At 25.0% G+C, this 72,089-nt stretch overlaps 6 protein-coding genes and 1 pseudogene across 8 annotated transcripts in view; 2 read left to right on the top strand and 5 right to left on the bottom strand.

The window, feature by feature from the left end:
* Positions 1 to 1,868: 1,868 nt before the first annotated feature.
* On the top strand, positions 1,869 to 5,906 carry LOC112597129 (oxysterol-binding protein-related protein 11). Of its 2 annotated transcripts, none has more exons than XM_025343058.1 (5): positions 1,869 to 2,127; positions 2,211 to 2,393; positions 4,157 to 4,354; positions 4,423 to 4,576; positions 5,641 to 5,906. In XM_025343058.1, the coding sequence occupies exons 2-5, from the start codon at positions 2,259 to 2,261 to the stop codon at positions 5,841 to 5,843; spliced, it is 690 nt and encodes a 229-aa protein (XP_025198843.1). In that variant the 5' UTR covers positions 1,869 to 2,127; positions 2,211 to 2,258; the 3' UTR covers positions 5,844 to 5,906. The 2 variants fall into 2 exon arrangements, with proteins under 2 accessions (XP_025198843.1, XP_025198844.1); XM_025343059.1 differs by having other exon boundaries at positions 1,869 to 2,092; positions 2,155 to 2,393.
* Positions 5,907 to 9,619: 3,713 nt separating this feature from the next.
* LOC112597156 lies at positions 9,620 to 10,125 on the bottom strand. The gene is made up of 2 exons (XM_025343094.1): positions 9,811 to 10,125; positions 9,620 to 9,754 (listed from the first exon to the last, which is right to left on the bottom strand). Exons 1-2 carry the CDS (start codon positions 10,123 to 10,125, stop codon positions 9,620 to 9,622), a joined length of 450 nt encoding a protein of 149 aa, XP_025198879.1.
* A 4,636-nt stretch (positions 10,126 to 14,761) lies between these two features.
* LOC112597120 lies at positions 14,762 to 34,224 on the bottom strand. The gene is given in 29 exon segments (XM_025343047.1): positions 14,762 to 16,063; positions 16,125 to 16,284; positions 16,653 to 16,824; positions 16,898 to 17,045; positions 17,743 to 17,898; positions 17,969 to 18,157; positions 18,356 to 18,468; positions 18,550 to 18,690; positions 18,750 to 18,851; positions 19,012 to 19,122; positions 20,182 to 20,271; positions 20,472 to 20,552; positions 21,281 to 21,364; positions 22,627 to 22,728; positions 22,884 to 22,994; positions 24,447 to 24,518; positions 25,319 to 25,414; positions 25,505 to 25,588; positions 25,678 to 25,755; positions 26,703 to 26,774; positions 26,844 to 26,903; positions 26,994 to 27,083; positions 30,004 to 30,063; positions 30,212 to 30,379; positions 31,903 to 31,987; positions 32,059 to 32,304; positions 32,370 to 32,515; positions 33,347 to 33,478; positions 33,481 to 34,224. Coding segments are annotated over 29 exon segments (4,485 nt in total). The 5' UTR covers positions 33,682 to 34,224; the 3' UTR covers positions 14,762 to 14,928.
* A 2,433-nt stretch (positions 34,225 to 36,657) lies between these two features.
* LOC112597135 lies at positions 36,658 to 40,874 on the bottom strand. The gene is made up of 5 exons (XM_025343073.1): positions 40,616 to 40,874; positions 39,845 to 40,014; positions 39,452 to 39,592; positions 37,498 to 37,682; positions 36,658 to 36,898 (listed from the first exon to the last, which is right to left on the bottom strand). The coding sequence occupies exons 1-5, from the start codon at positions 40,872 to 40,874 to the stop codon at positions 36,658 to 36,660; spliced, it is 996 nt and encodes a 331-aa protein (XP_025198858.1).
* Positions 40,875 to 43,674: 2,800 nt separating this feature from the next.
* LOC112597117 (DDB1- and CUL4-associated factor 7) lies at positions 43,675 to 48,306 on the top strand. Its single transcript, XM_025343043.1, has 9 exons — positions 43,675 to 44,259; positions 46,257 to 46,417; positions 46,480 to 46,621; positions 46,708 to 46,806; positions 46,987 to 47,109; positions 47,186 to 47,309; positions 47,377 to 47,528; positions 47,595 to 47,712; positions 47,776 to 48,306. The coding sequence occupies exons 2-9, from the start codon at positions 46,311 to 46,313 to the stop codon at positions 47,949 to 47,951; spliced, it is 1,041 nt and encodes a 346-aa protein (XP_025198828.1). The 5' UTR covers positions 43,675 to 44,259; positions 46,257 to 46,310; the 3' UTR covers positions 47,952 to 48,306.
* A 10,967-nt stretch (positions 48,307 to 59,273) lies between these two features.
* Positions 59,274 to 60,986, bottom strand: LOC112597116 (annotated as a pseudogene).
* A 10,156-nt stretch (positions 60,987 to 71,142) lies between these two features.
* LOC112597127 (calcium/calmodulin-dependent protein kinase type 1) overlaps positions 71,143 to 72,089 on the bottom strand; it is a 317,179-nt gene continuing 316,232 nt past the window's right edge. For both annotated transcript variants that reach the window (XM_025343056.1, XM_025343055.1), the window contains one exon: positions 71,143 to 71,546. In XM_025343056.1, coding sequence (XP_025198841.1) covers positions 71,409 to 71,546 — 138 coding nt within the window. In that variant the 3' untranslated portion in view covers positions 71,143 to 71,408. The remainder of the gene's footprint in view (positions 71,547 to 72,089) is intronic.

The raw sequence follows: 72,089 nt of genomic DNA on the forward strand, positions 1-72,089 counted from the left end.
ATTTCGATTAATATAATAAATTATACAGATACATATTAAATTAACATTTTTTATAAAATTTTAATGAATAATTTCAACCAAAGACTCGGTAACTTTATTTTTAATTACAAAAAATGTATAGACCAACAATAAATATTATAAATTTTCATTTTTGAGTAGTAATGTCATGAAATATTTTATAAAAAAATAACTAGGAAATTAATAAAAAAATGTTAAATACTTACGTTTTAAAAAGAAAGATTGTCAAAAACACAAAATATAAAGGTAAATAATTTAATTTAATTTGTTTTTTTACGTGTGCTTTTTTAATTGTAATAATAGGTACATAAATTCGTTACTATTAAAAAAGAAGCAATGCTTTTTAGACGTACAGACCTGTTTCTTGATATAGGATAAGTTGTATTGTATAAAATAAAAATTATTTTAATAAAAAAAATTTAAAAAAAAATTAAATCATGTATATAGGTATATGATATTATGTATTTTAAATTATTTATATGTATTTAAAAAAATAAATATATCAGGTATAATGAAAAAATACGAATTAAATTATTATAAGTGTTTATTAAATCAATATAGATAGAACACAGAACCTATTTATATTTCATGAAATCATCCGTAAACTACACAGTGCACACTAATTGCATTTATAAAATTGTCGACAATGCACATAATATGCTATGATGATAATCCAGAGTCCTCATACTATTTTCACTCGCCTAATTAGTAATTAATGTGTTAAAACTAGAAAGTAGTGTTTAATAAGTGAGATTATTTTAACCAAGATAAGTATAGATATTAACAAGAAGTTAGGTTCCTAATTAGATTAAGTTTTTTCAGGGACGTACTTACTTTAAGGTTAACCAGAATTATTATATGGGGTAGCGAATTTTGAAAGGCATCAACAGTTTAAAAAAAAAAAATTGATTTGATTTAAGTACACATTATAACATCTACAAAATAAATGTTTAAGTTTTATATCAGTAAAGATCCCAGAACGTGGGGAGCAATATATTTGGTTCGTCTTTAAAATGTCTCTTTTTATCTAGTGAAGTATTAATATTTTTCCTTAAAAATGGCTTATTAATTTTTGTCAACCATCGACTGTCAATTATTATGACTATAATAAAAATATTACTTTTTATTCTTCTAATAAGTAAATTTTAAGCACTTTATAAATATATTTTACATTGCTGAAGGTTCTATCTCAACAAAATATCTACCTATAATTAAGTTGGGTTTACGTGTAGTTACTTAAGATCAGATAAAAATAAGTTCATAAATCATAGGTTAGAAGATTAAAAAAAAAAAACTTAAAAGGAATGACTTAGTCAGAACTCAAAATATCAAGTATAATAGCCAATAGATTTCATAATAATTAGGTATATTAATAAATTATTATTCGTTCTATAATTACATTTTTCAAAAAAGAATTTCAAATTTATTATTTTGGAAAGTAATATAGAATTTCTAAATAAGTAAAGATATCTAAAAAATCCTAAAAATCAAGCTGTATTGACTTAATCGAATACGATCGATCATCATTAGTCATTATTTTTACTTCGTCACTAGGGTACTATTAAGCCACTCTTTTGTTCGAATTTAAATCTTCCTTTAACTGAACACAAATGTAAGTTGTACTTAATTGTATAAGTAGGTACCTGGTACATTCTAAATTTTACCTAGTTCAGTGAAAAGTTGAAATTAGTAACTATAAGGACGATGCTATGGAGGTAAGGTCAGAAAATCGGGAATGTTGTTATCAATATTTTTTGCTTTTACGACGACTTTGGACAAGGGCCAAACAATTTTGTATTATCGCTGTTACTATTAGTATTATTAATTATTATGTTATCATTGTTATCAGTCTAGCGTTTACAATGAACTGCTGCGATCAATAATCGGGTTTTGACTGAAACTTTGAATTAGCGATAACAAATAAACCGAAATAACAACTAGCAACAACAATAATAATAATCTAATAGTTATTAGCTAACGAAGCGATTACGTTTTTAAAATTTATAACGCAATACGTCCGTACTGTTGCAAGTGTACTTAAGCAATTTTAAAAGTGACTGTTCTCACCACGCCCGTACGTGCTTAAAATTTGATGCGAACAAATAATAGGTAATCATAATATAAAAATTGTTATAGACGTTATAGGTGTCTATAAGTTTACATCCTAACATTTTTTGGTATTGACCGGCCAGCCGTTATTGATAATATTATCCGATCCTACACAACGAGTGTATTAAGTAATGGACACTGGTGGCATGGAATTTTTGTCCCAAATTCAAGAAGGACAACTGTACAAATACACAAATGTAGTCAAAGGATGGCAACACAGGTGGTTTATAGTGGACCCAAGAGAAGGAACGCTAAGTTACTTTTTGGTAAGCACATAGCTATACGTAATATTATATTATATTGTAATACTATTTACTATACGAGTGTACTTAATATATCACCTAGGCTTTTTATCTTTTAAAATCTTAAACTTAGATTATTATACATTTTTGGTCAACAATTTTAAAAATCATTTGAAATTATTTTGCATTAAATTATTCATATAAATATATTACTATTAAAATATAACACCACTTAATTTTTTTATAGGTCAATATATTAATATTAAGACATTTATGCAAATTTATTAAGTTTTGAAACAACATGGCTGAGTAAAAAATCATAATTTACTTTATGAATTTATGATATGTCACGCCGCATGAAAGTTTTTTAAATATTTAATGAAACAGTAGTTGACTAATGGTCCCTCTTATACAAGATTTAATGGTTAATGGCTTGATTAGTCTTGAGAATTAATTTGTCTATACAATTTTTATAAACAATAAATTATTCAGTTTTTTATGTGACCTATAAAAATAATATGTTAATTTAATAAAAAATAAAATATACTTTAAGAAAAAATTATTTTAAATTTATGATTATTCAATTTCTTGATAGACAAGTACTTCTAAAAATGCCTATAAATATTAATACAAACTATTAATTAATTAATTTTTTTTATTATTTATCATTAATATATTTTATTAACATTATAAAATTTAATTTTACCTAGAAAAGTAAAAATATTGATAATTAATGGTAATAAATGATTATTTAATGTTTATTTTTATTTCAGTCTTTAATATTTTAAAGCTATAATACAATATATATTACAGATTTAAAAATAATCATAATTATGAATAATAATTAACAATAAACATAAATAAACCTTCACTATACATTTTTGTTAATAAATATAAAAATATAAAATAATATAAATAAATAATAATGTTATAGTTAAATAACAAATTACATCAAAAAGTACTTGTAATTTGTATAGTTAATAAAAGTACTTAATATTATACTATACCCGTGCATTTGTAAATTGTGATTCTATCGATAATTTTTTTTTTCGTATCGGTTGAAGTATTGGTTTTGAAAAAAACCGATACCAATAAAACCAATACCACCGATATCGGCCCATCCCTAGTTATGATTATTCGTTTTAGATTTTAATTTTTAATTTAATAATTTAATTTTGGTAAATTTAATTTAATACCTGTTTCAGAAATCATGGTGGTTATGGTATATATAAGAGTATAACTAAGTAAAAATTATAATATTTAATTTAATTTATAAAAATCAATTTAAACAATTTTACAATTTAATATAATATAAATTTTCCATTAACACATACAAATATAATTGATTAATGGTTATACATGCTGTATATTGGCTTATAACATTTAAAAAACATGATTCCTATTCAAAAATCAAAATAATTTCTTAATGTTATAACTTATAAAACTACTCACTAAATATAAATACAAAATTATGCACCTATAAATCTCTATTTTGATTGAATTTAAATATTATTCTGAAGGATAAAACTCATGTTTTTGTTAGTTTCAATTTAAAACGATTAATAATAAATTAATTTGCTTCAAATAAATAGTATTTACTATTTTATATTTCATACTAATGTATGCTAATTGCTAACTAATATACTACAAAAAACAATTGTATGTTTTCACTCGTTTATTTAAACAAACATAAATTTAACCTACATAAAAAATATAGTCATATATATTATGAAATATATATAATATTTTTAAAATAATTATTAAAATGATATTGTTTTATTATGCAGAGTGAAAATGATACAAAACAACAACCACGGGGATTTATATTTTTGGAATCTGCTGTTGTATCCCCAAGTGATGAAGATTCAAACACATTTTCTGTAAATTCTTGGAATGGTGAATGTTACAAGCTAAGAGCGGTTGATGCACGAGCTAGACAAGATTGGGTAAATCGTTTAAGAGCTGCTGCAGAATATCATTCCCAAGTATTTAATAGATAAACTTTAAAATAATTTATTCAAATCAATTTTGTAACTTATTTCTTTGTTTATAGAAAAATGTACAAAAATATTCACGAACAAGTTGTGTGTATGATTTTTGCCCAAGTGGTGTTAAAAGATCATTGGCCAATGCACGACAATATTTATCTCAAGCTGAAAACAACTTTATTGACATGGCTCGTGTTATAGAGAAGCTACCATCTCAAGGTTAGCTATTGCAGTTAAAATCTGGTTTCTTTTTATGTTTAATAGTATATTAAGGTATTTCATGTACAAATTCAAGACATTTTAAATATTTTAAAACAATTTAAATTAATTTCTATTTTAGATTTTTAATATAATTTTTGGTTCATTTAAAATTATTAATATGCTACCTCTAGTTATTAATTATAGATACCTAGATATTGTAGATTTTATCTTTTTAACAATCAGAAAAATTATGAATGTTAATGGGAAATAAAAACAAAAATTTGATGTATTATAATGCTGCAATTACTATGTAAAAAAAAACTGACAGCATAGATTTTTCTGAATTGAGTAATTTGGTATACTATTGTTGTTTCCTGTTTTTTTTTTTTTTTTATTAGCTTAAAATATTTCAGTGGTCAGATAACATGTGATATTATTATAAATTTAAATTTAAAAGTAAAGATATTATTTGTGTTTGTTGAATTTTTTCGCTATTTTAATTTTAAAACCAGCTATGAGTATTTTTAAATTTTTATTTTTGTGAATAAAAGCATTAAAATTAAAATTTAAGAAAAAATAATTTAATAAAAATCCTTATAAAATTTGATAAAAAATAAATGTACTGTAATATTGTAAATAATAACATAAAATGGATATTATTGAACACAAATTTGTTATATTAATATATCTGGATACAACATGTGGGTATACCTAAGAACATTTTAGTGAATAAAATAATATTACACAAACTCACAGGAATAATTGAAAATAAAATATTCTTTTATTATTTACTAGTTATAATTGTACTTGGTAATTATAAAAAATTGCAACAACTACTATATCAATAATTGCATCTTCCAACTTTCATTACAAATATTTCCATCCAATTATTGTGAAAATATATTTTTTGTTCTTTGTACATTGTTATAATTTAATACAGTATTTTATAAAAATAGAACATAAAATTATATAATATATTTTTTATAATAATTTATCAAATAATAAATATTAATATATATTTTTAGTAAATTGTTTCTTTTGTAATAATAATAATTAATTTTTATTTTTATTTTAAACAATAGGTCCACGCTTAAGGAATACTGATCCAGATTTGTTAATAATAAAAGCAACATCACAGTCAATGATGTGCGCATTAGAAAACTGTTATAAGATTTTACAACATTCGAGCATAGAACAACCAATCATTCGAACTTATTCATTTTTGAATTCTAAGCAGTCTTCCTCAACTACACATTCAAAAAAAAAATCACATACAAATACATAACTAATAAAAAATAAGTTATCATCATGTTTCTCTCTTAATTTTATACCGTGATTTATATATATTCCATTGATTATAATTGATTATTTATAATAGTATTGAATTTTTAAAAATTTATTGTTATTTATGAGTGTATTTTTTTCTATTTTTATGTACCTAAATTGTATTATTATTATTACATATTTAATCATTCATAAATTTGTCATAAGTTTTTAATTCTAGTGACAAAAGGTATAATTAGTTTTTGAAATCTCATTAAAGTGAATCAAAAGTTTTAAAGGTCTTTGATAAGGTATATATAAATGTATGTTAATAATGTATTTTAAATTTGCAATTGGTTGGTTCATTTTGTACACTACATTCCGGTTTTTAAAATTAAAGAAATATCAGCTAGATTATATTTACATGATTTAAAGCTTCTAAATGTTTATACTATCAAGAGTACTATTACTTTTAGAGCTAATTATTGTGTTGTTTTGTTAAATACCTTTATTTTACATTATCATCTTTATTTTAATTCCTTTATGAGAATAAAGAAACAATTTTATTGATTTAATATGTATATACATTCACATATATATATATATTTTAAACTACTATGGTTTTTTAAGAATGTACCAACTAATTTATGCTGCATATCATTTTATTGATAACAAATTTAGTATTAGTATAATATTTTTGTAATTTTTATGGAAACAATCATACTACAATGTATTAAAAATTAAATAGTAAAAACTAAAATTATGACCATAAGCATAAAATGATTCTGTGTTGATTTATAGAAATAAAAAATAAAGTTATATTGTATTAAATATTTACAAATAAATTGTTTCTTAGTGATATTTTCAAAATATTGAGTATAATTAAAATGTAATTTGTACTTTAACCTAACAGTTGAAACTATGTACAATGTAAATACACTTTAAAATATTAAGCTCATAATTGTATTTGTATTTCACAATCATAAAATTATAGTTGTATACCTTTGTCAATAATGTTATGACAGCTGAATATCATATATATTACTAGACTTCTAAAATTTCATTAAAAAAAATTGTATCATATCTATTTTTTTATATATTTTAATTTTAAAACCATCATAGTAAATAGTAACCTACAACAAGCACGTAATTTAAAATTATTATACACGAGTTTCATACACAATACATTTTACAAATTACTATACATTGTGTTTAAATATTTAATAAATGATTCATTATTTTAAAAATTCTGTCAAAAAGCTGATAGATATTATTTTCTTTAAATAGATACAGCTAAATAATTCAATAATAATACATAAACCAATGCCATAATCTAATTCATATTATATAATTTTCAATTTATGAAATTACATAAATTTCATATTTTAATATTTTAAATTATTTTTATAAATATTAATAGCATTAAACTACTATTGTCTTAATAATATATGTATAGCCTGTACTCTATAATCTTTATAGTATTAGTTTTTTAAATAAAACACAAAATTAATTGAATATTAATTTTTTTATTATTTAATATTTATAGTATTACAAGCAATATTCATATTATCTATTAATAAACTCTTAGATCCAGGAAGAAAAACCAAATAATATTAATTAATTATTTTATTTAAGACTTAAGTTTGAAGTATATTACAATTATATTTGAACTAGGTAAAAATATAAATTAAGTATTTCATTGGAAATTTTAATATTGATATAAAATCAGTAAGGCCATCATAGTTATGACTTTGTAAGTACATAATGGATGTTACTAATGACTCAAAGAAAAACAATTAAAATATACAATATATTATTAAAAAATCTGTAAGCAAATATTTATGTTAAAATCTAATTATAGTAAAAGCACTGTAAATTTTAAATCAAAAGTAAAATTTATCATATTACATAACCAATAGGGTTTGATTTACGTAACAAGTTATCAAGTAACACTCGGTACGCCACTCAAAATATGGGCTGGTAACAAGTGTTTGGTTGTATTTTATTTTTTTTTTCATATAATCAAATAAATTGGTACGAACATTAGTAGAAAATGTAATTGAATTGAATCAGTGGCACCGAGTCATGTAAATTTAAGTGAAGCAAAATCAAAATATTTACACATACACCCACCAAAGATTTCAACATATTATTTTCCAGTTGTTCTTTTAGTTATTTAATTATTTAGTATAGATATTATGTAAAGTAAATACAAAAACACATATATAAATAAAATCACCCACCTTCTTTATTAAATGAAGCTTCAGTTCATGTCACTAAATTGAATTATTAAACCGTGCAGTATCTATAGCTGTAATCAAATGTTAAAAATCCTAAAATTCAGTAGGCTAATGCCTTCCCAATCTGATGCTGATAACAAGTTCTAGATGATTGTAAATAAGTTTCTAAACCCAATATATAACAAATTTGAGAAACATTGTAAAATAACCCTTAACTGTCAACATATTAAAAAATAAACTAATAAAACAACAAAATGTACAGTATAAAATCATCAGTTGGTTAGATATTTCAATATTCATTATTTTTATAATATAGGTAACAGTAAATAATTAAACAGTTAAACGTAAATTTAAAACATGACTGTATCTGTGTACAGTCGTATAATATATATTTTTATTAAGGCATATTCCAAGTTGTGAATTATTAATTATTAATTATTATAATACCTATTACCAGTCATAATTGACACATATTATAGTTTTTATAAAGTTTTTATCAAAAGTAGTACCCATTAAAATAAATTTTGAAAAATTTGATAAATAATAATTCAACTTAATAGTATTATTATTAATTTTATTAGGTACATATAAATGTGTTATTAATTTATCATATTAATATTTTTATAATTAATATACATTTGTATTGTTTATACAATTATATATAGGATTGCCTAATGATTATTAAAGTAAATTTAGACAATTAAGTACCAAATTATTTTACCATATTCCTATTTTGTTTTCAATAGATAAAACAAAAGATTAGGTAACTTATATGAATTTTAAACTACAAAATAATTTTCAATATTTCATACTTTAATATGGTTTTTTGTCAAAATTTTAACTTTAAGCTATTATAAAAAAAGGTAATTATGTTATCAAGATATTTAAATTGCAGTAAACAAAACTCATGAGAAACACATTGTACTAGAGATCTTTATTCTCAAACAAAAATTTTAATTAAAAAAAATTTTCTACTATATTTAAATACATGTATACAATTTTAAATAAATATACATATATTTTATTAGTATTCATGTAACAATGTAATAGAAACAAATCAAATAATTTGAAATTTACTTTGTTTGATTATTACTCAACTAAAAGTCTACACACTGCCCAGGGAACACCACTTCTATACTACTAAAAGTCTAAAAATAAACACTACTATTCTTTAAGTTCATACCATTCTATTTAAATTTAAGCCCAATTTCTTACATTTTTTTATTCTAATATTTTTACATTTCGATACATAAATTAACTCTTATATTAATTAATACTAGCATATTAACTATACTTTAAATTTGAATACATTATACATATGCTTATTAAATAAATAAGTTAACAATTAATAAACTTGAATTTATATAAACATAATAATTTATACACATTTTAATAACTACCTACTTATATGAGTAAAACTTAAATTAAAGTTATAAATAAAATTAGATACAGTAAGTAATTTAATTATTATATTAATATATTAATTAATATATGTACCAATTAAAATGTAAAAAAGTTAGAATAAAATAAATTTAGATAAAACACTATTATTTATTTTTTATTTACACAAATTTGTTAAACAAAACCATGCTTCAGGAAAGAAATTTCCATTTCTTTTTCGTTGTTTTCTTCTGCAGTGATTATGAATACAACAAATTCTTGTTTGTGTGGCTTTATTTTCAAATCCGTGAGGCTATTAAAAAAGATGATGAACATATATGTTATTTTTTATTTTATTATTTTTATTACCATTTTAGAATTTTCATTTTCTGTTATTGTTTCAATTTGTTCATTGTGTTCACAATAATTAGTATCATCTGCCTTTTTTGGTTTATTGTGGAAACCAGTCTCTGACTCATTGTGATGCTCTTGAGGTTCCTGGAATTCATGCACTTTTGCCTCTTTTATCACCTCATTTTTTGTCTCTTTTATCTCCTCTTTTTTTGTCTCTTTTTTCACCTCTTTTTTTGGCTCGTTTCTTATTTGCTTTGCATCAAATGGCTTTCTTTTAAAGCTAAATCTTTTAGTTTTATGCCTAGCGGCATCACAATTGTTATTAGACATATTCATTTAATGAGCATGTCCGTAAACTATATAAGTATTTCTCTTTGAAATTGTTAAAAAATATATTAAAATTATTTATTTATTTATTTAAAATATTTCCATAGAAATAAAAACAAAAAATTATTTTTATAATATTATTCGTTATTTTAAAATGTAAAAAAGTAAATGTACCATAAACATGAACATCAAAAAGAAAGATGCCTGAGTGAATTAATTAAAGTGATCTAAAAATATTAGCATTCCTCAAAATAGGCTTCAATCATTATAGTGATGTTTAGTACTAGGATTCAAATAACCTAAAAAATACACTTAAATACACTAAAAAAAAAAAAAAATGCAAAAATGAACTTTAAAATGGCCAAAAATATACTTCAATGAGTAAAAAAATTTAATTTTAAAATAATAATATTTATTAATTACTAATTATTATTTATTCATTTTTTAAATTACACAAAATAGACAAAAATTTGTTAAAAGAAGTAAATTAAATAAATATATTCAAATTTGAGTAGACAATTAATTATATTACTTTTTTCAATATCAATGGATTGGAGTAAGTGGGGTTACCTATTTAACGCAATATTAACACACATTAAAAAAAGCTTAAAATAAACAAAAATGAGTTTAAATACATGAGCATAATATTTGTATAAATGCAATAAAATGCATTTAACACTAAAAATACAAAAAATGCCAAAAAATGCAAAATAAAAATTACACTTTCTAAATTGTTATGTAACGAAACAAATTTAGTTATTTAGTATTCAGTGTTCAAAGTATTCTGTGAACACAATAGTACATTGTGTAGATACCTAAGGTGTATTAAAATTGTAATTTGTATAAATATTGATGCAAAATTCTAAAATGCTATTTAGGTAGATACTCTCAGTATTGACAAATCAAACTTATAAGACATTCTGTGTTAAGCCATCACTATTTAAAACATGAAATAATGATAGGATTTCAAAATTTTTTTTAAAAATAGTTTAATATCAGGTGTGTATTTTATTAGCTTAGAAAATAAGTGATATTAACTTCATCCATAAATGTATTTCCTCCGTATTCTGTTTTAATTTAATCAAGTTCATTAAATGCAACTATACAAAATTGAACAACTATATAAAATAAAAATGTTTCACTTGCTGTCAAAATTTAGGATTGTGTCAGAGCTTTGCTATCTCTAATCTATATGGTAGGTAATATATTATACTTATTACACTTATGAGGGAGTTCATTTCGTTGGTCTAAAAGTGGGTTATTTGCCACCTAACTGTGAATTACATAAAGAACATCATATACCTATATTAAATTATACATCATTTTTGTACATTTTATTTCATGAGAAAACTAAAAATATTTTTTTATATATATATTTGTATAATAGTTTAAATAAACTAAAATTAAAAATAGGTACATTAGTTTTTAAACTAAATTAGAAATTGAATACAATATATCTACATTCTATTTTATCATGTATAATGCACTAGTAATACTTACCTATAAATAGTATTTTTTTTACACAAGAAATATAATAATATTCAAGTGTATCATCATATCCACTTAGATATGTAATTAGTGGTGTTACATCTATTACTTGTCAAAGTTATAAATTTGAAGATAGTTCCCTATATCTTTATGGGGCCTAGCGATTATTCTCTTAATAATTTGTGGTTATGAGGCTGGGTATTTTTTATTTATACATTGTTTACTTAGGATGGTAAATCTACTTGAATCGATGATTGCAAAAGCGACACGAGTCAATTTTTTAAAACTTTTAGATAATTGATAAAAAATGTATAATTTAAATAGTTCTGAAAAAAATTCTTATTTAAAAATGAATACTTGTAAAAATATATTATTCACTGATTATAAATAATTTGTGTGTATAAATAATATGATGTATTTTTATTAATGACTTTTAAAGTTTTCTGTTTCATGACGTTTCACAAAAAATGTAATTTGTGTCGTTTTTGCAATCATCGATTCACTTTTTCTATTATTAATAGTTTGAATTTTTTTATTAATCAATAAAAATACAATTATCTGAGGATTTAATACTAACATGTAGTAGGTAAACAAAAATAATTAAAAGTACCTATTATAAGATATATGTAGAATTTGAAAATAAAATCAATCAGATATGTATCATAAGTACAAAATATACCTAGTGTTATAAGTTTTTCATCATTTAAACTTATAAAAGAAACATATCATGATGTACCTACCTATAAAAAATCAAACTATTCTAGACTTTATAATTCTTGTATAGTGTATACTTTTCAAGACCCCATGGCTGAGTACAGACATTGTGATATTACTGATGAAATTAAATTATCAATATTTTCTTTCAATATGTTTACTTTTTGGTGTTGATACTTTAGTTATATTTAAAAAAAAAATGTAATTGTACCTATCATATCAAATTACTTTTGTTTTATTTTATCATGTAGCTTTGGAAGCGAATGACAAAATATTTTAACTTAACCTCCAGAGTCCTTAAAATCAATGAAAGATAAACTTTCAATTTATCTCACCAAGTCAAAGTTTTACTACAACACTTCAATAACCGAGTATAGCTATTAATGTCATTAAAAGATTTTACAGCAATTGGTATTCCAATCAATAGTGTTAAGTACCTTTGTTAAGATTAGATATACCAATTCATTTTGAAATTCATGAACAGCTTATTTGGTTTGTTTTAATACATTTATTAGTTGTAACAGATAAGAATAATTTTTCTAATTAGGAGTCAATAGTAAAAGTATTCAGATCAAAAGTTTTATCAGTTGGTAGATAAATGTATAATATCACAAACATTTTTTTTTTTTTTTTTGAACTTTTGTTATACAATAAAAATTTTACACACATTTTGTTGATTATAATTGTTGACAAGTCGTCACAAGCAATAAAAAAAAAAAGCCACAAGTATACTTAAAAATTAGTTCATAAAAATTAACATTTAAAACATAAAACGGTCATTATTATATCTGAAAAAATGATGTTTAAATACTGGAAACCGGTTAAGACTAAATGTTAATTTAGATTAATGACAATTGGCGGCAATACAAAATCTATAATGTACAATCTATGGATCAAGGATTTTCCAACCCATAGTTCACCTTTTAGTTATTTGAAGTATATGAACACATTTTAAGCATGGTGTGTATTATGTTTTTATTATGAATTCGGCACGTGAGATTTAAAAAAAATATTAGGTGGTTTAAAGCCTAAAAAGGTTGAAGACCTTTGCTATAGACCACAACTTTTTATTAAAAGGATTTATGCGAATGTATAACTTAATTTTCAATTTTCAAAGATGTTTAATCACATTCAATCAAAATTAAAAGCTTTTGTAACTAATGTTATTCTGACAAAAATAATATGGCTTAAATTTTACATGTTTTTGCATATAATATTAAAACATAACTATTAAACAAACATCTGTAAAAATGAATACATTTTCATATCATAGTTGTCAATTATTAGATTCAAATATACACATTAAATGGAATTAATGAAAAATAAAATGTAAATGTTCCCATTTTTACCAGGTCAGTAAAAATAGTTATCAGATATATAAATATTGTTTTGTTTTAATTCATTATTTTTATGTAGAATCTGCATAAAATACACATTACGGAAAAATATAACTAATCTATATTAATTTTTTTAAGTGTATATAAGTAATTTTGGACAGTTGATTAATTTAGTTATTTTTTTTTTTTTAGGTAATTTTAAAAAATAAATTTGGTCCTTGATTATTATTTTTTACATGATTTATTAATGTCTATATGATTTTATTTTTCAAAAACCATACCCTTTTCAACAAAATATTAATTGCAATGATCAATTTTAAATTTAATACAAATGCATAGGTACATTAAGTTAAGTGACAAAATAAAAATTAATATTTAGTCAAATGATAATTAAGAAGTTCTTTATTTTAAATTTTTATTCATTCAATAAGAATCAAAATATATATAATGTATTGAACCTTTGTAACACAAATTTTTTAGTAAAAATTTTATTTAAATTTAAATTTTTTAATGGATGAAAATATCATACGTTTTCCATTTATGATTTAAAACTAAATGAAATTCTTAACATCAATATTTTTATATCCAAACTTCATAATCTTTTCAAATTAGATTAACTTGATTAATAATAAATATCTCAAACACACAATATAAATTATGAACGTAATACATAGTCAGTACTATCTTATACCATTTCTTGTTTATATACATAGGTTAAAACCCAATTATAAAATAAATAAAAAAAAATGGTCAGCGATAAAAATTAAAAATTTAAACAAAAAATTAAAAATAACTACCTTATTTTCATAAAATTATAAATGCTATTTTCATAAATTGCATTAAGTAAAAAATAATAGTGTATTACAGAGGTTTTCAATCTTTTTTGGTCCACAGCTTTTTCATTTTTAAAAATAATTAAAATTAATTATGTGAATAATGATAATAATAAAATAAAAAACTCTACATTATCTACTGAAGATTGAATTTCTTTAATATTAACTAACGATGCTTTTGGGAGTCACGATGTATAGGTTGAAAACCCCAAATGTAGTACAAAAAATCAGTATCATTTAATTTTAAAAATAAAATAATAATTGTAATAGTTTTGTTTTACTTAAAAAGATAAAATATAAAATACATAAATAACACACAACTTATAATTACGAATACTAAGAATTACATTTTAAATAATAATCATATCTAAATAAGTAGTAAATAGAGGTTTATTTTATATAGTTCTGAAGCATTAAATGGCTTAATTCAACCATCACTGCATGCGAGTATGTTTACCTGTGCTTGTTTCATCCGAAGATGATTGATTAGGACTTTGTCTAGGAGATGGACGTTGAGTAACATTGATATTGGGTGACCGATTATTTGTTTGCGGGGATAAGCGTTGTTGAACATTCCCTTGGGTTAAATTTATATTAGACCGCATCTGTTGTAATAACTGCTGCTGTTGAACATTTGTTCCACCTACACTAATACTACTTCCAACACTGTGTTGCTGCTGCTCTTGCTGCCCAATACTATTCTGAGGTAATTGAGAGCTCATCCCAGGCCGTGTAAATTGCAATAGGTTTGAAGTTTGCTGCTTGTGGGTACTTGTACTAGTTGTTTGCACATACTGTTGGACTAATGTATTGGTTTCTCTCTGATCATCTATATGTAGTTGTTCTTGAATTGTAGTGGTTTTTATTTGCATGTGTTGAATACTTGTATGCATTGTTAAATTACTTTTACCAAAGTTTTGTTGTTTAGCTGTTGTTATTTTTGACTTTGATGGTCCTGGAGTTTTATTTGATTTTTGTGATTTACTAGTACTCGGTAACTGATCATTTGTTGAATGGATATTTATAGAGTTTTGATTGGTTGTCCGAACATTTTGTTGAACTGGCAACAGGTAAGCATTTTGAAGATTATTAGTTATATCTGTTGCTGGAACTAATCGTATATTTTCTGATTGATATTCAGAACTTAATTTTGATATTTCATCAGCAGATAAATTGAATGGTGCAGATCTTAAATTCATGTTCAAAAAACTTGGTGAAGTTGATTTTTTAAATTGATTATTAGTATTTAATTGATATTCATAATTAAAAGGAGGATGCTTTGATGCTGTTGAGATCAGTCCATGTAAAGGTTTCATTGAATTTCCATCATTATCAATAATATGTTGTGGGAAGAATAGTTTAGACAAAGGTGAAGATTCCCTACGAGATTTCTGTTCATTTTTCATTTGTAAAGTTTTCTCTTTGCTTCGCTTAGGTATTGGTCTAAGACCACCTGATTTATCAGGAATACCTATTGTGTACACCGTATTATTGATCATTTGTAAAGATATAAGGCGATCAAATGTAGTTTCAAATCCTTTTACTTTACAGGAGGAATCTACGTAATTCCTGGTAAAAAAAAAAAAAATAATAAATAATAGAATAAATATTATAAATAAATTCTACTTACAGTTTAGTGTCACATTTTAAGACAACACCACTAGTTAATGAAGCCAATAATATATCTTTGGTTAACCATACCAGATCTGAAAATAACTTGTTGCCGACTTTAATCTTCCATACCATTTCACTAGATGGTACATCCCATATAATTATTTCTCCGCAACCAGCTGAAAAAATATTTTAACAAGTTAAAAACTATAAAGATAAAATATGAAATATTGTAGGGTAAAGTCAAGGTGAGACATTTTTCATTTTTTTAAATGAAGATAGAATTAATATATAAAACAATAAAATTATTAGTGTCGTTTAAATAATATACAATAAACTAATTTTTTCCTATAAAAAAAAATTGTTTATACCTCCTAAGAAGTAATATTATATAGTTCTCTAAAAATACTATAGATGATTAAAAATGTAATTTTAGAAATATTTTTTTATAAAATGATGAAACACAGGATTAACATTGAATACTTTTATAAAGTAACACCTTACTTAAACTAATCAATCATCTCTTACAAAATGAAATATGACTTACAAGCAGATGCTAGATGATTAGAATTTTGAGCATTGAATTCTAAACAGGTGATATAATCAGAGTGCCCCATTAAAAGTCTATGACATTCTCCTGTAGTCAGTTCAAACACTCTAACAGTTTTATCTGATGAACCAGTAGCTAAGAGCACTTGATTTGGATGAAATTTTAGAACCTGAAATAAAATTTGCAAAAATATACATTTTAATTATGAATTATTAAAGATTATCTTCATATTATAATATTACCAAAATATCATCAAGATGACCCATAAAAATTCTCAACGGGCGTTTATAGTTCAAAAACCACAAACAGCTAGCGCCCTCACAGGATCCTGTGGCTACTTGCAAGCTATATGGACAAGCAGCAATACACCATGTCCTGTGTTCATGTTCACTAAAATGTCATGCAAATAGTTGAAGTTTTTTTAGGAGACACTAAGTAAAATTGTACAGGAGTAACAAACTAAAATTTAATTTAACATTTTTATACATGAACATAATAATTTATATTGTATTTTTACTTAATAACCATTCAATTATAGGAAGTAAGTCAATTTTGATATAAATTTTTGTTGTGCATTAAAGCCGGGTTCTGTAGAGAAGTAAGTTGAATAAAAATTGGATATCTTTCAAATATTTGCATGAAGTTTTTAATATTTAAGCTAATATTTTAGGATTCAGACAATTTTCAGTAACAAAAAATGACACAATTAAAATATTACAAGTATCAGAATCAGTTAAAATAAAGAATGTTTGTTAACTAACCTTTAATTACTTAATGAAAAATCAACTATTAATTTAAACCACAAAAATATAATTATATTTTTCAAAACAAAAATTAATACAAGAATAGTAAAATGAAACAATTCATATGGCTTTAATTGCTTCATACTTTTTTTAAATTATATCTTAATATATTTTTAAAACGAGTACTTAAAATTCTTCAGTTATGAACAAGGGACAATATCACTAAGTTTTACTAGGTATAATGTTAATTGTATATTTTAAATTCTATTTTTATATTTTAATTATGATTGTCACAGAATTATGTTATTTAATCAACTAAAACACTTAAAACTATGGTAACTCACTTATATACTTCTAAACAACGTTTTGATACCATATCCCAAGCTCTGTAGGTTTTGTCATTGGATGCACTAAGAAGAATTTTAGCTGATGGTAATTCAGCTAAATCAAATATAGGTCCACCATGTCCACGCAACACAAAGGCTGTACTTTTATCCAAACTTTAAAATACATTGATAAGTCAGATTATTTTTATATAAAGACAGGTTTAAATATGGTAAAAATATTTACTATTCCATTAAATTGTTTCCTGGTACTGATGATGCAAAATTGCTGGGATTTATATTTCCAATACTATGTAAAATATCAGGATTTTTTTCTTCTAAAAATTGTTGACGTCTCTCCCATAAATAAATTAAAGAATCTAATGAACCAGCAGCAACAAATTTTAGATCAGAAGTCAAAATAGAACATGATAATCTAAAAGTAATAACAATTATTAATAATCATTGTTCTTAAAGAAACAATGCTATTTCCAACTTAATAAATTAAGATGTTCCTAAAAAAATTCTATTTAAACATAAATGTGTTATTTATTTATATCGCAAAGAAGAGGTATTTTCAAATGAAGTTTTTTTTTAAATTTTAAAATTTAATACATTTTTCATAAATACACACTTGCTACAATTTTTCAAGATTATTTGATGAGTAGTGCGTAGAAACCAATCTTCATCGAGGTTTTTAAAATCGATTTTAGTAGTGTTTGTATGTTTTAAACGGCGTGAAGTTTCCTTCAATAAATAAATTAAATAGTTTTTAAGCAATTACATACATACTTAAAATAAATAAAAATAATAAAAATTAATATTTACATAACGTAAATGTTGAGCTGATTTTTTTTCATGTTGAACAAATTTATGCATAACAATTTCTTCATCATATGATGAATCCGTAGAACTGAAATCCTCTGAAGAATCTCCTGAAGAATCCTCTGGAGCCTCCTCTGAAGAATCCTTAAATTCATAACCGATTAGCTCATCTTATGAAACAAAGATATTATTTTTACTCTTACTTTAAATGAACTTTCATATAGACTGCTATTATCATTATCAGTATGTTCATTTCTTCCTCTGTTATTTCTTCCGTTGTTTGAACTTTCATCATCATTTGATATCTTTACAAAAATGCAAATTATTAAAATTATTTTAATATTATATTTATTATAATTTTAGTATACACTCATTTTAAACATTTGATTTTTTTTGTCTACAAATAAATATTTATAAAACAAATTATTATTTTGTTTATAAGTGTGATTAAAATTTTATTCTTACTTCAGGTGAGCCTCCAGACAAATTAATATCATCTGTATTGTCAACATTTTTATTTTCTCTTAATTTTTGTTTCTTTTGAGGTTTTTGCAAATTTTTTTCATCACTTGATATCTTTAAATATACAAAATGTAAAATTATTATTAATGTTCTACTAATAAATTTTCTGATAATTATATTAAATATTTAAGATATTTTTAAAATAATCTTAATGTATAAAAATAAAATGCTGTTTGTTGGTAAGTGCAAAACTTAACAAATGGACCAATTAAGCTTATTTATTTTTTTATAATATTCGCAATAGTCTAAATAAGGTTTTTACAAAAAAAAAAAAATTGGAAAATTGAAAAATTTTGTATAAACTGAAAGTGCATTTTTAAAGCAATTTTTGTATGAACTTGTGACCATACACGTGTATGACATTTATCTGGTCAGTTTAAAATTATAAAAAAAAATTTATGATCAAAACAGTGTTTATTAATATGTATTATACTAAATATCTTTATATTTATTACAATTTATAAATTTTGAATCTAATACAATATAATAAAGCTAAATAGTTTTTTTTTTTGAACATGCTAATCTCTGGAGCTATTGTTGAACTTCAAAAATTCTGTTTGGGTTTGATAACTCAATTCATAACCAAACCTAAAATTATAGGTTATCAATAACATCACACTACAAACCTTAAAAGCTGATAAAAAGAAAATAAATCAGAACAAATGCTAAGCGAAAATGAATTTGCAACCTAGTAGTTGACAATCGATTATTTCCACAATATCAGTTAATAATGAAATAAGGTTTAAAAAATTGATGATGTTTTAGGGGCTACAGAGTCTTGTGACAGTATTTTTTTATAGATAACAAAGTGCACGGAGACAACTAATTAGTTAATACATAAAAAGAATTACACAGGCATTTAAAATAAAATAAATATCATTAATTTTAGGGTGCATATACAAATTTATTCAGATTATTACAATCAGTGTTGAAGGATTCTCTGCTATTTCTTAATGTAAGTGTTTTTGTTTCTATATCATTAGATACATTCAAAATTGTTTACATTATCAGAATTTAAAATTAAATTTTCTATCTCATAGAAGATTGAAAATGGATTAATATTTTTTGTTTTGTTAGTAAATTATGTTATAATGAAATATAATTTAATCTTACTTCAGACATACGATTATCATCATCACTGGTAAATTTGCTTTTGCTTCTTTTATTTTGCTGTTTTTGCTTTTCTTCACCATCATTTGATATCTTCAAAAATGTATACAGATAAAATTATTGATTAAATCTCTTACTTAACACTAGTCCAATATAGATAAAGTATTTTTAAATTTTGAAAATAACTACTTATCATGCATTATAATTCTAGAAATTTAAAGAGTTTTTTAAAAAATCAATGATAAGACCTTGGAAAATAAAGTAAGATTATATTACTCAGACAAGCCACTCACATCCATATTATTGTCACTGGAAGATTTGCTTTTATCACTTTTTTTTTGTCGCTTAAACTTTTTTTCTTTGTTATTGGATACCTTAAAAAATGTAGACCATTATGTTGGGTGATACTTTAATCACTCATTATTTCAATGTCTATTAACGTTTTTGAAAATACTTTTTTTGCAGAATTTCCAGTTAAAATAAAACAACATTTCTTTAGAAAAATATAATTTTAGTATTTTTAATAGTTTTGTTTATTTTTTGGAATATTTGAATATATATAAATCAAAATTCGAACGAAGTAATACATTGGTTAAAATTTATAAGTATTTTAAGTTTAGTAGACGAATATTTTATAGGATATAACCATACTATTCTACTCTGTTCGTCAAAACTTAAAATATTTATAATTCAAAAATTACTCGTCCAAATTTCAATTTTGATGTGTTGAAATACTCTAAAAAAATATTCTGTTTTAGATTATGAAATTTAAAGTGTATATTGCCATTCAAAAAAGTAAAAAACTCAAGAAATCACAACGATAAAAAACATTAAAAATTTAATTTTTGTTACATAATTTCCAGTCGAAAAAAAAATCATTTTTGCTGATTTGTGCAAAAGTATTGTACATGGCAGATTTATAGATATGACTAAAGATTGACTTTATGTCACCAAATACCATTTTTAATTTGAATTAAATATGGTAGAGTATAGATAAAAATATTTTTCTTTTTATATTTTTACCTTATTATAAATAACAAGGCATAAAAAATATTTTTTGATAGATAATTTATAGTTCATAAAATAATCATTTTTATCTTACTTCAGATAAGCTTTCATCGCTTGTAAACTTCTTTCTGCTATTTTTCTTTTGTCTTTTATTCATTTTTGCTTCATTATCAGATACCTTTAAAATATAAATAATATTAAATTACTGCTTTTCATCTTTCATTTATTGATAGTCTAGCTTAAGATTAAACATTTAAGCATATTTTATGTTTTTTTATTAAATATTTAAAAAAATGTAATAAGAGTTATAATATAATAGTTATTATTTAATTAATGTATAAAATTATAAAATACAAGTAATTTATGTGTAATTTATTATTTACTAAAAATTTATACTTGAATATTAATATTATGGTTATTCTACTTAAAAAATTTAATTAAATTTAACTTATATTAAAAATACATATATATATATAAATTATTTTTATAATGATATGACATTAAAATTTATTATTAGTCAATAAATAAGACAGTTAAGCAATTACTATCCTTAAAATGATTATAAAAAGTTGGTCTTATTAATGAATTATTAGTTTGAGTCTTAATGATAAAGGTTTAATGTTTAAAAATCTACAAAATATTTGTAAGAAAACATTTTATGTCATGACTGGTTATATCAATATAAAATAAGAAGTACAGTAATAAGAACATAGGGCACCAATACTTAATATGAGTCAAAATACAGGTTATTATAATTAAATATTATACAATGAATATATAAACAAAATTGTAACTGTTTAAATAAATAAATAATATGATGAATTAATTAAACTGATAACTTCAGTATTAATGAAATAATTAATTATAACTGTTGATTTTGTAAAAATATCTTGTCACAAAGTGGCGCCAAACCTATATATGAACTGAAGCGATCGCTTAATATAATAAAGAGTGTGGGTATATGTGTTTTTGTTTTTACATTACATAATACCTACACTAAATAATTAAATAAATAACTAAAGTTATTAGTTATTAGAGGTAGACAACATCCTCAATGATGTGAATCAGTGGATGGGAGTGTAAATATTTTGATTTTGCTTCACTTAAATTTATATGACTCAGCACTACAGTCGTCACCTATAGATTTTATATAAAAACACACTAAAGGCAAAACTCTAATGTTAAGAAATTAAATTGTAAACAATTTATTTAACTAGTTATTTACTTTTTATTCAAGCAAAAAGTAACTATTACAAAATAATGAATTTTTAATTTTTAAAAATAGTTAACAAATTTGATTAAGTTTTGAATTCATTCAACAACCAAGTTTTTTATTATATTGATATTATTTTATACCTTAATACTTAATCAATAACAATAACATATAAGTATCTACTTGGAATTTAAAATGAAAGTTTATAATTGTTGATTAGGTCTTACTTCAGATGATTTTTCAAATAAGCGACTATCTTCATCACTAATAGATTTTCTTCCATCATTTGATTTAATTTTCTTCCGCAATTGTTGTTCATCATTTGATATCTTTAAAAAACATTAATAAAATTAATTTTAAATACAATATCCTATATCTATTACAGTACAGATTTTTTTTTAAATTTATAAATGTAATAAGTTCAAGAAAAGTTATATTGTAGTATTGAAAATAAAGTCATAAAAATAATTAATCTTACACTTACTTCATTTGAGCTTTCCTGCAAAAGAATATCATTATCTGTGGAAGATTTATTTTTGCCTCTCGATTTATGTTTTTTTCGGTGATTACGAGACTTTTTCCCATCATTTGATACCTTATAAATAAATAAAAATATTTAAAGTATTTATAATTTTCTACTTACTAGTAATTGTTGTAAAGATTAGTTTATAAAATATTATTTAATAGGTACCTAAAAACATTTAAAGTCATAAAATGCATTATAATATTACAGTATAATCATTATTTGATAAGATAATTTTAAAAAAATATAAAAATAATAATCCTTTTGATACAAAAATATATTATAAATATTTTTACCATTATATATTATATGAAATTGAGTTTTGTATTAGTAAATTAAGTTTAATTAATGATAATCAAATAGTTAATGTATTTATTGTACATATCAAAAATTATACTATATTATAAAAGATACACACACAGAATTTTAATTTACATTTGTTATTTTACAAAGATTAATTTCAAATTTCTTTTATTAATTTTCATTGCAAACAAAATATTATTTTTTGTTTAAGTTTTGTTAAATGCTAGTGAAATATCTATAGTATATTGTATTATTAAAAGTGTAAAATAGTAAGAAATTTGTTCATATATTTCTTAATTAACTTAAAGAAATTATATTAATTACATTAACTGTATTGTTGACATTATTATTGATTGTATGAAATAATCATTTAATTTAAATAAAAAAAACTGAATATCAAAAATAATATCTAGATTATGAATAAAGTTATAAATACTGAACAGAGGGATAAATGTATAAATTTTACAATTATGTGTGCTTTTTTTTTGTATCTGTGAAAGTAGTCAATAAAATGCTTCAATTTTCACTTTTAGGAAGTTTAAGTTGGCAAATTAGATATAGTTTGAACTCAGGAGAGGTCAAAATTAAAAATTCTAATGCTTTTTGTTAATTGAGAAAAACAAACAAAAATTAAGAAAAAACTGAATTTTTACAAAAAATCTAATATTATTATAAAATAATTGTTATGTGACCACAATTACCAAAATGTAGACAGTTTTCACTCAGAATCATTTTTTATTGTATATAATAGGTTATCATTGAGTTTAAATTTAACAAAATCCATTATAATAATTTACTTGATAACTAGTTCCACTCAACGCCTAATGTACAGCAGAGTGGTACCCATTTGCCTACCTAATTTTTTTTTTTTTTGAATTTCATAATAAAAGAGAATTGTTAGAATGATTGTCAAAATTGAACAAAATAAATAAAAATACTTATTATTGAATGCAAAAATTAAAACCTACACATTTCTAACTATACCAAAAATCGACATGTAATCATATCTAATTAAATGTTAATACTTGTCTATTATACATAGGTTCTCATTTTTCACTGACAAGACAGTTTAAATCTTCCAAGAATTAAAAATTCTACATTTAAAATAATACAGAGTAATAAATAGTTAACTATTAAGTAAATTATTATAGTTAATTATGTTACATAGTTTGGATTAAAGGTGAATATTTATGTGATACATATAAATAAGTATAAAATTACTTGTTCTTCGCTTGATTTCTCCAACATAGGATTTTTGGAATCATTAGGTTCTTTCTTCTCATTACTGACAATCTTTTTGAAATAAGATAAAAGCATGTATATTAAAACATAATACTGCATACAACATTGGGGATAATACATTGCTATATTAAAATTATAATATATGTAAAACTGGTTTATTATAGTTTAACTTAGTTGCCATGATTGAATTGATTAATTGAATATTTCTTTTTTTTTTTTAATGATTTTAAATTGTTATTTTAAACTTGAGATACATGATATATGTGTTAGTGAGATTTTTTTTATCTATTAATATCATGTCGAATATTTTTCAGAGTTTCTTCTACCGATAACATTTTTTAAATTAGCATATTATTATTAAAATGCATTGAGCAGCTAATAATGGGTAAATTCTACATTTCGAAAAAAAATATAGTCCTAATCAAAATTCCTTTTAACAAACAAATAAGTTTTAAATGATTTAACATAATTACATAATTTCCACAACTTAATGTTACTGTAACATTCTGTAAATATTAATTTTTTTAAATAAATGTTCTAGTGACATTGAAAATAAAATCATTAAAGTAAACAATTTTAAATCCTGAATAATGTTTATAAAATATAAATGGTTAAAACTCAAGACTTAATGACTAAATTAATTATTCATTATATATCATATTTCATAGCATATAAATTCAATTTTTAAGCCAATATAATTAGATAGAACAAAAAAATCAGCTAATCATGACAACTGTGTTATAATTTAAAATAGGCAATGAATAAACAATACTTGTACAAAGTTATATTTTTAAAAGATTTTAAATATTAATTTAAAATTAAATGATAATTAAAATATAAATTATAATTACAACGCTTAATTTGTTAGACTTTCTTGAAATCCGTAATATTATTCTTTCTTCTTCACCTTCTTTCTGATTTGATGAGTTTTGTCCTTCTCCGAGTGACTTTTTATTCAAAATTTTAATAATTAATTTAATACATTTTATAGGAATTTAATAATTAAAAATAAAAAATAATTTATAATTTTGATTTACTTCTTCGGACAATTTTGAATTTTCTTGATGACTAGTGGATTTATTTAGTAAACTGGTATCATCATATTTTTCTCCGCTAGATTTCTATTCATTTTTAATTTAAAAAAAATTGTATGAAATATTTGTAAACAATTTTTAGGTATGAACTATATGTTCATTATTATATCATTTACCTTATGTTTTCTTGATTTTTGTCCAGATGACGAAGGATGGTCTTTGTTACGTCTCATATCTTTTCTTTTGAAATATTTCTTATTAAAATTCAAAATAATAAATAAATTATTATTTTATAACTTAATTTAAAACCAATTATGTTTAAAAAATAATAATAATAATTAATAGATATTATTGTTAAAAATGTAATAAAATAAAACTCAAATTAAAAATGAAAGCTATATCATAATACATAAAGCTAACAACAATACAATTTCATTATTTTGTATAATTTATTATAAAGTAGGTTTTCAAAATATTTTTAATACAAATTATATAATGAATTATTTTTAAAAAGGTAACCTGATTATTAATTAAAAATATTGATAACATTTCCTAAACCATCCTAATACACTTATCTATCTTTTATACAAAAATATAATAATTCAAATATAATTTAGAAGCCCAATTCAAGGTAAATAAAGAAGAATTTTTTATTTAATATGGATGGAGAAAAGGGAGTAAAATAAACAAATATATTAAAGAAAAATAGGGATTTTTATGAAATATTTAAAAATAAATCATTTTTTTTAATTGTTTAGCAAAATATAAAGTCTAAAAAGTGCAGTTTTGCTTTTCAAAAGTCAGAAGTTTAAATGAAATACTCACTCATATTTACTAAGATGTATAATAAAATTAAAGAATCTACTATAAAAATTAGATAATCGTTAAAAATATAAATTGTATATTGTTAAATTTTTTATAAATTATGGATTTAGAATTGTTATTTTTATTATACCATTATATTTCTGCCATAAACTTTTTCAAAGAAATTTATTAATTGTGATTCAGTATAAATTATATTGTTTCGAAAAAATATATTATACTAAATACATTATATGTGATTTTAATTTTAAATGCAATTTGTATTATCAAAAACTCAAAAAAAAAAATTGAAAGTATAAAAAATTAATATTTTTAAATAAAAGAAATAAAATTCACAAAATATGGTATTAAAATGTATAAAAATAATATTAAAGCATACCTTCTTTGATCGCCTAGATCTTGATTCTAAGCTATGATCCTCTGATAAAGTCTCTTCAGAATTTCCAGTTGACTGTTCACAAATAACCAATAAATTCTACATCAGTATTTGAAAATACATAATTTTTAAATAAATAATTACTTCATCTAGTTCTGAATTTGTAGAATTTTTTTGTAGATCTTCAACATCATTGTTAGCACACTAAATGTATTAAGTATTTAAAATAAAATACAAAAATTTTACTATAGTTTTGACGTATACATAATTAAGACTTTGAGGTAATGAAATTACTTTTCTGGAATTGGATTCTTGATGACTGGAGCTAGAGTTTTGATGTCCAACAAAGTCTTTACTTGTAGAAGGGCGTTGATTATTGTAAAACTTGATTTTTAATCGTTAACAAAAATGAAATAAAATAAAATAAATATTAATCATAAAAATAATATTAAGTGACAGGGGAAGTAATTTATAATTAAAAGATTACATTTTAAATAAATATTGATTATTTATTTTCATTCAATTTTCAAAACAGTATTACTTTATTGATTTAAACCATTCAAAACAAATATGATGAAAAAAAATAATAAGTTTAATTTATTACATACCTAAACAATACTGATAACAAGCTATTAGTTTAATATGAATTAGCAAAAATATATTTTTTTTTTTTTTTATCAATAAAATTAAGTTAAAGTAAAAATAGAATGATAAATATTCAAGAAATGTTTTTCATAGCTTATTGATTTAAAAAAACTTTATTAATTTTTCATCATTGCAAGATCAAAATAAGGTTTTAATAAATTATTTAAATATTTGTATGTAATATCATTTTTTTATAAATATATTGTTCTTTATGATAAAAATTGACCTAATATATATCAAGGTTAATTTATGATTTATGTCTTCAAACAGCCAATTTGAAAAATAACATTTTAATCCATGAAATCATCAACTGAGTATTTAAAATTATATTGAAAATAGAATTGTATCCCAAAAAATATGTTTAAAGATGTACATTTTTTATCAAGATATTATTAGATTATCAGATTATTATTCATAAATACATGCTAATTTCTATTTCATTGAAAACATATAATTTTATGAAACGAGATTTATACATAAAAAAAAAATCTAAAAAAAAAGTAAATAAACTTTTAAGATTATTTATTAATTTGACAACTTTAAAATTATAAATAAAGCTCATTTTAAATAATAATTTAAAAATGATTTGTAAGAGTAAAAAATATTGTATATATATAATTTTTATTTAAGCAATAGAATCATTATTTATCTTTAGAATTAAAGCTTCTTACAAATTGTCAACAACTAAACCATTTAAGTCAAATTCAAACATTTCTAATATTAAGAATACTATTATACATAGTATGCATAAATAGTTAATTTTAATGAATGATAAATGAAAAATTAACTAATAGAATACAAACAATAATATAGTAATTTTTAAAAATAAAATATTAATTTGTTGATTAAAAAAAAATAAATAATAATATTAATGATATAGTGAATAAGAACATAAAATGTTAACTTTATTATTGAATTATATTTAAAAATATCATGTTAGTAAAAGTTCAAGAGTAATTAATTGAATCAAAATAATAATGTTAAAAAATGTGTATTATTATATCATAAATTATGGTAAATTAATAATAACAAAAAAAAAAGATTAACAAGTTGCCTTTATCAGGAAAATAGTTTAATTTAAGTATATTAAGTTATATAATAGATAAAAATTAAAAATTAATTCGCAATAATTTGCATTTTTGATAAATATCTAGGTATAAAGTTGAAATAAAGTTATAAAAATAATTATTAATTTGTTTAAATTGTTGACAATTAATAACTGCTGGGTGACAATAATTATTAAAATGCTTTAATATTCAAGATAATTCACCCTCTGTAATATATTGCTTAGTTTGGTGATTGCATACTTCATTCACCATTATATATATCATTATATACATATTTAAATAACTTAATGTGGCATAAGACTATTAGACACATGCACATTATAAACAATTGTAAGCAATTGCTACAATTGTTTTTTTTTTTTTTTAGATCAGAAATTCCATATTATACTTCAATAAAATGTTAAAAAATTACTGATACATTTTTTTAGTTTTCTTCCAAAAAATAATTTTGACATTAATAAAAAATAAATTTTAAAATTATAATCTGGAAAAAAAAATAAAAAAAAAAGTAATAACAAAAATATATGCACATTTTTTACATGTCTTAGTATAATAAACTTGATCCGTGGAATAAACAAAATTAGTCATGGTATATAAGGTTTAATTTGCTATTGTTGCATAGAATTAGTGTTGGGCAAATTGTAATCTGATTAATGATTAATGATTAAAATTTAATTTTATAATCGTTAATCCTATAAAAATTAATGTTATCATTAATCACAATTAAAAATAATTTCAAATGATTAAAGTAATAATTTAATCATAGTATTGATTACGATTACAAAATGTATTAATGTGTAATCATGATTAATCTTTATTATTTTTTCTATAACTACTTTATTTTATATCTAATTTAAGAATAAAAATGAATTATAATATTAATTTTACAGTAATACATTTGACACATGATAAAATTAATAATATAATAAAAAAAAACTACGCATTTTAGAAACAAAATATTTTTTTATAACAAAATTATTGTAAATGTAATAAATAATATGATGATAATAACATTGTAATTCAAATAATAAATTTAATTTATTTAGGTATAATAATTAGTATATATTATTTAGCAATATCATCATTGTAATAATTCAATGATGTTAATAAAAAATAATGATAATATATTCATAGTAATTTCGCTATCACTCATTGTAGTTTTTAATAAATTATTAGGACGAAAAACAACGAAATAAAACCAGTTATGTTCCAAACCAACTAAATACAAGCGATATTTTACTGTACGTTCATAGATAAATTCAGATAAAGAAACCTTTGAAAATTATCAGATAAAAATATAAGTACAATTTATTGACCAGTAATTGTAGTTATGCGATAAATTTTGCGATAATGATTGACGATTACAAAAATGTAATCATGATTACTGATTATTTTGAAAAATGATTAAACGATCAATAAGTAATAACTAATATAGTTTAACAATTTAATCGTAATCTATTACGTAATTTAATCAAAAATTTATCAATTTTTCCCAACATTGCATAGAATATAATCAAAAACATATGTTTTGAATAATTTACAGCTTATTCATAGTACAAAAATGTATGGAAAATTATACAAAGTATACTTACATCATTTTCAAAATTATTGAGTTTGCGATTGTTGTTCTTATTTTGAGATGAATTCAATGTCTAAAAAAAATTAATAAAATCAAATTAAAATAAATACTTTTCAGTTTAAATTGAGAGTATATAGTTTTTATAAGCCCTTCATACAAAATTACAAACTAAAATAAATTGCTAATATTACCCTTTTATATTCTTTATAAACAATACTTACTTTTTTACATAACACAGGTTTTGTGGCAAAAACATTATTGTTTTGTTTTGGAGTATTTGCTTTATCTAAATTATTTACTCGTACTAGGTTATTTGCATAATAATCATCAAATATTATTCTTGGATCTTCATAAGCAGTATAGTTGATGTCAAACCATTCTTGAAACACCTTTAATTAATAAATTAATATATATTTTAATAAAATAATTAGCTATTCAATTATAAAATAGTATGTAATCTATGATATTACAAATAAGTAGAAAACTTGACTTTTGTACACTCTTTAATACAATGTTAATATTAAAAGAGCAATATTTATAATCAGAAACAATATTTATTTTGCAATCATAAATAATTCAATATGCAATAAAATTTTTTCTTGTAGTAATAAATAAAATACAAAATTATAATTTAATAAATAAATTGATAACATTTTTTAAAGTTGGCCAATTTTAATTTTAGCTATACCTAATTCTGCATTATAAATATTTATTTCGGAAAATATTCAATATCAATTATTATTAGTTGTCATTGTTGATATTTATCACTGATATTGAAAGTAATATAAACGCATAAGTATGCAAACATTTAAAATTTAAAAAGATGTAATGGAAACATCAACCCATTTGAAAAAAAATGCATGTGATTCATCATTCCATTTAACATAAAATGTACAAAAAAAATTTGTGTTAATTAATACTACTGAATAATAAACTTATTGAATAAAGCAGAATTAATACATATTTATTTATTTTGATATTTATATTGATTTTACACATTTGCCACACCAGACATATAATCAAATAAGTGGTTTGCTTATTGACAACACAATTTATTTAATAAATTATATTATAACCATATTTGTGTGGTGGGTAAATTTAGATATATTATTCTATCGCAACTAAACTTAATAAATATGTACATATAATTCAAGTATTAGTTAACTTTGGAAGACATGGTAACAAAAACAATTATTTTGGCATTAATAAATAAGTAATGTATTAAGGTTTCTTCTCTTTATAAATAATTTTACAATATTACAATTCATAATTAAATTTTAAGATTTATCAATTTATTCCAAAGTTGGATATAAAAAAAATAATTCAACCTGTTCTATAATTTAATTTGTAATTTTAATAATCATATGTTATAGTTTATTTAGTTATAAGCACAACTTGTTTAAATTGAAACTAAATCTGTATTGATTGTCCTTATCTAATAAATTTATAACATAGTAAATGTGTGTTAAAACCACCTGTTAGTTTTGATAATTACAATGTTAAAATGAATTAAATTATTTAAATTATCATCAAACTTAATGGTAAAAATATAATCTATGTTTTTATAAAATTTCAGAACATTTTTATTTTAAAGTAATTATAAGCTTTTTTAAAAAAATTTAATACATATTATTACAGTTCAGCTTTAAAATTTAAACTAACAAGTCAATGTAAATGTTTTTATCTTAACACTTGTTAATCGTTTAATGGAAAATTCACTTAAATAATAAAATTAAATAGGTTCAATCGAAAATTAATTTGGTATGTTAATTTACTTGAAAGACAATAAATATGGATGCATGATTAACAAATGTTTTCTTATTACAATATATATTTTTCTACAACACAACTGAACTTTTTACCATGTCTTCATAATGATTAACATATTTTTATTGCATAAGAATATACAAACCACTTTGAGCATGAAGTGAGGATAAAAAAAATCATAAAGATTGCTGATGAATATAGGAGAAACACCATAAACAAATTTATTTCGCCTGAAATAATAAATTTAATATTATATTAATGAAAATAATTAAATGATTATAATATACAACAAACCAATTACCTGAAATATGCAAGTCGAGGCGATAGATCTAATACATTTGTAACATTTTTCAACTCCTGCAGATAAATAACTCCTCTAGGGCTTGTAAATAAATATTCAAACGTTTTCAAAAATGCCTGTAAGCGTGTATGATTCCGTGGAGCATAAAGATTCAAATAAAGATGACAGAACAATGGTAGACGAAGATCTCTGATAAATTCTCTATCAACAGCATACTCCCTCACGCGAGAGAACCATATTTCAAACCTAAAAAAATATTTAATTAATACATTTGTTTATTTACTGTGATATTAATATAATGCTTCACTTACGATTTAAATTCTTGTTCAGCTTGCATTATATTATTCTTATCAAATATTTGATCGAGCCCCAATGACCTAAAGTTGTTTTCAACAAACTTCAAATTCACGTATTCAATAACAGCTTTGCTCTCTTGGGCCGAAATAAATGAATCTTCCTGAAAAAATAATTCTTATTACATTAATGATGAAAAAAAACAATAAGCATTTATACAAATAAAAACCATTCACTTCCAATAAGATTTGTTAAATCATAGGTACCGATATTATATAAATGATCAATTTGAATTCAGGTTTGGTTCCTATACCTATAAATATAATTTAATCTAAACGGCATCAATTGGCAACTTGTACTGTACCGGTTATTGAATAAAAAAATTTCATACTAGATTAATAGAGAAAACAAAAAGTGTGCAAGTATTTATTCGAACAAATATAACCAATAAGTGAAAACGTGTAAACATATTTTTAATCGAAAACGATCGCACTCGGCCGCTAGCAGCAAAAAAGAGTTAATTGATCAATTGACGTTGTTCGTTCGGCGGGAAGAATATAGACGGAAGTCTGCCATCGACGGAGTCGTGTTACACAGTCAACTGTACCACCCTTTCGATCGAATTGATTTAAAGTCAGATATTATGATTTAGCTTAGGTAAGCGGTGTCTACCAGCATATTGTACTGGGTACCTCTATTATGGGCTACGGTTCGACCGCGTTCTAAACACCCACCGACCCGACGATTTCAAACAGAGAAAATCGCAGTATGAGAGGGAGGTGGGCAACATAAAACGGGGGCAACGCTACTCATAAGCATTAAGCATAACACATCGTGTAGCCTGGGTGCGGGTGCGATTGCGGGCTAGTACTGTGACGGAGAGGACGGACGGGGAAGAACGGAGAAACGGCGAGAAAGCTACGACCCACACGACCCACCGCCCGTTTTGCCACCGCCTCGTTTGACGCGCGCGACGCGGGCATATACTACTCACGATCAAGTTCCTCTGGAAAACGTAATGGCCCACGGCCACGCTGAACGTGGACCCGGACTTTGAGTATTCGTCTTCCGACGACGACATGTCGTAGTCCTCGAGCGTGCACCGCGGTCCGTCGGCGTCGTGCTCGAGGCCGGGCTGCGGCCGTCGGCGTCAGGCCCGACGACGGCTGCGGTGGAGTGCGGCCGCAGCCCCGGACGTGGACGGTCGGCGTGCGGCAAGAAGGCGAAGGCGCTGGACGGCGGAGTCCGAGCGCTTTCTATAGTGGAGATCGCGGCCGTGGTGACCGTCGTCGGACGGCCGCCCGGAGTTTCGGCCAGGGCGAAGTACATGGCGCGGCCCTAGGCCCGGCCGACGGTTTTCGCCTGTGCGGTGGACGAGACAGACGACGGTGAGCGTATGTACGGCGGCTGGAACGATAAAATCGCAGAGACGACAGACGACTGGAGTCACACGAGAATCGTACTATGACGACGGGACGACGACGACGATGAGGACGACGACGACCGTACGGAGCGCGAGTCTTGAGACGACTAACGGCGGCGTCGCGGGCACCCGGGCCCGAACGATACACACTGTTGAACGGTGGTGGACAGTGACAATCGGTGGCAAAACGCGATCGATAAGAGTTTTGCGCGCGCGCTCCGGCTCGTTCTCATACTAAATTTTTGGCGGCGGCGCACCGGCTCGTTCTAATACTAAATTTTTGGCGGCGGCGCACCGGCTCGTTCTAATACTAAATTTTTGGCGGCGGCGCACCGGCTGGTTTTCATACTAAATTTTTGGCGGCGGCGCACCGGCTCGTTCTAATACTAAATTTTTGGCGACGGCGCGCGATGCGATACTTGCCGGTCGGCGGATAACGCGTGGACGAGTATCGATGTTACAGTCGATTGCGGCGAAACGTGAAAAATCGACAAGCGCGCGGCAGATAAGTCGAGGTGATAAGCACCGTAAATAATGAAACGTAATGCGTCTTATCATTACACGAAAAAGTAATAATGAAAATAATATGCCGTTCGTTCGGTTAGGATTTTGTGAATCGCCTCAATCGAGAACGACTTGACCGATTTGACTGATGTGATTTGGTTTATATAATTAGGTACCTACATATTATTTAGAATAGCCCTCGAAAGGTTTTTACGGAAAATAAATCGGAAAAGTAGCCCGGAAAATCATAAAAGCATTTTAGTTTTTACACTCGAATATACTCTGTAGCGCGCCACGTATAAGCAACCGTGTATTGAGGTGTGCGGTAGTTGCGATAAAATAAATGAGTCGTAAAAATTCTTCCGAGCGTTTTTTTTTTTATTTTGAAAATATTTCTTAGAGTGTTTTTAAATAACTGAAAATTATTTCAAACCCAAATGACCAAATTCTAACAGACTGGCGTAAAGATGCTCCGCTCTACCTTTTGTAAATCACGTCTGAAAAAGTTTTATTTAGGCCTTTTCTCCAATATTCTTGGTCATATCTTTTTTGGTCGAGAGATGCGCATCGCCATGACCCCGCTGTTTCTTGTGCGTACTTGCGATGGTCCTATTATCGTATGACGTCCGCGTCCACATTATGTATCTCCTACACCAAAATCTTATAGATTAATGTAATACGTAACTGCAACTTATCTGATTAATGAATCTACTGTTTAGTTTATTGTACACGTCGCATTTATTCCTATATATTATGATATGCTCGAGAATATAATACTTACTCGTATGATTGATGTACATTACCTACGTATCATATTGTAGGTAGTAGGTATATTTGGTATTTCCTACTGATGAAGTGATAAAATGGAAAAATCACAACTAAAACCTTACAAATATAAGCAAAAAATAAGGAGATCTGTGGGAGAGATATATCTCCCTAATGTTTAATGCCTTAAGAATTTAAGATATATCTATAAAATAATATTGTTTTTACATTATTTTTTTTTTCAACCCGAAGGTTGATTTACAACTCCAATTTTCCATTCTAACTGATTAATCACCTTTTCTTTAAGTTCTTAAAAGGTTTTGCTTTCGTATCAAATTTAATTTGTCCTGTACAAGAGTTCTGGGGACGTCCTACAGTTTTCTTTCCTTCTATCATACCTTCTAATATTATATTATGCAATTTTTCTGGGTGTCTTAAGGTATGTCCAACCATTTTCCAGCGTCTTCATTAATATGAAGAATTAAATATTTAATTCTACTAAATAACGGTATACACTCGTATACCTATGTGTCTATATTTGTTCATTTATTATTATTTATTTTACACGGTGAAATAAAATTATTATTATTATTTTTATAATATCGATAAATTTATTTGTATTTTTAAGACTCTTTTTGCTTCACCTGATAATCTTATTTTTAAGTTTCTGAGTACAGACGTATAGTCTACATTTTTTTTTAAATTAATAAAATGTTTCAAATATTAATATTAAAAAATGTAAATAAAATTAAATTACTAATTGGGTTGCAAGTACCAACTTTCAAAATATCACGTGTCACACACAACTCGTAACAATAATAAAAAATATGTATTTGTACTCATTTTTTATTTACCTACTTTACTATACAATTATCGAGGCAGCCCTCGCTACCGATTACTTGAAGTTTCCATTGATAATTTGATAGTACAAATAAGTAACTGTGATTATAAATTCATTTACAGAAACAAAAATATAGTAATACATTATTCTTATGCACATATGCATGTGATTTATTTATACAAACTTTTTTTAGCTTTTATTTTTACCAAAACCACGTAAATTATAAATTAATCATTTTTAAGTTGACAGAAAATAGGGGCCACAATTAGTTTGGAATTATCTATATCATTACTCATTAGCATTTATATAACACTTACAGTTACAGAAGAGATAAATTTATCAAATGTTAGTAAAATAAAATCTTTATTAAATGTGCTATTATTTTTTCTCTTACCCACACGCAACATAGCAAATTTGTATTGTCGCCAATGAATACTAGCAATTTTGTGCACATCTATAACATAATTTGTGTTGGTATAATGTTGTTCTATATAATATTAGTATTCAAACATAAGGAAAATAATATACACATTATTACATATTCTTAAAATAAATAATAATGTATTAAGAGAAGATAAGAACAAATATGTATTTAACTTAGAAGGATTAATGCTATAAATGTATAATAGGTTAGCTAGTCAATTTCAAAGTACCTACAGTTAAAATATTTTATGTTTTTCGTTTTATTCTTATAGGTACTATAGTAAAAAATAATTAAAACTTTTTAGACTAATTTTCTTTTTATTATGTTGCAATATTATATTTGCACATCTTAATTTTGATCCGTCATTGAAAGGCTACCATAGTCTTTATTATCATCATTCCCTTTGCTCCAAGACATTTCGATCCAACGCACGGACTTCATGATCTTTTTGAAACGTCGGAAACACTTGTCATAGATATCAATGAGAATTTCGACCTGATCCACCGTACCGGTGGAGTGGTTCATGTCAATCCCTAAAAATGTCAGCTCACGGGCCAGATACTTCGTCTCGGCAGCGACGGAGCTCAGTCTAAAGTGTAATAAGTTCTCGATTGTTACAGTGACGTATTCACGAATATTCATTTTTCAGAGGAGAATAATTTTGTTAGCTCCTTTAAATACAATAAGTTAAAAATCAGGCATTTAACCCAACTAACAACCAACAGAATTAAATATGCCTGTAATCTGACACAATCACTAATAAATTGAATTATATCATTAAACAAAAATAATATATTTTTTTTAAAAGCAATACGGAGAATGTCTACAACTGACAAGACTAGAACCTACATTTTCACCAAATCAAATATTATTTAAGGTCGAGATTAGAACTGTAGCATAGCAAAGTAAACAAATATAAATAAACATTTACAAAGATAACACATTAATTACCTATATGAGAAATGAACTAACTAAAATAGATAATTAGCCGTTAGCTATTTCCTTAAAGTAAAATTTTATCATATTGAATTTATTAATATCCAACAAAGAAAATAAATACATTTAAACATAATACATATATATAATTAATTATATAATACCAGAAACATATTGAATTAAGTATATTTATAATTACAGCAATATATTTAAGTTAAAATATATTTTTATTATGCAAAATATTTTTTTCACCTAAAATGGATTTCGGATCTTTGCGTGACAGCTTGATTGTCGGTGTATTGCAGGCATCCTTCTAACCATAGACGTGTTTTTAGCACCTGATTAGCAAGCACCATTACGGCGTACCCGATTTTATGTATGGGCATCATGTTCTCGTAACACGAACAACTATGACACATGCAGTTACTGCAATAAGACTGTTCGTGTAGTTTATTAGCCATTTTATCTTATAGGCATTTAATGTGAAAAAAATGGTGGGCCAAAAGTACCTACTTAAAAAAGTCACCTAACTACGCATGTTGGAAGTCGTTCCTAGTTTTTTTTTTTCAAAATCATGTTAAACAGAGATCATCTACGAATGAAAACAAACGGTAGTTATTTAATGATAAAAAAATAATTGATATTTGATAATGTTTTATTTTTAATTCGTAAGGTTAGTTTTGACTTGTCGTGACCATTGATGGAAATTTATACAATAATATCTAAGCAACTTGAAAATAATATTTTCCTAGGTATTTCTTATTTCATATAAAAAACAAAAAATCAACAGTTATTAATTACCCATGTATTCTTAAAAGCTATACCATGTATTTAAGTTCATTTCATTTTTAAATTTCTTCCAGATCACATTTTAAGTTAATCATCACAGACTTGGATTATATATCTGTTATAGACGCGTAGCTTATATAATATAGTTAATAGTGCTCAAATGTAATAAGATTTTATACTCTAATGTGTCACATTTTAAGGTAAAATACTCAAATGTGCTGTAGCCCTGCTATCTCTATAATACATACCAAATAAAACAAACAAATATTACGTTTAATATAAAATATTTGAATACCATTTTAAATCAATCATCTTTAAATAATAAAACAAATATAAAATATTTTAAAAGAAATATATGGTATGATGATTAACATTTAAATAATATAAAAAAAAAAAAAATGAAGTAAATAATATAATTAATTTACTTAATTATGTAGTATCTAGTATCTACCCACATTGATCACATTTATGTATTACTAATTACTATGTATTACTTGTGATGTATTACCAAAATTATTTCGAGACACAACACTAATGAATTATTATTTATTTATTTATATTATGTAAAACTATGATACAATTTATATACACAGATTTACACAATTATAGTGGTCGCACGTACACTTGCACTTGCTCCGAAAATTAAAGGGCTCTATATCAGTACACAATGTACACTTAATTTTAAGTACACAAGTTCCATATTCCACATGGGATACATACTAATGATGGCTAATGACTAGAAACCTAGACTCCGGCTTCCGAATTTTTTATTAATATATAAATATTAGATTTTCAATGGGAACCATAGTTTCACAACCAAGTCAATTACTGATAGACTTAAACACGAGCAAATTACATCCGAAGCGAATAGCATTCAAACTCTGGACGTCGAATTCAATACGCCACGAATGAATTGCCCACCTAGGTCCGATTTACACCTGTAGTTAAGTAACTAGATACTCTCAAATCTTATTCACAGAACTCAATTTTTCGCTTTTTAACTGGTACAAAAAACACCAGACATAGTTCAGAGCATCAAATTATCATAAGTACCAACATAAAAAAAACTGATTTGCATAAGAGTTTTAATTAGACAATTTAAATTAGCGACTAGCTGTAATCCCGACCAAGGATGCAGATACTTTCGACAAAATAAGTTTCAATTTCTCAAAAGTATACCGTACACTGGTAAATAGTATAAAATAAATCAAAAGACAATAATGATATATAATCACTTGTTTTCATATTATATTTTTATGTACAATAGAATACAAATATATTATGCGAGTCATCGATATAGGTATATACTATATAATAAAGTCTATGTCATGAGCTGTGCCATAAAGTGAATTCTTTCTCACCGCTGTGCAATGAAATTTAAAGACCACGCGTATATTATGTATACCAATTTGCTTACCGGTGAGAGAATCCTATTTATGGCGTATTTTGGAAATTTACTCGTTTGCTGTTTACACGGCTTGTGCACTATAGAATTGCTATATTCTTCCATTGAAATACGACTTTTATCCCATTCATTACTCTGTGGTGTAATCACAGGCTGATCATGGTCAACCAACGATATTGTACATAAATCATTATAATAAATTAATACAAGATTTAAATTTTACATTAAAATTATAATTTTGAGTTTTAAATAAAAAATAAGCGGATTAGGTAGATATTAAAAATAATTTTTTTCGTGCATATATTTAAACTATTATTAGCTATTATGATGTATTAATGTGTAGATACGTATTACATGTACCAGCTAAGTCAAAATCTTATGCTTAAATCAATAAATCATACATACCGGAAGTATTGCCTTTTTAGTAACGCGCTTTATGCAGCTTTCGGTGCTAGTTTGTTGGCTCCTATCGGCTGTCGACTTAAACGTAATCACTATTGGCTGATTGTTTGTCTGACTCGAAACATTAACCTTTAAGTTCTCTGTTGTGATGTCAGTCTGAAATTCTACAATAACTATGTACTATACGTAATATGCGTAATTAATAAAATACTACTGATTAGGACTGCTCTTAGTTGAATAGTCTACAATATATTCTAATCAGTAAACAGCTTTGACATTGTTAACTTCCATCGGAAGACAAAATTATTCTTTTAACGGCTTTTTTTAAACAAACATACTAGCTTTTAAAATGTATGGTAAACTTACTCAAAAATCTCAATAAAAATACAGTTATTATGTATTTTTGAAAATATTGCTACATTTCGAAGTTCTGTCGTGTATAAAAGTTGTGTCTTACTGTCTTAGAAAATCAAAAATACATCAATACTCGATAATATTCACACTTCAAATCTTAGATTAATTATACTTGTGAAAATATTCAACATTTAAAAAAAAAATTATGTTAAATACTTATAATAATATGACATGATATTGTTATATCATAAATCATAATCAACCTATGGATGATATTGTATATTATAATTTAAACTTTTGTTATTTATAGGTATGGTACTTAGTGAAACTAGTAATTTCATTCATAAAACAATATTTTCAAAAGTAAATATATTATAAAAGCATTAAGCATTTACACAAGAACTTAAGAATATTACATACCCTCGACGGTTATAAGTGCTTCTTCAAGTTGCATATTAATTTTATCTTTATCGACCTCTTTCTCGACCTGATCTTTGGTCTTTATCTTTCGCACACTCAAAAACATTCGGTCTCTACAATCCCACAATGATTCAGTGTCTTGGACGATCACATCTCGAGACTTTTCTGTTACATAATCGCCCGATACCTCATCACTTGTGTACGACGATTCAGAAGAACTTTTTATGGTTGGTTTCTTCTTAAACATATTTATAGACATTTCCCACCATACACAACAATATTATAAAAAAAATAAGATTTTTTTATTTTGATTTAAAAATCAATATTTCAACATTTTGTTACCATGGTTAGAATATCTAAATTTACTCATTATTCACCAGAAAAAATAATTTATATTTATAATACTCTAGCATGGGAATGGTTGGGACCAGATATTTTTTCCATTATATTATATTACAGGTCATATGAAAAAATTATAATTTTACCAATAGACTTATTAATTATACCCACATTTTATTAAAATTAAAAGCTATTTTATTATATTATTCCAAAATTGTATTTCAATATACTTTTCTAACATTTTTTTTTTTTTTTTTTTGAAACGTGACTTGTCATTTTCAAATTAACATATTTAAAATGTTGAATTTCACTTTTGTTTTTATATTTAAGCTTACCATTCATCCATTGTTCTTTTATTTCATATTTTTGTTTTAGCTAATATCAAAAAACTCGACCGATTTCAATAAAAGTTATATGAATATATAGATTTTTTAAGACTCCGAGGATGTTTTTAGCTAATTTTTTTTACTTATATATGCTACTAAATAGAGTGACTCATACTTACACATAAATTTAATTTTAAATCACGAAAATTAAATACTTTTTTACTGTATGAATAATTTTCATCGATTAAAGATTGTACATTACCTAATTCAAATTATTAAAAATATAGTATTTTACAGTTAATTTAATAATAAAACGATTAAGATTTTAGATTATAGAAACAAGTTAGATTAGACTTCTTATGTATTTATTTGAATATCCACGACCCGTGTTTAAACAAATGATTATGTAATTTTATAATGTATATCAGAATATTATAGCATTTCAAGCATATAAAGTCAACTAGAAAACCAATTTCAACCCATAATATTCAGTGACGGTGGACTGTGAAAAAATTCGGCCCAGAGATTAAAGAAATATAAATATAAATTATTTTACCAACCCCTCTGATATGTTTCGTTCTAAATATTTTTAGAGATTGTTTTATGATATAAATGCGTGATTATTTTGAAGTTTTATAAAACATATATCTTCTAAATAAAAGATAAGTGATAATTAAACAAAAAACTCATATTTTACATTTAATAAAAATAGATTTTTATTATTATTATTGATAACTTATACTTATACATATTTTACATAACTCTTTAATGTTACAGAATTAATACACAGGTATATGTAAAAATAAATAAACTACTTCTGTAAATTCGAGATAGTGATGGAGTAGAGAGTTAACATTTTAAGACAATATTTATACAAATTAAGTTAATATTTACAATTAAAAATACCTAACAGCGCTGTACAAAAGGTAAACAGTATCAAAAGAATAAAAAAAGTACAAAGTACATTTATTGATTATTTTATAGATAAATAATTATAAATGACAACATTAAATGTAGAATTTTAATGTGAGCTGAATAATTCTAAAAAAAGTTATTTATAAAAATTCATTTTTTTTTCATTTAGTATCACACAGATCACAGGCCATGGGTAATATCATTGATTATAGAATAGATTATAGAATAGATTATAGTCTATTCTATAATCAATGGTAATATATATATTTTTTTTATCAACAAAATTGGCATTTGATTAAAATAATTTTAAATAAGATAGTCAACAAACAATTTTCTAAAAGTTTTTCGATATATTTGACATAGGTTAGAGATACCTATTATAAGTTCTAATCTTTTTTACATGAATAAATTTCATTTGGTAATATTTTATTTTAATGAATTTTTTAATTGCAATTATTATTGTGTTTTTGTGAAATAAATCGAGCCGGGGAATGTACAAAATCGTATAATTATTTTTTTCTATAATATAAAATTGAATATATTAAGAAATTAAAAAAAAAAGTAGATAGCTTTTTTTGTAGTTTTTTAATTAATAAATCACTTTTGTTTTTAACAATGTCAATAATGTCTTCAACTTCAATAATAAAGCTTGAAATATAAATTCTTTAATTAGTCTAATTTTATTATTATGCAGGTTTATGAACAGCCAACTATCAGCCGCGGCCATATAATATCTAGCTGAGTGCTGACACAGTCCACCACTAATTAAATATTTAAAGATTGTAGCTTATAAGAAACTAGATTATACCTGTTATAGATAGTGCTATTTATTTTGGAAAAAATTAATCAACTGTCTATAAAAAATAATAATAGATACGGTAATGTCTTTACTGCAGAAACTAAATGGTACATATTTCTTCCATGTATTAAAAATATATATTGACAATAATCCAATAAAACAATCATAAAAAACAGATGGGTCTATGAGGTACCTATTCACATAAAAATGATTTTTTTTTTTTTTTTGGAACTTGGAATACTATAGGTTTTGTCATCATTAAAATCCGATAAAAAAAACGCATAGGAGTCCACGGCTGTCAATCAGTCACATTTTAAAGGAAAAAACTGAACTGCCGATCTGATCATCGAAGATATATCGATAGCGGATGTTAGTGTTAACTAACATCGAATGTAACATGAAATGTAGATAAAAACGCAAAATAGATTATTTATCTTATTTTGTGGTGAATTCCGTGTTTAACTCGTTTAAGTATTTTGGTCCGGATATTTCTCGCGATTGGCCCGCGAAAAGATTGCGGGAATGCGCAGTCGCAGTGCGCTCGTTGTCCAGTCAATAATCGCTAGCAAACCAGTGTTGCCTCCACCGTTCTCCACAAACGAAGAGGTCTCTTACCTCCAAAAACGCGACAAAAGTCACGCACCGATTCGCCACGGCCGTCGCACAACGTATCGTTGCGGCGTTTGTTTACGTTTTCCAACATCATTTATATCATCAACAACAATAATCGTTGTTGTTATTATTGCGATTGTGTGTTACTTATCTTGCGGCGGTCCGCGTTTCCGTCATTGTCTTTTTTTCCCCACTCGTCTGCCCCCCACTACCGTCGTCGTTTGCGCGACGCGAACCGCAATAATAATAAGTAATAAGTAATAACTATTAATTTTAGTCGGTATTTCGCCGCCGTCGCCACCACCATTTCCGTTTCCCACCGCTCCGCTATTTCCGCCCGACCGGTAACCCGTCCGCGATTGTCGTTCGCTTCAGTTATCAGTGAAACGCTGCGTCTCTGGACGCGACGGACACAGGTGAGCTCCCGACAAAGCGGTACGAACGTCGATCGTCGCCAAGCGGTAACAGGTATTCCGACGACCGTGAACACACTCGCCGGTTTTTGGCTGTGAGAGCGACATTTAAATGCCGAGTCGTCGACGGTGAATAAGTAACGATAACGAACGCATACCATGCATCAAGGCGGACGACGGACACCCGACCGGTATTGAGCACCAATTGCGTCTGAGCGGAGTCAGTGAACAGCACAGCTTGTAAGTAAACGTGATCGGTGGTTAAATCTCTCGGCGTTTTTCGTTTTTGACAGAGTATTTTAAATTTCCAAGTCTCATTATATGATATGATGATATAGGTTCTCTAGAGATGTTCGTCCATAATAGTGCTTAATGCGGTTTCATCGTAGCGCGATAGGACATTTTCTCGAAGAAATCGGTATTCAATTTCAATTTATAAATTACATTTAACAATAGCGGGGGCAGTTAGTGTATGATGTCAGAAACTGCAGATTACACAAAAATGTTATTTTTTTCTGTCATCACAGTGTTATAAGTCATAACCAAGGCTTGGAACTTAATGCATTAAAAAGTACTGCTTAAAAAACATCAAAATATGTGTTATAATAAGCAGTAAAATTTGGAAAATATGCAAAAATATGCAATTTATTGAATAAAGTACATTTTACTAACAAAATTTAAATTAGGTACCCGAGAAAAAAAATTATTTACCTTTGCACACTTGTGCATTGCTATGTTACAATTTATTTGCATCACGGTACCAAATATTAATGTAGTGGTAAATTTGAATAAAAATAAATACGGGCCAGTTGGCAGTCACTATTACGAGTTATTAGTACTATATAAGTTATAATATTAATGTTTTGTGCATTGTGAACAATACAAATAAAATCGTTAATGAATTAATTTATTTTTTAAACGGTATAAAATTTAGAACTTTGTCATATATCTAATACTTTTTGTTGAACTAAAATTTTAGAAAAAGAAATATTATTTTTGATATATTTATGTATTATGCATTTAAAAGTTCTTAAACATAAAATATGCAAATTCTTATAAAAATAACGAAATATGCAAAATTACGCAACAAAAATTTTTGTAGGTATTTGAAATATACATAGTATGGATCGAAATTGTATCAAACCAGAAGTTAAATATTCACTTTTTAAACAAATATACAAATGCCTAAGTTCTGAGCCCTGGTCATAACTAATGTGTTGATATAACTCTTAACGAGAATGTTTATTAACTGATCTCCTATAGTTTTTGATTAAAAAAAATTAATTCATTACTTACAATGTGTACCTATAAATGAAAACTATTTTAATTATTAATTCTAATAAACATCCAAAACAATTAATATTCACACTTTTCTATATTTTATTTAATAGATGTTATCTACCTATTTTTTTTCACAATTAAACAACTATAATGAAATACTTACAACATTTTTGTGTTGAATATTTAACTGGCATTTAATTTATATGTGGCAAAATGTGTGGACTACAATAATATTTAAACAATTAGATAATAAAACAATCAAGAAGAGTCATTGTGAACATTATTATTATTATTTTTATGCATAATATATATATATATATATATATATATACTTATTTAAAAAATATATATATAAAATTAATAAAAAAATATTTTTTTAAATTAATTTACTTATTCGACAATTTCTTAAAAATCCAGTTAGTAGTGAAGCAATCTAGTGTTGTTACTTCTAATAGTTTTCTTCATTGTTATTTTTGGATCCAATTATGATGTTTTTATTTTGAGTATTAATACCTTGAGAATTCACATAATTTCTTTGATTATTGAGCTGAAATTATTTAAGTATTTATGTGTTGTCCACTCATCAAAATAAATAACTAAAGAGAAAAACTTATATTTTTAATACAAAATTATAACTAATGTGTTTTGATCCTTTATTTGTGCTTATAAATGTTGGTTGTCTGAATTGATTTTATCTTTATGCAGGTACAAAATGGTAAAAAAGTACTTGTAATACTAACCCTAATATTTATGTTTATTTAATAGAACGGTGGCACTTAAACAATAAAAAAAATTATTACTTTCAGATAATGTTTTTAAACAATAATATAGTGTTGTCTATGAACAATAATTTATTTTTAAATTTATTAAAATTTTGACCAGGTTTTTACAAAAATATCTCACTCTATGCTGTTAAAATATGTTTCCTCATTAATTTAATAATATTATGTTATTAGGTGTGTATTTTTAAATATTGTATACATTTTTGGTTCACTATTATTATATCAAAAATGGCTGTTCACGGTTCTACACCTAAGCGTAAAGAAATTTACAAACACGAGGCACCATGGCCACTGTACAGTATGAACTGGTCTGTACGACCTGACAAGCGATTTCGGTAATAGTGAAACATGACCCAATAATTATGTATTTCTTTAATGTGAGTTTTTATTTTTTTAGCCTGGCGATTGGGAGTTTTGTAGAGGAATACAATAACAAAGTACAAATTGTGTCATTAGACGAAGAAATATCGGAATTTAGTCCTAAGAGCACATTTGATCATCCGTATCCAACAACAAAAATTATGTGGATTCCTGATAGTGTATGTATTGTGTATTGTACCATGGATGTTATTTATTTTTTGATTATTATTGATAAATTTCTTATTATACTTTATTTACATTATAGAAAGGAGTATTTCCTGATTTATTAGCCACAAGTGGTGATTATTTACGAATTTGGAGAGCAGGTGAACCAGAAACAAGATTGGAATGCATTCTTAATAATGTAAGTATTCAAACTTTAAATTATTTAAATGTTTGTTTCATTGCTTATTGTTAATATTTAAATTTTCAATAATACATTTCTAATAATGGTTCTAAATAAAACAAAAATTTAAAAAATTTACTTTTCTGTATTTTTGAAAATTGTAATATTTCAATACTCTTTATTTTATAATGTTATCAGAACAAAAATTCAGACTTTTGTGCTCCATTAACATCATTTGACTGGAATGAAGTTGATCCAAACTTAATTGGTACATCAAGTATAGATACCACATGTACAATTTGGGGTCTTGAAACAACTCAGGTAATTTTATCAACAATATTTAATTGGTAAAAATAATTTAAAATTATGTTGGTAATTTTTTAAATTAAATTTTTAGATTGTTGGACGAATTAATTCTGTTGCTGGGCATGTTAAGACTCAACTTATTGCTCATGATAAAGAAGTATATGATATAGCCTTTAGTCGTGCTGGAGGTGGCCGTGATATGTTTGCTTCTGTTGGTATGTAAACAAAATTAATATGTATTTAATATATTTAATATCTAAAATCTTATTATTTTTATTACAGGAGCTGATGGTTCAGTTAGGATGTTTGATCTGCGACATTTAGAACATTCTACAATAATTTATGAAGATCCTCAACACTCTCCATTACTCAGACTTGCATGGAATAAGCAAGACCCAAATTATCTTGCTACAGTTGCTATGGATGCATGCGAAGTGAATAATATTTATTATTTTATTTATTTGTTTACTGAATACATTATAAATTATTTTTGTTCAAAGGTCATTATATTGGATGTCAGAGTGCCTTGTACGCCTGTTGCTAGATTAAACAATCATAGGGCATGTGTTAATGGAATTGCATGGGCTCCACATTCATCTTGCCATATATGCACTGCTGGTATGTATAATATGTTTATATGTTTTATTTTGTGTATGAAAAATTATGACCACTCGTATTCAGGTGATGATCATCAGGCCCTTATATGGGATATTCAACAAATGCCTAGGGCTATAGAAGATCCAATCCTGGCATATACTGCTGCAGAAGGTGAAATTAATCAAATCCAATGGGGTGCCACTCAACCAGATTGGATCGCTATTTGTTATAATAAGTCGTTAGAAATACTACGAGTGTAGTAATACTGTTGGACTGTTAATGTTGTAAATGCATTATTATACTTATTATTTAATATTTTCTCACATCAATACAAATTATTTGACTCGTATATTATTAAGAAGACTTGTAATTTTTATTTGTTACTCATGATTTATAAGAGACCGTGATTTATTTTTATTTTATTTTTTTTTCTTGAGTTTTATTATTTTAATAATTTTTTACAACATAGTCCAATACATTGTACTATAAAAAAATTAAGTATAAAATGTATTTCGTTAACAGCCCGCCGGTAGATGATTTTTAGCTTATATTTATAATAAAGAAGAATACTCGTATATAATAAAGTATATTGTAGAATTTTGACTTGATTTTTTAATTGTTGTAAGCCAACAAAATAATTATAGTAATAAATGACATATATTATAAATTTATTTTTATTATTTAAATAATGGTATCTATACATTTATATTTAAGCAAGTATTATGTATATTTATTAATTCGAAATCTGTAAATATTTACCAAGTATCAGTAATATTAATTTCTTTTTGACAATTGTGTGATTTTTTTTTTTTTAAATTTTTTATGGTAAATTTAACTTTTGCTAATTGCATTTGTATGAAAGCGCAATAATTAATTTTAATATTATACAGTGTTGAGTCAGTGTAAATGCAACAGCTACTTGAGTAACCCACTGTTATAATTTTAAGTATAATTAATAAATAGGTATTTACTAGTAACATATAAGTTAATCATACTAAAGTTAACTGTTTTAATAATAAAATATAATATTTAAATGTTTAAATCCCATTTCTTACAATTATCAAAATATCTCATTATTTTGAACTGTGTGTTTTAAAATTAAATTATACTTATGGATACTTGGAGTGTTTTTTAATAGAATTAAGTGGTATGAGATAACTTATTAATTATTACAGGGGCTCAGGACTTAATACATTTGCATATTTGTTCTGAAAATAGATGCAATAAAATTGGATTTGATACATATTTGTTTTTTAGTATAAGAATTTAAATTCAAAATTTTTTATTATATAGTTTTGCATATTTTAGGTGTTTTATTTTAAGTCCTGAACCCTAGTTATTACACATTATAAATTTATAACAAAGTAAATAGAACAAATTTTACTTGTGAACCTTATTGGATTATATGAAAAATAAACAATAAATTCAAATTTACTATTATTTGTTTTTATGCATTTCTTTAAATAATATGAAGTATTAAATGATTCACTTTTGAAAATCTCATAAATTTGTTTTTTAGCTTATATTTTCAATAATATTACTGTTTTAGTTGTCAAAAATACCTTTGTTGGTCTATTAAAAATTTTAAAAAAATCATAAACTGTTCAATATAAAATAAAATATGTTGAATGGTTCAAAACAATACTAAAAAAATATTTTGTACACATCAATGTCAAATTATGGCATAGTTATAATTTTGTTCTGAGGAGGAGAGGGATATATAATTTACTGGATAAATAAAATCCAAACTTCATCTTTATAGTCCTATATTGCGTATTATATCTGTAATTATAACACAATATGGGTAATTTTATTATCAAACAATCTTATATTAAATATAAGTCAATGCATTAAATATAAAAAAAAGTACTTGAGAGGATTTATCCCCATCATCCCCCCTCTCTCATAACTATGCCACTGATGTCAACTATTATAATAATTATATATTATTTACAATAAATAAACATTTTTTTTAATGCTAAATTTGTGTATTTTTGTATATTTTATTAATAGTTAGTAGTAGTTAAATAATAGCCTTTAATTTTTACAAAAAGTGAGATATGAAAGGTAATTACTGAGAAATATGAAAAAAAATATTGATATTGTTATTATTATTTACATATTGTCAGAATGTAACTTATATAATATGAAAGTTATTTTTTCAAGTACTTATATAAAACTCATCATTGAAAACTGAAATAATATTACTGTGCTTTAACTAGTATAATTCAAATTGTTTAAAAATGTATTAAGAAATTTAGAAATGCTCAGTTTAATCTTAAAATAATGTAAAGTACTTATTAAAAAATAATACTTACATAGTTCATTTTTTTTTTTTATTAAAATGACAAATAGATTATTTTTGTTAGAAATTATTTAAATTTTTAAACACATAATATTGTGTATTATATGTAGGTTTGTGAACAATTATTTTAATAAACAATCGTTACTTTCAATGTTTATTGAACAGATACAATTATAGTTATCTTTATCAATATTTGAATCATATAAATTAAACAGTTTTGGTGTTGAAAAAAAGTTTAATTTTTTTTAGAAAAATTATTTCGGTGGCACTTAATATTAGATATATATAGCAGACATTATAAATAGGAATACTTAACATTAGATAACAGTAGGTGGTAATTACTAAAAAATTAAAAATCGATTATAATTTTTAAATATTGATGTGATTATGGTTTGTCGAAATAAACAATAATATAAGTTATAGCTTATAAATATAATCAATAATTAATTAATTTAGTAAAAAATCAGTTGCCTAAATCATCTACATTGATTAAAACTTTACATTTTATTAGTATATATTTAGTTGTAGTGTATCATGTATGTAATAGGAAGATACTAAGCTAGATGATAAGTAATTAATTAATATGAATATTCCAATTGATTATCAATAGATATTTAATTATTGATTTGATTGGTCATTGGTATTTGGTTTGTTTTAATTGATTGTTAGTCCTAACATTTAATAAATTAATATAATAATTAGACATATTCAAATATATATATATATATATATATATATGTTCGAATTAAAGTAGACTATACAATTTTTCGAAATAATTAATACAATTAAATCTATTTTAAGTGGAATCTCGTAAATAATTTGATTCTATCGCCTTTCAATACTAACTTAACAAATTAACAAAGCTAATAAACCGTTAAACTTAGATCGGGCATGGGTGTGCAAAATTGTACATCGCTATACCTAAAACAAAATATCTTGCTCGCCACTGAATTGTTACGTAGGTACCTATCTAATTAAATATACTTTTTCAAACACTAACTAGAGATATGTATATGTTATATCATATAGGTAACATATACAGCCATACACTTATAATAATATAACATAATATTTTATGTAGAACCAAATACATGATAATATTTATTTTTTTTATCGTTTTATTGGACTCTGTCCTCTTGCCCCCTACGTTTTCTAATCTCTAACCTACTTCAGTTTTTTTTCTTGCGAGGTGAGACTGGTGAGTTATTTAAGAACTCTTATATAATGAATCTGGATGAAAAATAATACAGACATCAGAAATTATTAGCTCTTAAAATAAACGGCGTAAAACACGCATCATTAATATTTAATACCTACTGTCTATACTGATGTAGTAAGTATATAATACTTCATCAAATACAATAATTTCAATTAATTTATTTTCAAATTTGCGTTCAATCCTAATTTTCCACGATTGAATGTCTGAATAATCATAGATTTGGTACATTTTAATCCGTTTGACTTAACTATAATTACATTAACAAACTATAATTATTAAGTAATTATAATATAAGCATATTTTCAACATATCTATTATATGTTTTAAAAGAAGTTTAATTAAGAAGAAATGTATAGTTTTCATTAATTTTTAGGAACCAATGATTTTTTCCGGAATCTTATGATCCATAGTTTTACTTTTTGGAATCTTATACTTCGTAATCTTAATATAGTCCTGGTCTCCTGGATATTATATAATCCAAAATTTAAGGTACGGGACTTTTCGATCCACAAAATTTTAATCCTGGCTATTAAAGGACTCCTTCTTACATAGTTACCTACATTGTGACAATACAACGTAAAATCAATCATTTATAAAATTTAATGTGTAGTCTCTTTACATTTACCTACATTTTTATGCATTACTCGCATTTATTTATAATTTGATTGTCATGATAATTTTTTTTCAAAATATCAATAATAATATATATTATATATATTGAAATTTGAATTAAATTCAGTACACATATTAGGTACCATTGATTATAAAAAATAAAAATTATCTATGCTATTATACCTACTATGTTGAATTTAAAAATCACTTAGAAATTGATGAGTTACGTGATTTATAAGATGCACTCTTTTTAAACTTGAATTTTATTCCAATCTTTTTTTAAATTTTCTTTAATTTTAGTTTGTACTTTGAGATTTAATAATCAATGTATAGATATTAAATGCAATAATTAAAAAGTGTTGATGATTTAAGAATGTACTTAAAATGACTAAAAAAAATTCTAAGTCATTATCATTCTTCATCATATATTTTATCTCTAGTCTTTTGTAATAATATTGATTAAAATGTTAACTTTTTTATTAAAATAGGAATTATTATTCAAACTGATATAGTTAATTAATAATACATACCCTTTAGTGTCTAGGTACCTTACACATATATTTTAATAAAAACACCAATGAAATAAAAATTATAGTAATTAGTAGACACAGATCAAAAAAATAATACCTAGGTAATAATATTTTAATTAAATATTATATTAGAGATTGGACGATACTTACAGCGAACTGATGATGTTCAAAAACCAAACAATTAGTAGTTAAGAGCATTTTTTTTTTGTAAAATTCATTGGAGATTTATTTAAAATATTTTCATTTTAATTTGTTTTATGCGCTGCAGTCGATTATGTTCGTTGTAAGTTAAAATACAACCAAAGACCGATGATCGCTGGTAACCGCTATAATTAGATTAGAAACGGGGCGTGCTATAACATAGGTATCATGAAAAATAAAACAACACACACAAATTAATTGTGATTGTTCGTTCAACGGTTAGACACACAAGCAAATAGACAATAGACAGTTTACATATAATATACTCTGTCCAAATTTCATGTACCTACATGATATAATATTATTACCTAATAAACATAAATATCAAAATATATAATAGTCATTAGTCGGTGCCTGGTAGTTATACGTGATGGAACGTATAATAACAGACGTAGTCACGCTACGCACATAAAACGAACAGAAATGAATACAATTTTCTATATTATTAGGAGGTACATTTAACCGCTTCGACCTCTAATTCGATTTTATTCAAAGCTTGTTTGTTGAAATATATATGTGTGTGTGTATATATATATATATTAAAACAGTTAAAGAAAAAACAATCAAATTATGACAAATATATTTTAATATTATGTGTGCGATCTGTAGACTACTGCCGTAGCGTCATAATGATGTGTCCAACGCCGTCCATGCGGACTATGGACTCGTGTTGAGTACACTTTTTTGAACATTACTTTTTTCACATTTTACAATTGAATGATACTTTTTATCGACTGTTCAAATTTTATGAGCAGTATGCCAGAATTAATTTTTTTAAACAATGTATTTTTATTTCTTCATAGTTTTAAATTTGTCTTGAGACCTAATTAAAAAGCAAGATTTGTCTAAAAAAATGTATTTTTTACTATCTTAATCTTTACCATTTTTTAAATACTTTTTTCACAGCAAAATTTTTTTTGAATACTTAAATGTATACAAATTATAAACGAGTAGCTTAACATTATATAAAGGTATTTAAACTTTGCTGGTTAGATGAGTAGAGGATTAGTACAAGGGTAGGTATACTTCGCGCAAAATGTTGTTTTATTGTTTCGCTTTTTTTAACTTCAAAAACTTTAAGCTGGCTATAATTAATTAACTACTCGTCCAAAATTTGTTTTTCATAGATTGAAATATTTCAAATATTTTATTCTAGGGTATGAGATTAAAAATGTATATACTATCATTGAATGGACTAAGTCTTGAAAATTATCACGATAAAAAATATAATATTTTTTCTAAAAATATTATTTTGTAACAACTTACAATATTATGTAAAGTAAATATATTCAAAAATGTCATAGTGTTTTCTGAAATAATGAATATCTTATGTTAAACGGATCACTCCGTATAGAGGCCAAAATATTACACACCACTTTGAAATGAACACGTTCATTTCAAGTAGATTATTTTGGAAAATAAAATGAGTACAAAATAAAACATATTATCTACACGAATACAACTATTGTAGGCAGTTTCAAGACAGACGTGTAGACGTGTAGTACACTGATACATTTATTTTTCCAAAATATCGAATTATGGACTTATGAGTTATGATTAGTTATAATTTTATGACAATGTAATTTATTGGGTAAGATAAATTTAATTACAACAGTCAATAACATCGAATTCGATGAAGTGAAGTCTACGCAATAAACGGTCTGCGAAGAAAAATTAATAATAATAATAATAACCGATAACATTATTAAACAGAAAATGATCACAAGACACGCATTTTATACAGTAACGTGTACTCACTGCTCACAATATATACTTATATATGTATTATATTATCACTGCCGGGTTGCAGCCTACATCTATATAGTGAAATTATAGTGTTTAATTACATAGCTGTGTGGCAATGACCACAAATTACAAAATATTATCGCCAAAGATAAAATATTATTTTATTATTTTGTCGAATAAGTAGGCGTTATTTAACTTGCCAACAATGCCAACTATTGAGTAAAAGCAGATGTCGTTATGACGTTATAGCTGTTTATTGTATTGATTTTTATATATATTTTATTTTTATCTAAATTTTTAATTTAAACTCCAATGACAAGCGTTTGATATTATGTACTTCTAAACTAGTCAATAGTCATATCATTTGTCTGTTCGGTTTTCGAAAACTTTAAAGCTACATAACAATACAATGCGACTTATTTATTATAATATTAATAATGCCTGACATGATTACTGCCATTGGCGTCATTAAATAATATCATACTATGGATTGGAATTTAAAAACGTCTAGTTTCTAATGAACATATTATTATATAGCATTGTATATATTTAGCTAAAAGATATAAAATAATAACGATGTTTGCAAAATTATCAAAAACTTAGATACCTTTTAAACAATTTACCTAATATATTACTTTACCAGCGTTGACCTATCAAAATATAATAATATAATAGGTACTATTTTCAATTTTGTGTCGTAACGTGTGTTCGCTTTCCGACTCATGTATGGTCATGTATCGAGAGGTCATAGTCATTAATAGAGCTAGAATTTATATGCAATAAAAAATTGTGAAATATGCATTTATTTTGGTTTATTAAAAATATATAAAAATATGCAATTAATATCATATACTCCAAAAATATGAATTATACCTACACTTAAAAAAAATCAAACAGTTTAAAATTAATTAAATAATAGTAATAATACTCTTAACTATTCACGCTATTCAAACATATTACACAAAACAATTACATGGTGTTTTAAATTTTCAAAACTGGACGGTCTTCTATTAGACCTTAATATGGGTATAGCCGGTATAGGTACCCTTCTTAAATAGGTATTTTTGAACAGCGTTAATACTTACTGTCGCACGGTAAAAATGTCTAGTAACGAAATATACCATAAAATATGCATTTTTCGCGTTTTTATAGTCGATTTGCAATAATAGGTATTCATTTTATTCAAAATATGCAAAACATGTAAAATAAAATCACCACTGTTTATTTCATCATGAGGCGATTCGTGGACATTACTTACAAATGCAATAATCAGAAGTTGTAAACAAAATATACTGTTGCATATAAATCTTAGCCCTAGTCATTACTCATTAGTGTGCAAATCAAGTATAACAATAATTGAAATGTTCGTCTTTTTTTGTAAACGATATCTCCTTGCGATCATAATTTTGGCCAATAGCCATCTATAATTATACTTTATAATTATAGGTGGCTATGTAGTATCTATGCCAATTGCTGCCGATGTGTAATAGACTACTGCACGTAGGCATTCGTTACAGTACCACTATAATACATAAGTAAGTACTTATAAGTTAGGTATACACTTTTTGACTTATTCGCCAAAATACAGAAACACTATTTCAGCCGTTATTTCGATAACTATAACAAAATAGTCGTTAAATAATAGATACCTACATATTCATATAAATAAATTAATTGTTTTTAAATATTATGTAGGTAGGTACCTCTTGTTTTTATTTTTCAATTGTCACATGTGGCCTGTGCTCTGACAGCTGTTATGTTCAATCAAGTAACCATAAGTGGAAAACCTAACATTTAATTTATAAAATATAGCAGCCGGCAGGTAAAGCATTATTTAATAACATAAAATACATTATAGTGCAACAATAATATTGGTTTGATACAATACATTATGAAAGCCCGTAAATGGCTAAATAAAATATTAGCAAGAATTAATTATTACTCTCACCAAGTCGCTGATAATTTGCAAACTTTAAAAAAGCAAAACCGATAAAATTATATAAATTATTTCACACTCATAGTTCAAATTTCTCAGACACTTTACAGACATTTTAATATAATATTACACAGTACACATTATAAAGTCCAAACGATCAATATTTATTAAATTACAATAAAATTATTAAAGTCGATAATTTTCATTTTAATATCCAATTTTTTTAAATTATGAAAAAAAATTGAACGCTTGTATAAAAAAAATGTTTGATATGTATCAACGCTCTAGTCAAAATCTGAAATTCTAAAAATCGTAAAAATACCTTAATTAGAATAGATAGTCTCGGAATGGTTTTAACAAAAATTGGAAAAAAAATTATCGATTAACAATGATTGACTAGGTGTATGAATGTAATACAACATGTCAACAACATACGTATTATTGTTTTAATTTGGAATGACATGAGCGTGAATATGCGTATTATTCTAAAAACTACAATTTTATTTAACAATAGCTGGTAAACAATAAATTATAAATTTCACATAGGGTTATTCAGTGTCGATTATAAACGTTTTCAATGATTTCTAACTTTTTATTAAAAAGTTATTAATAATCTTTATTGGAACTATTAGTATATTATGATAATTTATAGTACCTAATTATTGTTATAAACCCTCAATGGAATAAGTTATTGGACGAACATGATCACAAAAAGATTTTCTTTTATATACTTTATATTAAAAAAGTACGATCAAAAAAATAATAGAAAAAACAAATGATAAATTTATTCAGTGATTGTTTACAAGAAAAAATATCTGGAATATAAATAACAAATATTATGTTCAATATACTTATTGGTACTTATTCTAGCTTTCTGCTGATCAAGTTATGCAAAATGTATTTATTATGATCTACAATGTTATTTATGTAAGACTTGATTCTATTTTACAACTGTCAACATTTTATAAAGTTGACATAGATAAAACAGATATAGATGTAGAAAATTGTTCGTTTTGTCCGGTTTACAATACAATTAAGATATAAAACTCACGAAGAAAATGAACATTTCAAATCAATTAGGAAGTTTTGAAGTTCCTGATGTCTTGAAATATGCGGTTTCTACACAAATTTAGACACATTGTATGCGACATATTAGATACCTATACATCATTACCGACATTACCATTTGTATCTTAAGGCTTTCAAATTTAGCAATATTAAGCGTTAAAAACATCATTTCTCAAACCTTAAATCATCGATTTAATAAAGTTAATCATTACATATTATCAAATAAAAAAGGGAAGAAAATATTACTATAAAATATTATTTTTATTCCTGACATTCTTACCTTATATATTTATGTTAATTTCTTTAAAATTAATTGTATAAGTGATAAAAATGTACCTAAAGTATAGGTGCTACTGATATTTCTGTCGATTTATATCTGTAGTCTATTTATTATGTTTTAATTTGTAAGAACATTTTATGTTTGAATGGAGAACATAAATAAAATAAAAGAGTTTTGTAAAGACAATTATTCCATTTTGTTTTACATTTTTCCTTGTGTGTTTGTAAAAAGTAAATAGACATGTTCAAAAGCTCAAGATAAAGTTAAGATAGATTTGGGTGTCTGATTTGATAGAATATCAATATTTTAGTTTCTGCCTTAGTCTTATTACCTTTAAATACAAAAAATATTTTAAAAACTTAGTATTACCTAATCAAAGTTGCAATGATTTTCAAAATAACTTAGTTTTTTTTGTATCTACATTTTTTAAGTTTGCTCCTATTTAGAATAATAATTATACATTGATATAATTTACAATAATGGAATAGATTACAACAAATACATACAAAGATGATAAATAAATTAAAGTATTAGTACACATATTTTAGATGTGTATACTCATACTAATTATTACAATTTAAATAGAACAAGATACTTAGGTGAAGAGGAAATTTATATTTATGACAGTTTTTTTATTAAAGAAAAATGAAGAAATTAAATTAGTATTTTTTAATAATATTATTGTCTAGAATATTTAGCTATACCTATTTAATATAATTATATAAATAAATATGAAATTAACAGCTCTAAAATTAAATAGGTAGGTACATTTTTTATATAATATGTATATTTACCAAGCTAAATGATTTGAGTAAAAACATTTCTTACTGATTTATTACATTTTACAATTTTGAGAGAAATTGTTATAATTATTACCTCAAATATGGTTATTTAATTTTCTCTTCTCTTATGAATAGGAAAAACAACGTTAAAACTTTCATTTACTCAAAGTTTTTAAGTATATACCTTGCTAGTTGCTAGTTGCCACTTTTCTTAAAGTCTAGCAATCATCACTAATCAATAAATTCATAATTCTTAATAACAAAACACTCAAATTAATTTTTAAATACAATAATAGTCCTACTAAACCAGTTTATTTTATAATGAATGAAACTCGATTACATTTAATTTCGCGATGCGACAACAAAATATTGTTTCTTGTTAACTTGAAATTGTTTTTTAATCTACCGATAACAGTAATACAAAGTTAACTTCTATAAGATATTAATTTTGCTTAACAATAATAGTAGTATATAATAACAACACAATATATTTCCGTTATATTTGAATATAATATATATTATAATAAAGCACTAAATAGGATCATTATTTGATTATTATAATAACTATTATTAACCTATTTGTTTAAATTTTGCTGCAGTATAACAAATAATAAATACTTATCTAGAAAAAAAGCAGATCAAAAAAAGTAAAAAAAAAAAATTGTATATATATAAAATAATAAATTAACTATGGTGGTATAATAGTAATAATAAAATAATATCAGCCAATATTTTTATCAAATCAATTACATTAAAATATAAACATTAATTATTATGCATATAAAATTAATATAAATGACTAGCCTAAATAATAATAAATTATATAATTAATCATACCATACACACTGAATGAATTATAAATTAAAAAATATGATGATATGATAAAATAAATATTATATTTAATATTAATTAGTATGTAAATAATTTTGGACCAGAATATTGGAAAATTGTTAAAATACATACAATTTTGTTTGATTAACACCTAGTTTCATACAATCCACTTCGTCCAATATAACGAACCCATTTGACAACATCGTGATCAGAATAATTCAACTTTGGCTCGAAAACTTTTAAATATCTGACTTTGAATCCAGAAGGAGCAAATGGTACCTCAAAATTCATAGAAATTGGTGGTCTAGTCCATTTTTTCTTAGTGTCAGTCTCCAAAAGATCAATTTCAGCTGAGAGTTGTGTTTCTTTCATGCCTGCCATCCTCTTAATTTTCCACACAATCGCGTTATCTGAAGCTTTGTATTTGGCTTTGCCTTTTAGACATAACAATTGAACACCAGCAGTATTTAAGGGAGTAGGAATCTTAACTTCTATTTTTTGTCCTAACAAGGAAGGTTTGAAATTAGACTTCAATACAGCTTTGACTTCCATACGAGTACGACCTACTTCTCTCACCAACGGTATAACCCTGAACGGCAATGATATATCTTTGGTAGTACGGTAACGCATCAACTCAAATTCACCGTCGGGTGGAATGAAGCTAATGGAATGTTCGGTTTCAAATTTTGAAAGCTTTACACACTGGTGAAATTGACAGTCATCGATAACAACAACTGGCTTGCCAGAAGCCGTCCTCGAGCCCGTGTCGTCAAGAATCTTAGAGCCCTTGGACTCCATGATAATCTTATCATTAATGCCAAACTTACATTCAGGCATGCCGCTTAGGTAGGACTTCATGAGTATGCGACCGGCAACATGTGCGGATAACACCTGTCCCTGGGGTGACATAAGTAAGTTTACATACTCCAGCACATCGAGGAACAGCTCATTACGGCGATACTTAATACCCTCGCGCCGCCATCCGATCTGGCCTGTGACCTGTGACGTGATCTGCATCTGCTCCTCTTTACTTTGCGATTTGACGCCCGTCTGTGTGATGAACGTCTTGAGCACTCCGGTGTCACAGTTTTGCGGATAGCCAAAGTCGAGTATCTCGTCGAGCAGCTCGTAGATGAGCACAAAGTTGTTTTTGATGTTTTCCTCGTTGATTTTGCCGAAGTACGATTGCATGACCTGCGTGAACCGTATGAGGAACTCGAAGACCATAGCACCGTTAACATTCTGTTTGGTGACGGCTGCCAGCCAAATGTTGGCCCGGCGGATGTGGAAGAACGACGTGCGAGCAATGTTAGTGACCGGCGAGCGAACTTGCTGGCGGGCGTGTATGACGTTTACGCGGAACGCGTCTACGGCGTTGCGGCCAATATCGTCGCGATACACACGCGATATCAACACCTCGCCTTTGTGGTTGTACATGAACAGACCGCCAATCATGGCGATATCTGTTATTTAATATTAATTATTAATAGAGGTGTCGGTGTTTAAGGGGCGGGCGGCACGAACAACTTTTGAGGGTAGGGACGCCCCAGAGACGAACAGGAAAGGTCCGTTGTCTCACCGGATTCGATGTGATGTGATTTCGGTGTGCAGATGTCCGCGGAAATAGAAACGCGTTGCTGAGAGCGTCGAGACGGGTGGTGTTTCGCTTCGTTTCCTTTTTACTTAGCTCAATAGAACTGTTTGCAAAGACCTATGAATCGATTGAACGCATATTCGTGCGTGCGCGGCGGCTCGACATTTCCGTTATCAGCGCGCTGCGTTATCGCATCCCTCTGCATCCGCATACGTCGTTGACGAACAGCGGTACGTGTCCATGATACCTATGCATTAGCCCGCAGGCCCGGGATACCGATCGGTAACGGTGATGTAACGGTTACAAACCTTTAATACGACGATTGATTACTGCGAATATTATGTTATCAGCTATCACGAATTCACGATGTCATAGATATGGAATAATGTGATTGAGGAAATTTGTGTCTGAAAATTTTAAATTTATCTTACCATCCGACATCCGTCAAATTTCTTTCGTTCCGAATAAATTTATGTATCCTATGATTTTTTTTTTTGGAGTATAAATAATGTACGCTTATTTTTGAGTTAATGGAACGTGTTGCCATCAAGTTAATAATTACAAAACAATATAACTCATATTTTGTATAATAAAAACAGAATATATTATAAAATTTAAAAAAATAATATCTTTATAGTTTTTGTTTTTTATTTAACGAATCGCTTTTGTTTTTAATGATATCAATAACGTTTTTAATATTATTCAAAATATTTTTTAATTATTGCCATAAACAAATATGTTTTTATTATTATTAGTTGTGTAAACAGTTGTGGCTTATGAGGAAAAGTCCTGATGACAATGATTTTGATATCTTGGTTGAATTGTAACTAATGGTAGATTTTTTTCAATTAAATTATTGGAAACATGACATTGTCACATTAACAGAATCTAGTTACAAATATTTATTAATACTCATTTTACAATTCTTAGCATTTCTTAGAAAAATTAAGATAAACATTTTAAACTATTTTTTTAATTAAATTGTATTGGATAATTTTGTTAACAATTTATTCAACAATACCCAAGTTTTTTGTTGTTTATGTTGAAATTAAATATTCAATTAAAATTAAAAATAAATAACTAGGACATGGATATTATGATAAAAAAAAAAAAAATGGTAAAATAGATTGCCGTATTACCTATTATAATGTTAAAAATAGGATTATATTTTTATTTAATGGAACAATATATTTTGAATAAAACATTTAATGATAATTTTACATTTATTATTACCTTTAAATTAAATTATTATTATATTAGAAATATTACATGTCAAATAAATAAATGATCATAACGTAAAAAATTGGTTAACCATGTGCATTAATATAAGCAAAATGATGTAAGTAATACAGTTATTGAAATTATTAAAGTGACATTCCCAAGAGAACAACTCAAGGTGTGCATAGATTGCTACACTATTAACTGCTGCCGTGTGTTAAAGCCTACCACCAGATATTACTTTTATATGAGGAATATTTGATATAATTTTAACTAGTGAATTAGGTAAATTATTTTAAAATCTTTGAAAAATTAAAATAATTTATGTATTTTCTTATCATTTGTAATTTTTTGTACTTACATTTTTAATGCTAAAAACTAAACTTAAATTAATTGAAAAGAAAAATTCTGTTTTGTAAAATATGGTGTGATACACTTTAGAAATTAAATAAATTGCTAACCCAACATCTAAACAATTATTAAATATTAGGTAATTCATTGGTTTAATATTATTGTTATACAGTAAAACCTTGTTTATCTGAACCTCCCTCTATTAAACAAATCCTCTATTATCTGAATGCCAATATTATATTGTGTTAATTGATATGTAACTAACACTGTTATCCGGACGTCAATATTACTATACATGTATGCATGTAAAGTTATAATTTTTGCAAGTTAAAATACCACCTTGAAATTATAAATTTTATAATAATCATAATTTTCTTTAAAATTATAATATCAAAAGCATCTATGGGACAAGAGCCCTAGATAAATATTTTTACCTTTAAATTTGGTAATAAATCAATTGATTATAATATTAAAAACATAGAGTAAAACAGATACTTCTGAACATTAGTTTTTCATGTTATCTATATGTTAATATGATGGATACATGTGTTATGATGTACTTTTAAACAAACAACTGGTATACTCTTAATTTTCCAAAAATTAGTCAATCAAAACTTAATAATTTCAATTTTAAAAATCCAGATGGATTGTAAGAAGATTTTTTTGGTATGGAAAATCAAATACAATTAATTATTTAATTTAGATTAATCAAGCAAAAAAATAATATCTAAAGGTGGTATAAATTTTACAGTATAAGCATTAAAATCTATAGACAATAAAGATATAAATATCTGAAACTAATGCTAGGTTGCAAGGACAATTAATTAAAATATATGTTATTATAAAAAAAATTATTTAATAAAAAAAATTTGTTTTATGCATACCTATGTATTTATAAAGATTTTAACATTTGACCTACGATTTTACTAATTGCCATGCGAATTCTTGGAGTAATTTATTGAAACTTATTATTTAAATTTAAGTAAATTTTTAAGATAAAAAACTCAATAATAAACTAAAATTATTTAATATCTTAGATAACTTACGAAAAAAAATAGCTCTATGACTATACTTATGGAATTTAAGTATTTTCTGTGTAATACATCATAAATTCATGACATTCATAACACATCAAATTGGTACGTTTGTTGCTGATGTAACCTGTAGGTCCATTGATGCTTTCAACTTTTTGTTTATCTTAATTGTGCAGAATCTATTGAAATTTTTCTAAAACTCTTTCTCCGGATGTAAAATGTAAATGTAGGAATGAAACAATGAAAGGCCCCCATTTGATTTATCCATCCATAATAGTAGTGATGCTAATAAATAATAATCGAATTAAATAATAGAATCATTTCAAATGTAATCGTAAACACACGAATGATAAAATAATTACGTGGAAATTATCAAATTATTTTAAATTTTATTTATCGATTTCTTAGTTAGTATTAGTATTTACTTAATAATTTAACGTTATCATAATTTTTCATTTTTATAAATTAATCTATTTCATGTTTATAATTTTTTATAGGTACCTACTTAACTAAAAAATATTATTTTAAAACATTTTATATTTTACAGAAATATTAATTAGAAATACTTCTCTTATTAAATCATAAAACATCATTAATATATTATAGTTATATTATTGATTATAGAATATATTATACATTGACAAATCAATGATAATATTATGTCGGTTGTCGGTATTATTATTTCACATTTGAATAAATTATTCGATTATTCTAATAACTAGATTGAAATGAATTCTATTACCATGGTTTGCAGTGCTCATACCAATCGTACCTACCTATAACAAAATAATTAATGTGTATCGGGAATAATAATTATTATTAGGGCCCGAACTTGATCTAAAAATCTTTAAAAATGACTTATAAACATCAAAAAATGACCTTAAAAATACCAAAAAATAACATAACATTTAAAAAAATACGTTTTTAATAATAAATCATCAAGAAATCATCGTTTTTATTCTTCTGAATTTAAACAATGTAAATATTTTTATACATTGAATATTATGCTTTTTTTTTTTTTTACAGACATAGGGTCATAGGCCCAAATTAAATTAAATTAAAAATGAAGATAAGAAATAATGTCAGTAAAACAAAATAATTATAAAAAATAAATTGGTATTTTTAGACAAATAATTGAAGGATTGGGCCGTACAATACGTTAGTTTTTTTAAATATTTAGTTTTGTCAAAATAATATAAAAGAGAAATGTAAAAACGCTAAAAATGCATCAAAATTAGTAAACAATGACTATATAATCAAAAATTACCGACAAATACAAAAAAAAAAAATGCCAAATAAAAATGGTTCATTCGAATCGCTTATAATATAAGCGAAATTTCTGTAAGGACAAACCTCGTATACACGCATTAGAAAAAAAGATGCAAATGCATCAAGTTCCGGGCCCTAATTAGACTTTTCGTTTTTGATCAAAGGATTCGGATTATAAAGGCAGCGCTACCTGCTGGTGTTGTCTTCAAACATTCTACGCACGCAAAAAGCTGCCAGTGAACGCGGCTGAATTCAATCTCGACGGTAGATTACGCTGATATATATAAATTATGTATATATTAATTTTTTTCACATACTTTCTAATTTTGACAATATAATATATTAGGTATTCTATGTTCATTCAAGGACATGGGCGTGTGCACTCTTAAAGTAGGCAGTGCTCATATTATATTGTTATCGATCATCTATCTATATTATAACTATTGGAATTTTTAAACTTAATATGCTTTTAAGTTTTAAATCTTAATAAACTTATAATAGAAAGTAATACAAGTAGCATACAATAAGGTTAATATTAAAGTCAAAATACAATCAAAAAAAGAGAAAATTGATAATGTTATTAATAAAGGATGATCTCCCAAGTAAAACATTGAACAGTTCATTTATCAATACACAATTACAATTAATTCATTACAATTTTTAATATATAATACAAATCATCATAGGTCTATACGCTAAACTGCATACAGATTTTCAACTATAAAGTGCACACTGTAAATAATTATTCTAATTTTTCAAATCCGCTTTAAAAATATATCTGATGGAAAATTAATTTTGGTAAATTAGATATATTTATTAAAATTAATTCATGAAGAATTTGTCATATGATTGAGCACTTCGGCCCATGAAAAATTTCGCAATAAAATCTAAATTTTTATATTTTGTATTTGTATTTTATGTGTAACAATAATACAATATTTTGAATATTTTGACATAAGTGCCAAAGATAAAGAATAAAAAATATATATAACTGTTATCAAAATTAATACCCTTACAAAACTAAACTATATCTTATATATTATGATATAAGTGTTATAAATATAAGAAAGAAATATAATTTGAATGGAAATTTGCACCAATGTTAATACTTTGTATTTCAAAATATTTGTAATCATCTAATATATAATATATAATTGTAAAAAACTATTTTTTTTTGTTTATTAAACAAAATGTAAGAGACTCTTTTATTTGTAACTGTTGTAGTAAAATTCATTGTATCTAACTATGCAGTTTACTATATATAAATATGAAAATATAATCTGTGCCCCATGAAATGTGGTGCTATAAAGTAACAATATATAATGTCTAATATAAAAACTCTAACGTTAAATAATTTGTAATCGGAAAAATCATTTGTCGATTAATTTTAAACCTAAGTGTCAAGTGGATACATATTAGGCGTTTTTAAACGACAAATAGTTCTAAATTTAATATCTAGAATGAAGCACACTTAGACGTGATTAATTTTTTTCTTATCTTGTTTTGGCGCTCATGTTTCGATCGGTTTAGAGGGTACTCAAGAACTGAACAAATACACCGAACAATATATGTTTTTTTGTAAACTATAATAAGTGTCTTATCTGGTTTGCAGCTTCCTATGGACTATGCTGCAGTAGCAATAATAATACTACACATAATTTTAAATAGTGCGTTTGAAAATTGTTTTAATAAAATTTAAAATAAAAATGTTTAAAAAAATAATATTTAAATTTTTGTAATTTAGCGTTATAGCGGTTATTGCAAAAAAATAAAACGACCTGTCTATGTGTAACTTGTACTTGATTATGTATTATTTGTATGTGACAAAAATTTATTTCGTCAAAACCTCATGTCATTTTTTATTTTTTATTTACATAAATTACAATGACATTTTTTAAAATTTCTTTCGTCTTAAATTTTTTAATAAATTATATATTATAGTTATTAGTACCTAAACAATGTAATATTTATGTTAAAAAAAGTTTAAAAAAAGAATTATTGATTGCAACTTATTGAATTTTAAATAAACGTAGGTATTATAATAAACTCGACAATTTAAAAACGAAAATATCACCTACACACTAACTACATAACTTGTTTAAATGGTATTTTACAAACTTCAGTGTGTAAACACCTAATGATAATTTCAAAAGTTTCTATAGTTAATTGATTTTAAATTATAAAAAAAATAATCAAAATTATTAACGACATTTTTTTTCATATACGTATGATATGTAAATATTTAATGACGAAAAAGTTCTATTTGGAGGTTTCTGTATTTATTTGTAATTCTTGTCATTATTGTATAAAGTATTACCAATTAAGCTTATTGTTCAACGCAAGTAACAGATAGCCTAGATAGAAATGACGTTGAAAAAATTCGTGTAAGTAGCCAATAAGTAATAATTACTTAATGAAACTTTTTGATAAATTATATTTTTTAATTGACTCACAAATGACAATTTTATTGACATGAATCAAAATAATATAAAAAAAATTATCATTGTCTATAAAAATATTTTGATCATTTCTACAAATATTTGATACAAATTGCATAAATATATTTATTCATCTTTGAGTTAAAACTAAAAAAAACATTATTGAATTAATCAATTTTGCATAAATAGTTTCATTTTCTATAATTTTTTTTTAGTTATTCTCGAATATACTTAAATACTTTGAAAAGTACTATGTATTTTTTACTTTTGATCAAGTACATAAGCATCTATGAGATACAAATTACTATTAGAAACTTGAAGTCGACAATTTAACTGTTTTATTGATCTTGACGTCAGATGAAGAAAAAGCCTCATAATATTACGCAATAGCGACTTATTTAAATGTATATTTATTTCGGAATCAAGCTGGATGCTCATCGTGCACATGTGTGTCGTGTTCAGTAGGTATATTTGAGAACACGTTATCTACAAGTTGAATACGTCGACACTAATTTGGGCTAATACCAAAATTCTATCCATTCTAATACTTAATGTGCTCATGTATTATGGATATATTAATATAACCGAAACTTGAAGTATATTTCGTTCCAGTAATCTAAAACATTGGATAATAACTACCTAAACTAGTGTAAAATAGGCTTATGTAAACTTCGTTGCAAGTATCTTCGTACAAGTAGCCACAATCCATAACAGCCATCTAAATAAGTATTATGAAGTATTAGTAGATATATAGGTAGGCACAAAGAAAAATAATATACGCTCATTTGTAGTCAACTAAATTTATTGCACTAAAATTTAAATAATATAATAATAATTTTTGAAAAAAAAATAATTGTAAACTACATTTAAATATGTTGCGAAGAACAATTAATATTATTATTATTACTCGTATATAGAGTGTATATATTATTTGTATTACTATAACATATAAAAAAATTATATATATATATATATATATGATTAAAGTATAACAAAAATTAAATTAAAATTTTACTAATAAATGTAATAAAAATAAGACTTAATATATTTTAAAACACAACATAAATAATGTTATGATGACTGTATTATATAATATGTATTGTGATCCGATAAAATTTTACGTTATTATTAATAATTGTTATTACAACTTAATAGTGACTTACGACATGATTACAATTATTATTTTTGTGTTTTACGATAAATAGGTAATAAGCAATAGCATCATATTAAAATGATATCAAATTGTAATAATATTATTTGTTGTTTTATGATGGATAAATAAACTTTGTTATTATTGTTATTATTACTATCAGTAGCGTGCTCATCCTATTGGGAAGGGGGCGGTCGTCTTATTAATTTTATCGATTTTATCTCATAATTTATTGTTAAAATAAAACAATCGTGTTTTCAGTATTTTTTTCTGTGATTTTTAATTTTTTATTAAAGTTAAATTGGTAATAAATAAATATCCCTTTTGACACACGATTAATAATGAAATATTATTATGATTAACTAGCATCTGCAGGTATACGCAAGAATAAATATGTTTTTTTTTGTTACAATGTGGTCTGAGAATAGTCAAAAATATATATCCTTTTTCTACCCTTTTCAAAAAATCTGAGCACACCACTGAGTGATCAAATTATAGTTAATTATACTGTAACGCATGTCGTATGGTCACGCGAGATTTATTAAAATATGACAGTACATGACGATAAACGTACGTAAGTATCTTATTCGCGATTCATCGGATGGTTAAACAATAAACGGTCGCGTTGAAACGGTAAGAAAAGAAAAACCCACCTAGCGTATTATACTAATATTATATTATATTATTATACATAACAGAGTTATCACAACAGCAATAATTGGTAAGATACAAATCATAAAGAATCAATAAAAAATATGTTATAATATTGTGCGTAGTAAAATAAAAAGCGCGTTCTCGTACAACGCGTCGAACTAAACAATAATAATATAGTAACACCAACAACAACAATAATGGCATGTAATATGAATACGAATAAAATATAATATAATATAGTGTTATTATTCTTATTGTTGGTCATCAGCTTATTAATGTTAATCGATATTATTGTAATTTGTAGGTAATAATTTGTCATCGTAGCAAAAATAATAAGTAATAATTATAACGAAATATCGACAACAAGACGTTGTCAAATTTTTACATTATTATATTATAATATTATAATATCAAGTGTGTCTATACAATATGCTACATAGTGACGTAGTGATCATAGTTAAAAAAATAATAGTATACATAATATTATCACTTCGCATGTTGATGTATATATTCGAAACACGCGACTTTTGAATAAAGGACACGGAAATAAGCGTCAAAATATTACAATACAATACGAGATGAATTATTATTGGTGTGTTATATTTTGTTAATTTCGTTAACAGGCGGTTATTGTTATGATAAATATTTATAATTGCAGTAAACGACTCACTCGCTCGCTCGCGGTTAGGAATTTCAAAATCGAATGATGTAGTTCGACATTGGTCAACGCTAATCAGCCTAAACCGCCTACGGAAAAGAAATGATTGTGTCCGGGTAACAGATAGTGTATCGAGAGTTTTGAAGGGGGAGCGGAAGTACCTATATATTTGAATGCTTGACGCTCGCAGATGGGTATTTATTTAACATTATAATATTATCATAATAAAATTATTGTTTTTTTAATCGGTTTCTGTAGTGAGCGAGATTCATATTGCAAACGTATTTGAGAAACATATACAATTAATTACTTATGTCATAATCATCATAATCATTCATCATAAAACAATAATCAGAACGATCCGAAGTATTTTTTTGAAAATCTAATGTAGTTTGTTGCCCATTTATCCGTGTACCCGCGTATTATTATACAATAAAATTTATATTTAGCTGTTTGAATGATTTATATTATATTTGATGAACATTGAGCGTAGTTTTTTATAAATAAAGATTCAACATATTTTTTTTTTCACACAACACTGTAGTAGGTATAACGATCGGTAGCTTAAAATAATTGTATAGTTTTAATGTTAACGTCATTATTTTATTATGTAGTAGTCCGAAGTACAAAATTATTACGATGTCAACGATAATAATACTAATAATAATAATAACGTAAATGCTAGTGAGTTTTATTTTTTGAAAAAAGTAATTATGATAATAATAATAATTTAAAGTTCTAATAGAGTTAACAACAAAATGTAACGTTAGAACGATAATATAATATAATATGTTGTATATATTATACAATTAAACATAATAATATAATAAAAGCAGGTGTTTTTTGTTGTATTTATCAATATCATACCTATTTAAAATTAAATTGAATTAAATAAAAAAAAATCTTATTCATAAATATCATTATCCAAAAATCGAAAGTACTTTATTATATAACGTGTGTGTCTGTACTAATTTTTAGACGTTGAAATGTTTTGTAATAATATTATATTATTTTATCATTTCTCGAATAAATATTTTACAACGGTACAACGGTATACGAGTATATTATATTTTTCATTAATATTAATTGAGTTTTTGTTTTCAACGTATATTGAAGTATAAAGTGTTCAAACTTCATATGTACATATTAAATAATGCCGGATTCCGTTTTACTCGAAAAATGTATACGTATCGACAATGATTATTATTTAGAATGATTGAAAGCAAAAATTCTACGGAAAAGATATGGCGCGTTGTAAAGGCATAAAATAAGTATTTTTCGATTTATAATAAAATACACTTACTAATAAATGTGTGTGTGTGTGTGTATATATTTAGCCTAATGTCTTTTTTTTTTTTAATAATATTGTTAATATTTGTATAATTCTACACATTTTTATATATTTTTTTAAATTTCATTAAACAACGTCAAAGTCATCATGATGAGCAAAAATATTTGATTTATTTGATTTAAAGTAAATTAAGTTCGCGTATTTTTGTATGCTAATAATTAATATACTATAATTTATAATATATATAATATACATATACGCGCCTACAAATTATACAATTTATAAGTACACTTACGTAATATCATAATATATACCTATGGTATATTGTCTCTTTTTATGATTTAATATATTTGTATATAGACGAATTGATTAGGTGACGGGTACTGGTTATAGAGTTTATATTTGATTGATATATATATAAATATAAGAGATATGTGTAGAATTATTCTCGTTAATAAAAAAAAATAAAAATAAAATAATGATATTTAAAAATTAGAAGAGTAATAATAATAATCATGATAATATAATATGAAAGTAAAACGAGAAATTCTTAGAGTCTGTTGGATTCGGTCATTCCGTTGACCAGACAGTCCTGGTTGTCCATTCTAGCATCCTGGCTAATTCCTGCTCCGCTGTTCAAGGCCATTTTTTTCATCTGTCGCACCACCGTTGTCGCATGGTATGCTTGCTGCAATCAGTTAACATATAATGAACGGATTAGACACGGTTATCGATTGTAATGACTAATGAGCAATAATTAATTAAACATTGGATTTTAATACAATTCAATTTTAAAAATATCCAATAATTTTTAATATAACCTAGAAAAGAGACAAATTAGCTCGATTTTTTTTTATGATTGAATTTAATTTGTATTTTTTGGTTTTGGTCTAGAGTATATTAGATTTGAAACAGTAAAAATACGCTGCTCCAAATCACATTTAATATACACACTAATTATGGTTTACCACTCATACAACGAAAATATAAGTTCACACCTTTTCAAAAAGCTGCCATATAATTTCCTCAAAAAATACCAATCTCTTTTAAGACGTATTGGCTATACAATATTTCTATAACACGTTGTTACGTCGTAAGTTTGGGCTACAAATTTTCTATGTTTAAAATGTTTATATAACATGAAAAATAAAATCTATTACTAAAAATAATAATACTGTTATTCAATAACAGAAAAATGGTAAACAATTATCCAGCAAATCATTACCGAATT

This window comes from Melanaphis sacchari, unplaced genomic scaffold (assembly GCF_002803265.2).
Source record: "Melanaphis sacchari strain LSU unplaced genomic scaffold, SCAv2.0 Contig37_pilon_pilon, whole genome shotgun sequence".
Lineage (NCBI taxonomy): Eukaryota > Metazoa > Arthropoda > Insecta > Hemiptera > Aphididae > Melanaphis > Melanaphis sacchari.

What these genes read in the sequence shown, in the direction of transcription:
- LOC112597129 (XM_025343058.1), top strand. Translation starts at nt 2,259, where the DNA reads ATGGACACTGGTGGCATGGAATTTTTGTCCCAAATTCAAGAAGGACAA. An exon ending in GAACGCTAAGTTACTTTTTG is followed by an intron (nt 2,394 to 4,156) that starts GTAAGCACATAG and finishes TTTATTATGCAG; the next exon opens with AGTGAAAATGATACAAAACA. An exon ending in CTGCAGAATATCATTCCCAA is followed by an intron (nt 4,355 to 4,422) that starts GTATTTAATAGA and finishes CTTTGTTTATAG; the next exon opens with AAAAATGTACAAAAATATTC.
- LOC112597156 (XM_025343094.1), bottom strand. Translation starts at nt 10,125, where the DNA reads ATGTCTAATAACAATTGTGATGCCGCTAGGCATAAAACTAAAAGATTT. An exon ending in AAAATGAAAATTCTAAAATG is followed by an intron (nt 9,755 to 9,810) that starts GTAATAAAAATA and finishes CTTTTTTAATAG; the next exon opens with CCTCACGGATTTGAAAATAA.
- LOC112597135 (XM_025343073.1), bottom strand. Translation starts at nt 40,874, where the DNA reads ATGTCTATAAATATGTTTAAGAAGAAACCAACCATAAAAAGTTCTTCT. An exon ending in TAAATAGGATTCTCTCACCG is followed by an intron (nt 37,683 to 39,451) that starts GTAAGCAAATTG and finishes CTACACGAACAG; the next exon opens with TCTTATTGCAGTAACTGCAT. An exon ending in AGATCCGAAATCCATTTTAG is followed by an intron (nt 36,899 to 37,497) that starts GTGAAAAAAATA and finishes ATTACACTTTAG; the next exon opens with ACTGAGCTCCGTCGCTGCCG.
- LOC112597117 (XM_025343043.1), top strand. Translation starts at nt 46,311, where the DNA reads ATGGCTGTTCACGGTTCTACACCTAAGCGTAAAGAAATTTACAAACAC. An exon ending in GGGGTCTTGAAACAACTCAG is followed by an intron (nt 47,110 to 47,185) that starts GTAATTTTATCA and finishes TTAAATTTTTAG; the next exon opens with ATTGTTGGACGAATTAATTC. An exon ending in TTGCCATATATGCACTGCTG is followed by an intron (nt 47,713 to 47,775) that starts GTATGTATAATA and finishes ACTCGTATTCAG; the next exon opens with GTGATGATCATCAGGCCCTT.